Below are 60,276 nucleotides of genomic sequence, written 5' to 3'. Positions count from 1 at the left end.
TGGACCCTACGTACAAGGTGAAAAGATCGGGCAAGCGGCTTACTGTCCATCACCAAAGGACAAAGGCAGGACTGCCAAGGAAAGTGATAGCCCACCTCATCACAAGAAGGCCATCGCAAAGAGCACCTACTGCTACTGGTCTGGGGAGCGAACATGTTTGTGTCATGATTCATGAAGAGGCTTGTTGAGAACCTCAGGGCACACCGTATTAAATGCGCTGATGCACCCACTTGAGAGGGCAAGTCCGGGAGATGCAGCAGGAGTGATCTTGAGGCTCAGAGGAGTTACCGCATTAAATGAGATGATGCGCTCCTTAGAAAAGTACTATGCCGAACTATTGAAAGAAGGGTAAAACTCTCGCCGAAAACAACTTACAAATAGGAAATAAAGGAAGATCTAAATGTATGCTCATATTTTCTCCTTTGACTAATTAAGAAGAACTTCTTTGATAGCAACTGACTTAGGCGTTGGAGGCCAAGCCCATCCTCTTGACTTTAGGTACAAGTGAGATCATCCAGGACCAACGTGGATGCAATTTGTTGGTGTGTGAACGCGTTCGTAACGCGTACAACTCAAACACGTTACATTGACTCCACCTAAATACATCAACAGAATATTGAGTCCATTTCAAACGCGGCGTTTTGAAATCTACAAACTCTTTTAATAATACACGTACAACTCTTTTTACTACTAATTTTATAATCTATCAATACAATCATGCCCATTTATTAAAACAAATTCCAATTTTAGAATCTATCGACCATTTCATACTGTGTTGGAAAAAAAAGTATAAAATTAATTATTATAATGAGAAGTTTTTTAATTTTTTTTTTAAAAAAAATTATTTTCATCAGTCGCTATTTATTATCTTACTTCTTAAAAAAATACTCTTACTCACATTTTATGAAAAAAAATATTACAAATATAAAACGTGAGAGTGCGAATAAATACTAATGAATAAAATTCTTCTTTTTAAACGGCGAGGGCCATGAAGGGTTACGAGGAGGCCGTCCCGTTATGATTTCCCAAAGGAGTGGAGAATCTGGACTTTGACGAATACTGGGGGATTCTTGAAGTGGTGACGAAAACATGAGCACATATTTTTCGTGTTTGTGAAGCTTCCGTTTTCTCTTTTGGCTCACACAGAACCTGCAACTTTCTGACCCTTTCAAACACGTACGAGAGAGAACCCAGAGGAAACTCCCTCTCTCTCTCTCTCTCTCTCTCTCTCTCTCTGTGCGTGTGTTTGACATGGGGAAGAGGCAGAGATTGATCGGTTGCCCATGGACCTGCTGGCTCATATATTCGTTTTCGTCTCTTCCTTCACTGATTTGGCTCAGTATGTCGTATTACTATATATTTGACAAATCTTGTACCATGAAAATTGATTGCTTTATTGACATGACATCCCCTTGTTTCAGGGCAAGAAGTGTGTGCAAGAAATGGAAACGGGGAGTGAAGCGGTCTTTGGCTCGGAGGGAGTCTCTGAGTTTTGCTGGTTGCAAGATGGATGATGAAACCATCGCCCGTCTCGTTCGCCATGCCTACAGCCTCAAAGACATTGACATGTAATCTCTCTCTCTCTATCTCTCTCTCTCACAGCCATATGTTTCTGGAACTGTCCCTTTGCTGATTTTCTGTATAATTCGCATATTTAAGTGATGGGTATTATTGTCGGAGGGGATGGAAAGAAATTCAACGGGGGGTTTTTATTTTAGTGATGATTTTGTGGGATGCATGTTCCATTTTCAGAGAGTCTGCTATGGCCAGGTACGGTACCAAGGAAAAACAAATGTTTGGTAGTGTGTATTCTGATCATTTATTCCTTCCGGATTTTTCAAGGTTATGGGTGTGTATTTTCTTAACTTTTTATTGGATAGGTAGGTGTGTATTTTCTTAACTTCATTGGAGATAAATTTATTTGATCAAATAACATTAGAAATTTCGGAAGATTGGTAGTCACTAACGACTAACGTTGAGATGCCAGTTTAACATGGAGGCATGATATTGGGGCTCTTCACGGAAGAGGAAGTTTGTTATTGATTTCTTCCTCCAATTTGTGACTTCTGTATGTTGTTTAATTAGCGTCTATTTTCCTAGTAGTTCAATTCTTTGAGCAAGGCTAGACTTAGATTTTGGTGCAGAGATAAATTTGAGCTAGATTCCAATGCGTAGTGTGAAGTTATGCATATGCTACAACTCCTCACCTCAGTCCACTTCAGGTCAATCATTGATTTGTGCTTCTTTTAATCTCATCGGACAAGAGACCTTGGAATGAATAGGCAGTCATAGCTATGCCAACATTTCACACGATAGTTTTTGCTAATTCACATGAACAGAATATGAATAGACCTGCTTTTTCTCACTTCTTCGGGGGTGTTCTGCATGCTTCTTCAATAGCTAAACCTACCTATCATTAATGTCTGTGTCACAGGTTCTTTGTCATTGTGCTTAACAGCAAGCAGTATGAGTTTTGGAGTTAAAATGGGAGGCCTCACTTCATGGTAATCTAATGAAGGGGCCCTCCAATACCAAATCCAAACCCTTATTTCATGCAAACCTAGTGTGGCATTCAGTTAATCAACATGTGCTTTTGCCAAGTCTAGAAGATAGTTCTTTTGCATTGGGAATTGACCAGAGTCTGTCTAAAATTCTTAATTAGTTTGCCAGCTTTAGCTTTTGGCCTATTGATAATCCAGGGCTGTCGTATTCCGTACTTTCTGATTTCCAGTTTCTTATTATATAGAGGTATCTTGGCTGCATTCTTATGTCTTCCATGGGGCTGAGCGGTGAAAAGGAATTCATGCAGCCATGGAAAAAAATTTCTATTTATTGAACCTAATCATTTGAGATTAAAGCATAATTGAGTTAAGTTGAGCTGAGAATGGCTGCAATTTTTATAGTATTCTGATAAAGCTAGTGGCATTCCATACTTATCAAAAAAAGAAAAAAACTAGTGACAGACCAACTCACGTAAAACATGGTTAATTCGTTTTAAGGCTGAATGAGAATTTTGATAGTTTGTATTGGCAAGTAGATGGTCATTATATGGCAAACTAGTGACAGCTAACTCTTGACATCTTTCTGCAATAAATCGAGTAAAACTGTCATGTACTGCATCATGATATGGCAAAATTCATGACTTATCTTGTATTTATTTCAGTTCAAAGAGCCGTTGGGGTTGCCAAATCACGGATAAAGGACTTTACAGAATATCTTTGGCCAAGTGTGTCAGCAAACTGACATCCATATCTTTATGGGTATGACAGGGGTCACGGACAAAGGTGTTGTTCAATTGGTACGTGATAGTTAGAATTAAGCCATGCAGACTAGTTCTAAACTTCTACAAAATTTCTCGAAACTTGCAACCGAGGATCATGATTACACAGTTTTTGACGTCTTAATAGATGTGGTAATTTGACTTGAAATAGAATCTAGAACAGTAGGATAGCACTTGGATAAAGAAGATCAAGAGTGGCGGCACCGTGCTATCCTGATTCAAGTGGGATCTAGAATTGGAAAGCCATCACCCAATGGTGATTTTAGGAAAGCTGGTCTGAAGCTTTTCACAATCAGTTTTTATGACAACTTATTTCTTTATTTTCCATTTTCATTGTCTAAATCATCCCAGAATTGATGTCTTCCAGAGATTTGTTGATTCATGCATTTTGCACTATTATATGAGATGATATTTTTTTCCCAACAGATGTCCAGAACTAATTCCTTGCAACACCTGAATATTGGTGGTACATTTATCACAGATGAATCTTTATTTGCCATTGCAGATAACTGTCCACATTTAAAGGTAAGTTTATTGGAATTTCATTGTAGGCTATAACTTTTTTCCACAAGGGGTTTTGAACGTTTGAATATTGATTGCTATTTTCATCTAGCTCAGTGTTTTTTTCCCTAAGTATATCTGGACAACCCAAAGCATAAGTAGATGTCTCAGATGCATGTCTCATGTTCATTGCAGACTGTAGTTCTGTGGAGCTGCCGTCATGTGACTGAGAATGGGCTTCTTGTTCTTGTAAATAAATGTCGGAAGCTTGAATCTATCAATGTATGGGGAACCAGAGTTCCGGTCGGCTGCTTCATGGTTTTGCTTACTATTCGTCCAGGTCTTATGATAAAAATATAAGAGGGTTGCTCTGAAACACTTCTCTGTGGCCCCGCTGCATAAGTTATCTTACGGTTGCTTTCTCAATTGTTGTGTACAGATTGTTTTTTTTTTTCTTTTTCTGTATATCCATCTCAAGGTGAGTTTATCAGCACAATGAAACTACAATAATACCATTAAATTCTGCTTCCATGAATTAAAATTCAAAGGTCTGATTTTACTTTCACTATTTCTAAATCAATCTTGTGCACCCTTCGGGTATTATATGTTGTTATGGGTTTGAGTCATGAATATTCAACTATATTCAGAACTTCCAAAATGTATGGAAATAATAAATATCTTGAATATAAGTTCACCAGGAAGCTATGTTTATTTATATATCCTTTTGGATGAGACCTAATAAAAATGCTTATACTAATAACAATGTTTGTTTGCGATTAAAGAAAATTGGCATGCCTTGTATGATTTCTACCAAACAAGTTAGCATATTTAACTCTTTGTGATAACCATTTAGGGTATTTGATGGAAAGTTATGAGTTCAAGTCTCTATAAGCGCAATAGGAGATGAGACTTGTGTCGAGCATCTGTGTCTATCAACTTAACACCACTTTTTCCTCGTGGTCTCGAGAGAATTACGTTAATTGAGCACAATGCAACTAATAGAATTTGACAAAATGGGAAATTAAGTCTCGTTTGGTTATGCAATTCAAATAAAATGAGTTGAGATATTTTGTTGAAAGTTGAATAAAATATTGTTATAATATAATTTTTGTTTTGAGATTTGAAAAAGTTGGATTGTTTATTATATTTTGTATGAAAATTTAGAAAAGTTGTAACAATGAGTTGAGATGAGATAGTTTAATTTTGTGTAACCAAAACAGCCCAAATTTTGGATACATATGGCAAAGGGGGATTGCTCGAGAAGAAATTGCAGGTCTACATCTTGCAAATTCAGCAGTAGTACTCAAACAATTGCAATAATATGAGTTTGACCTCTCATTTTATCATTATCATGAAACATCCACAGTAGCAGCGTCTTTACTAGAAAACAACCAACATGTAACATCTAGCAATCCAGGGTAATTATCCATATATTGGAAAAAGATCGCATGGACAATCCCAATCAATTTGTAATAATCTGTCTTAATCGCAATCGATTCCCTGTCTTGACATCATATGCTGGTTACCAACTAGTTCTATTATACATTATTCTTACCAAGAAATTGAGCGGTTGCATTCATCAATGACCCAAAAAAAAAGGTTGCTATGGATTTTGAGTGAGACATGCCATAAGAAGCCTTCATCTTATGAACAAAGAATAATCCAAGTACGAGCAAATTTTGTCATTTGATTATTTTTTCAGCCAACACCCTTGCTTCTAACCTGAACAGCTATGGTAGCTGCCGTTTGTCTCCCCATCCACAAATCTAAAACGCCCACCCTCTTGGACCAGTCTTAGTCATCGCCGTTCCAATAATGAGTATAAATTTCTTTCCTTGAAATTTTTTGATTCATTATGTGCAGCTAAAAAAATGCCTCATAACATGATCGAAGCATTGGATTTCAGGATTCAACTGAGGCCTCTGTGAAGGACCTTTTGCAAAAGAGCTAAGTGCAACAGATGTGCACCTCTGCATCAAACAGCGGGATTTCACATGGCAGTAAAGAGAAAAGATATGATAAAATCTTTGCATCTAACACATCCTGTTAAGGGAAAATGTGTACCTGAACCACTTCTTGGTACACAGTGGTTCCCTCTAGGCCACTATCTTTGTTTTCTTCCAGTCCAAACCCCTACCTCTTCGCCTCAATACAAGAATCTGACATGTTCTTCCTTTACAATGAGATTTCGTAACACCAACAAGCAATTCTTGACCCTCAACTGAATAAGCAAGGGATGCAGTATACCTATTTTGACTATAAGTTAAAAGTGCTAACACACTAGCCTCTCATCAAGAAGTAGCTCATGCCTAGTCCTTAATGAGCCGTGGTCATCAGAAGAAAACTGCCATTAATGGAAAATAAAACAAGAAAAGAATCAAGCAACTTGGAGAATGGGCTGTTGAAGCAGATCTTGAGAACTGAACAGATCCAGTAAAGCTTCCTGCAGTATTGGTTAATGGGCTTGGATTAGGAACAGCTACATTCTTGCATGACCCAAAAGGTGCTCCAGCCTGCAAAATCTCATCAATATTAGTGTCTTTCACAGACACCTCGATGCATACAATAAAATGTCATAAGAGCATGGACAAAAGCACACAGCATTCAGAAATATTGCAGACAATGACATGTCTGCCACTTTAGAGTTGATACAAAACTGAAAAATGTAAAGATAAAGTTTTCTCCAACAAAATACTTTCATAAGAACAGTTCTACCTCTCACCCCATTTTGACACAATTGTTGCATTTTCATGCATGCAGGAAAAAGAAGAGAGAAACAGAGCATGGTTTTATAATTTGGTGACTAGTAACAATATTTGGTCCGCTTTTGCTTCAGTAACCCTGAGTTGGAGTAAAATCAAGGAGGAGACCATCTGTTAAGAACCTGCTAAAAACATCAGGCAATCTCTGATGTTTGTTGTGAACTCTACTCAAAGTTGACAAACAATTTGGAACAGATAATTTTAGCCAGAGAAAAATCAGCCCAATATCTTGCAATCAATACAATATTGGGTTTGAATAGAAAATCATTTTAAACACATGCTCAAGATCAAATGACAGCTCCTTCTCATATATAAGAAGCATGGAAAAAGAGATTATGGGTTCAAAACTCACCGGGTCCATCACAATGCATAAGAGTTCATAATCTACCAAGAAACATGTGGAATTTGAGCAATAACAACTGAATTAAAGTGAGCAAACCTGGCAGGCAGTAACGGTACTACAACCACATAATGTCTGTCCATTGATTCTATCGGTAGCATCAAACACACCTCCTCCATCACTCCTCTGCAATATGTTTTTATCACAGTTATGATGTTTACATGGAATATATTTTCATTTCTGACTCATCCATGAATTAAATCTCCATTACCATGTAAAAGTTGACAGCCAAGAAGTTAGGCATCGAGTTCCCTGCTGCTTTGTAACAGGTACCAACCATCTCAGCCAGTGGAGTTGAATGCTCCTTGCAAGCTTCAGCCTGAACAGGAATTGTTGGGAAGTAATTCTGAAAGAACAGAGATGCACTTCTTGAATTCAGCGGCTTTGACTCTTTTCTCTTAGGACATGAACCTCTTACCACCCCAGGATCTCCAGCTGAAACCAAATCCATTATTAAACCATTTTGGACATTGTGGATACAATACCAAGTCATAACAACATTACATTCTTATAAAGCTGAAAGCTCACCTTCATTTTCCACCATGTACTTCCACTGATAAGCAATTCCTTCATCCGCTTCCTTTGAAGTGGCAGAAGTAAAAACTAGGAGCCGGTGATTGTCTTGCACCATTTCAGTTACAGTGGGCCAATCTTCACCCTTTTTGGGCATCTTGGACACGGGAAACCAATACTTGTCCAACCCAGCATTGGTGAACAGATTTGTCAACCCTTTGGGAGTTTGCACATAGTCCTCAATAATAATGGTCACAATCTCTGTTGGGTTTTCACTCAAGAATGCTTCCACTTCCTTCAAAGTGTTAATTGCAGGTTGCTGAAAGATTTCAGTGGATACATTATTAAATTTCTTTATGCACAGACACTTGTGAAAAGATAACTTAAAAAGACAGAAGTTGAGGAAAAGAGAATTACAAATGCAGTGAAGTTGAAACATTGCCCTCGAAATGAGTGGCAGAGCCAGATATCGTTATTGAAATCGTACATATCCAACATCAATCCCCTCACTCCGTTCTGAACAACACCCATGAAACAACAACACATTAACTGAAGAAAGGTCCTAACAGACATAAAAAAACAAAACTATTTCTCATACAAAGTATCGTCGCCGTAAGTGAGCTCATCACTTTGTTTATCAGCATAAAGAACACTAACACATGTAACATTCAGTTTTATTTTATTCTCACAAACCTAAAAAAGGCATCAATGAAATAAAATTTAATAAAAAAAAATTGGGCAATAAAAAATAAAACCACATACTCTCAGCTGATTAGTCACAGTGTCTTCTTGATTGTAAAATGTCAGTCTCTGAACACCCGGCAAAGGCGGTGCATCAACAATACTAAACGAATTGTGAGTCACCACCCATGAATACTTATTGAAGGGAAGCCCATTAACCTGGACACCGAAGGATTGCAGTTCAAAGCCACCACCAAATCCACGTAGAACAAGAGATTTAAGACAGCAGATTCAAGCAATTCTGCTCCAAAAGGGTCACGCCCATCATAAAATTTCGAAAACTAAAAGCTTACAATTGAAGTGGGAATGGTGGCTTGGCCTCTGGTGCAGAAAGGCTGAGTCTTGCCCAGAGCAGGGCAGTTGCCACAGTACAGGCCTGCCCCACAGTCTGTGGCAGCTGAACAAGCTTCCAGAACCTGGAAACTCTCGAAAGCGCAGTTCTAAACTCAGAGAAAGGAATTGAATTCACACAGATCTTGAACCAAATGAGATTTTACCAGAGAGAGAGAGAGACAGACAGACAGACAGACAGAGCGAAAGAAGGGAACTAACCTGGCAATTCCCATTCGAGCAAGCAGTGGAAGTGGAGAAAAGGACAGAGAAGAAGAGGGAAAGAAAGAGGTACTCAATAGCAGGAGCTCTGCACATTCTTCGGTGGTCCGGAAAGCACGCCAACATGGGCAGCTTCCGATGCAGAGCTTCCGAAGCTGTGTGTGTGTGTGTGTAGGGAGAGAGAGAGGGGGGGTCACAAAGCAAAAGAGGAATGTTTATACAGTGTAGGGGAGCTGACAAGTTTCTTTGGAGATTAACGCGGGCTTTATGCTTTTCTCACCTTTGTTTCTCTCTTATTTTAAGGTACCAACCGCAACCAAACACTTTTTTGTTTTGCACAAGGTGGAGTTGCATTTAGGACAGCGAGAGCAACGACGTCGTTTCTATTCATGAAATAACTGCATGTTGTTTATCAAAGTTCGCTTGGTAAGAATTAAGATAACCTCTCAAAAACAGGAAATTAATATATCGAAGAGAGTTATGAACTTATGATCTTTGGCCTTGGCCGTATGAATTGGATTAAAGACGGACCAAACTACTGAGAATGTTTGATTTTGGTTTTGGTTACGTTTTTCTGTTCTTTTTCCACTTGGATTACGTTGCTATTAATTGTGGTTTTGGCAATCTTTAAAGCATTGGGTTTTGCCCCACACTTCTTCCACCTACTTTTGAAGTGCTTCTCACATGGTGGGGTAGCCTACTTCTGCTCAGCTGAGCAATGTCTGGCGACCGTTTGCCTTTGCGGGCCCCAAGATGACCTGACCTCGCCTAGCAATAAATAAAACATTTCTGAATTTCAAACGTGTAGATTGGATTGCTTTGGTCGGTAAGAAAAAACCTCCCTACATTAATCATTAGTTTGGACTTTTGATTCCTTTCCCAAGCGATCAGAGTACATGTTGGTAGGATTTTTGGCCTACTTGTATAAAATACTTTATGTAAATAACGAATCATACTGAATCATATATTCAGCTCTGAAGTAAATTGAGTTGTTAGAGGATATTCAAGTTAAAATAATGGAGATGGCAATGAATGCCACTCTCCCAAAATCAATACGTATCAAGAATAATAGTCCTTTCCCCTATGGTGTCAATGGGAGTAATGCCTCTTCCTGTAAAAGAATGACAAAAATTTTGAATGAGACTTTGAATAAATCCATAAGATTAAGCGAGCTTCTTGGCACGGCCACTTGAAGGAGCACCGTCCTCCTTTTTTGATCCAGATGCCTCCGGCTTTCGAGCCCAGGCAGGAGCTCTGTCTGGTTCGTATCGATAATCATAAAATAGTTCCTCCCAGCACAAATTCTTTCCTTCGCAAATATACCCACTCGGTGATCCCCGGCAACCATAATAACCTAACCTCGAAAGTTTTCATTGAACACGATTAGTAATCAGGAGGACATGCGTACTTTGCAGAATCAGATAATAGGGTAACCATAACCAATGGCAGTGAAAATGGTACCTTAGCATAACAATTTGGATCTGGAGAGTGGTTGGCAAACTTCAATTTGTCACCCTTCCGGTATGCATCAAGGACAAACTGCACAAACAGTTTCATAATCTCAATTCATATTTGGAATATAGAAGAAATCTAGATTAGATTCAATTCATAAGAAAAAAAAAAATTCCGAAGATAGTATCTCCCTTGCCTGATCATTCAGATTGAAGAGAAATGACGAATTTTCACGGTCATAAATCTTTCCACGTTTATCTGCTTCTCGATGCGAAATTAGCTCCCCAGTGTATTCACCAAGATATTCATGCTTGCTTACACTATTCTGGAGGATCGCTAAAAAAATGTCACAAGGAAGAAGGAAACCAAGCACAAGAATAACATCAGATTAATAGATTACCTTTAGGAAAGCTCCCCAGCCAGATACATCAGATCTACCAAGTAAAACCTGCACACAAATGGGAATCAAACTATGGCCATCATAAGGGTACTGCAAAAAGTAAATAGCGTTTATAAAGCAGCAGTCTGAGCTTCAAACAAACCAAGGAGAAACTAGCAGAATACAAAATTTCATGACAAATATCACTAAAAGCACATAAACATAGAGGAAAAACGATATAAATATTCAACAGACACAAAAAATAGAGTACTGTTGCAAAAGTTCACTAACCTGCTAAAGTAGTCAAGTTGAAATTTTACAACAAAAATAAAACGCACATCAATATGCCCCTTGTAAGTCTAATAAAAATTGCATTCCTCAATTAAGGGACCCTCAAGGACAGCTACTTAAGGACAGCTACTTAAGGGCATATAGGAATAAGATAAGTTAGACTCATTTGTACACATAAGAAAAGTTGACTGAATGGTGTTCACAACGTAATATGTACTAATAACATAAGATGACAATTTGCAGATGAAAGAGAGTCACTTCACTTCGATATTTCTCCCCAAAACTAATAGAATAATCCACATGAAAAGTTTCACCAAACCACTTGAATCAAATAAATTAGAAAATAAAGGGTAAAACCGGGAGGGGGGGGGGGGGGGCAGTACAATTACCCTTTGTTGCTGTTTGAGAAGAAGCTTCATATTTCTACATTCATAATTATCACCTCTTTGGCTTGGAACCCCAAAAGTACCATCTCCACAGCTGCAAAGCCAATTTTAATGACACAAAACAGTCAATTTTTATGAAAGAAAGAAAGAATTAGAATCGGAATTTATTTAGCTAGCAAATCCTATTACAAACACCATTATAAAATATAATCCTGAATGCAACTAGGTTTTCAAGAAGAAAAATTGACAATGAATGACTTACAAACTGTGATACCTCTTTAGGGATATTTGTTATCCCTTTAAAAGGATTTTAAAACTTATTAACTAACGAGAAGCAAAAATTCTTCAAACCCCACAGGTATAAGTGCATATTTTTTACCACCTTTTCTAACTTAGCAAATAACCAAACCTTCCAATTGGTCTAGTACTAGCTAATAGCATCATTCAATTTCAAAAACAAAACTGAAACATCAAATTGTATGGCATTTTATTTTCTTTTAGTTTCTCCACACCCCCATCCCCAGTTTGGATGAAGGAAACTGTACTTGTATTTACAAGGCAACCTCCAATCTAATATTTACTTACTGAATTTTACTTAAAACCGCTTTAAAATAGTTACCTGATTTCTAGAAGTGATCATGTGTACAAGCAGAGAGCCATGGGAATTTACCTGATCACCCTCTCAGTGAATGTGTGCATGATTAGTAATTGTCTTCCTAGACACAAGTTTTGTTAAAACATATTTCAACCTAAGGTCTATGAAGTTTTTATTTAGAATTGCAATCTCATATAGTATTCTACCTCACATCAACATCCCCCATTTGTATTGCTGAACTACATTTCAACCAAAGAATCTCTAGCGGACAGATTGATAGAAAATGGTGAAACAAAAAATTCAAACATCAACAACTACGAACTCACCTGACCCAACAATTCCTACAAACATCTGGGTCACATTCTCTGTCTGCAGCAAAGCATGGACACTGACGACTTCGACATTGACTTTTAGCACAATGGCAGCCTCTAAAACGGTTCTTGCAGCTCTTTGGACATCTAGATTAGGAAAAAAATACATCAGCTGGAAGCATCCAGAAAAGTTTAGTAACTTGGCAGCAGGAGAGGGGAAAAACGAGAAAAGCCTTCGTATTTGATTTCAACAATAATCACAGTAAATGGAAAAGGAAACAAAACTCACCCACAGTACTTTTCACAGCAGGTCCCATTTTGAAGACAAGCACACTGCTTGCCACAAGCAGTTTGGCAACCACATGGATTGTACTGCCGGCATGGCTGATCTTTTCTCTCGGTAATTCGTTTCCGGATTGAATGGTAAGCAGCAGACTTCCAGGTATACTTCAAGCGACGAACTCTACCCCTCCTACGTAAAAATCTTGATCTTCTTCTCACTTCATTATTACCCTAGAGTTTATTTCACCCCAGGACAAAAATGGAATCACTTGTTAAGGCAGGGAGGATTCTAAGACAGATGCACAAGCACAATAAATCACTAAGCATAGTTTGATTTAAATCAACCTTAGAATAGCCTTCAATAAGAGAGTTTGCACCATCACCAGCTTGGCAGGACAGCTTACTCTCAGAGCAATTCATGTATTGAAAAACCTCCCAACATGTCTTCATACCATTTAGAAGGTTCCTAGCAATTAAACAACTGTCACAACACATAAGGAACAAACATTAGTGGACGAATTGAGAAGCAATAGGAAGGAGATATCTCATGGTAATAATATGGCAACCAAAGAAATTCTGCAGGGGGAAGAGAGGCAAAAACTTATCATGTCCAACCTTAGTAGTAGAAAACTACTAATGTCCATGGTTTGAAACAAAACCCGAATGCTTCAATAATTGTTCGCTCTTACGGCTACATTTTACTTATAAAAAAAAATTATCTGACTCTCAGGCTAAACAAATAGAGTTCAGAAGATTTCAAATATATGGCCAGACCAATTATCTCATGTATACATCATGTCCAATCGTAGTATCAATTATTATTTCAACAGAGAACTGAAAAATCAATATATTTGATACAATAGAATTGTATCCACTGACCTATTCCTCCCAAAAATTTCGACACCTTTCTCAAAAAGGCCCTTTTCAAAAGCTTTCCAAGATTTATTATCACTTGATTCTTGTTTATATGCATTTTCATCTACGAACTCTTCTTTCCTTGAGTTGTCATCACTGCTAGCAGCAGGTGGATCTGTAATCATATCATTTGATGAACCATCAGGAACCTCACCCGGCACAACCTTGTGACTGGCTTGAATTGATGATTCCTTCCTTCTCAACCTTCCACTAGTTGGGGATTTCACATTCTTATGCATAGAAGAACTAGTATCATCATTTTCCTTACATGCATTAGATTTAGGTTTCATCTCGCCGGGACAAAGACCTCCACTCACAAAGGAATCACAATCATCAGAAGCTACCATTTTCTTCTGCTTTTTCTGCATACAAACTAGAACACGTTCGGCAACTCGCTTGCTGTTCCTCTTACCAATTCCACATTTTCCCGAAAGCTTAGTTTTGCGAGGTGATGACTGGTGGGTAGAAGTGGTGTCATGCCCAGGGCCATTCTCGGAGTCGCTGCTTTCTGATACATTCTTTGCATTTGATGAAGCACTTTCACTTTGGCAGGACTTCACCTTCTTTCGAGCAGATGGACCGGAAGTCTTCTTCCTGGATGATATCTGAGCCCCAGCACTACCAGATGAAGGGGCAGATTTTTCTTCAAAATCACCATTAATGGAAGAGCTCCCTCTAGCTATTCTTTGCGACTTCAATGCCTGATATGAGTGAATATTATGCTACTTAAAGAGTTTGCTTGCCAATTCTAAACACATATTCCCAGATACACATATCACCACAGTAATGCACTGAACACATACAGATCGATAGCAATGTAGGCCACATGGTATATTTTCCTCATCTGTAGGGCGCCACGAAGGTTGTTTCTCAGTCTGAAAACAACTTGTATTAACAAAGAATGAAAGAATCCAGCAAGGTATTCAGATAACCATTTAATAATTAAGGTAAAAATAAAAACTTACAGGAAAGACAAGATCCTGTGAGCATCCATGTAATCTGCAATCAAAAACCTGCCAAAACAAACAGAAGAAGGCAAACAAATCAAAAGAGTCATATTCATGATGTTAGCACAAAACATCACATAAATGATAGAGCACAAGGATGGTGCTTACAAGACATCGGCGACAAAATAGGTTGTCAAAAGAATCCAAAGCTGCGTCAAGATCTTTATCAAGAAGAGAATTCCCATTATGCAAAATGTCTTCATTATCACCATTCTTAGAACCTTCCACAGCCTTCTCTTCCTTAATAAGAGTTTCGTATCTTGCCTGTATAAGATGTTTGATCGTGTTTCATATCTCTGTAAAGCCAGCACAAGCCAAATGGGAAACGGCTGGACCAAACTTTACACTATGACCAGTCCTAATCAGATCATAAATAGGATAGAAGCATAAAGAAGAGACAAAAATGTTTCCCAAAGTTAAAATACAACAAACATAAAAGCAAACCTTGACTTCACAAGGGCTTCTAGAAAAACATTGTGCTAGTGATTCCAGCACTTGATCTGATAAACCAACTTCCTTGACAGTCATGCTGGCAATGCCACAACAGAATGCCACAAAACTAGTAAGTTTCATTTCACATCTAGTATATATCATTAAAAATTCCAATATAAAACATATGTAGTATGACTGAAAAAATAAATCTTAAAACATAGCAATAACATAAATATGAAAAATCCATCTCAGGAGAAAATTCTGGAAAAAATAATGATTGAGTTGAGTAATAAGTAAACCGCCCAACAAGTTTGTCAAGCAAATGAACAAAGACAACACAGTGTCAAATATGTAAGCAATGTACTTGCACAATCACTAAAAAACATGACAAAAGTATAACTCTCAAACGCCATACATTTCAATGAGGCGCAAGTCCTGATACACTTTCCATATCATGAAAATGTTGAGAAAAGTTACTATTATTATAAGCTGAAAAACAAGTGCATATAAGGAGCCAATATCTCGCAAAGAAAGAATGAGAAAACCAGGAAAAAAAGTAAGTGGACATGGATGCTTCATCACAAGTTAACATCTAGAACTAACGTCAAAGTAAACCAGAAAACCACCTGAAGAGGCTTCGGTCACGTGTAATGAAGGCACTGCTAAGAAATCAGAAAACGAGGGAAATAATTCTTGAAGCAAATCCAAGCAATCGAAAAAAGGCCTTGTCTAGGTCATCAGGTTTGGTCCAAATACTTAACAAGAATGATGAAGCCAGAAGTTAGAACTGCACCATCAAACCATCCAGAAGCTTCTGCAAACGTGAGGATTAAACAAGACAACACCACAGATTATTTTAATTTCTCAATAACGAAAGGTTTGAGAAGGCACAAAAATGAGAGCCTGAATGCTTTTTCTTTGTCGGAGGCTATTATTTGTCAAATACTAGCCAGGGCCTAGTAGATTGGAGTAAAAAAGCTGCTGAGGATTCATAATTATCATCTGCTATGATATTAGTCTCATTTACAGAATAAACTATGAATGGGGAGAGGGAGAGGGAGAGAGAGAGAAAGACACACACACACACAACAAAAAAATGTACAATGTTAGTAGATTATGGCCAATGTAATTGTTGTAGGTGAAGCCCAAGTGAGATAACCAGGGCACAGCCTATGGAAATTGCATTTTCTTTCTATAACAAAATAATGATTGTATGCAAATGCACTTGAAATAAAGCTCGGAAAGCAATCAACAAATCACAGATAACACATTAACAATTGCTGACATTTGAGGAACAACAAGAAAGGAACACAGAGAACACCGACTTAAGACTTTTTTTCTATAAGCAATAAATATTTATTAAAAAGCGCAAAAGGACCAACATAAGACGTATGAACCACATTACTCAATACCAACCGAAGTATGTAATCTTCAGATTCTATAAAATCTTTCTTCTCTTCATCTTCAATTAGTTCTTCCTCACTGTCACTACAAATTAGTGCTTCACCACCATTTTGATCATAATAGATTCTTCGTCGACCAACCACTGACTGATCCTCTGTCATTCTTTGATTTCTGCACCAGAATTATCATAAGATCACCTAAATCTCGAGCTAGATAAAAACTTTTATTTTATAAGTTCGAGCTAGATAAAAACTAACTGCAATTAGAAATTGAAAATATGAAAATGACATCAGTAAGATACTATTCCGTATAAATTTATATATTCTTAATTGCCAATGAGCATTAGCTCAAATGGCATCTCTTTCCCCCATAAGAACCAGATAGGGGTATGGTTGTGGATTCAAAACCTACCAGATGGTTGTGCAATTTACAAATTACAACAAAAAAGAAACAGTTTATAAATCCTTAATCAGGTAAAAGCAACATCCCCTGATTAAGCAACATCTAATGATTAGTAATGAAAAACCAGAATCCACAAACTAACAGTGATTACCACTTTGTGAAGAAGAAAAATTGGTAAAAATCACAATTTCGGTTTTAAACATGCATGCAGATACGTCATTAATATATCGTGCAAGTAATAGAAGGTACCATCCACAGCCAAACTAATATTTTTAAGGGAAAAAAGAATAAATCCCAACACACCTGTCCAAGAAAATCCATGTAGTATAAGGAGGCAATCTTTTTGCTTCTGAGATCTTAATGGGACGAACTGCATTCTTCACTGGAACATTAGATCCTAGAAGAACTGCAGTAGAAGCAGGGGCATCTTCTTGAGAGCTACTGCTATCCATATCCCCATCACTTGCATCAACACCATTATGCATATCAAGCGCATCTTTCTGCCTCTTCGTCAGTAGATCTATACTTCTATCAGTATCATTAGTCCTACTGGTCCTTCTATCCATAGAAAATTTATAAAGATGGTTTGTCACACCAGCCAATTTCTGCCTATTTTCTTCCATTTTATTCTGATAATTAAGAATAAAAAATATTAACAAACACAATCTCAAAATAGTACTCTTGAAAATAAAATATCAAGACCAAATATTATCTAAGGCACGATAAGAATGCACCTTTACAGAAACAGATCGGCCAGCAGCCACTTGCTTCTTTACAGAATCAATGACTGTTAAAATCTCCTTCCGAATCAGACTTGTTTCCTGCAGTTTCATCATCTGTAAACAATCAACAGGAGTATAACCTACTTACCACGTACAATTCATCTAATAATATAGTCCAAATTAACTTTCCTAAATCACATAAATAAGACATGTGCCTTCCTTATTTCAGTAAAATTGATGTAACATACAATTCTTAAAAGCAAAACTCAATGACAATTTGCCTCATAATGATAACAATAATAAAGATAACAACAACAAACTTCTACGGAAACTCCAGCTCAAAACCTAAACAAGGCGTATTGCACACCAGAAACTAGTTAATAGATAATTGCATCGAAATCTAATGTGTGAAAACGCTGCAGCAGGTGAATTTTCAAAATTTTAAAAGCCTCCACGAATTTCCTTCCAAGATATAAGGTGGCATTAGACTTTCTAACGCGAATGCCGTGTGCTGTTGTACATTACGTGCACCAAATAGACATGCATTTGACAGGTATCCATACCGTTTGCCCTAAACTCACCGAAATTGACACCAAAACCTAATTAAGCCTTCGAATATACAATGCAGCTAACTATCTCTCTCTAAATAAACCGAACTTATGAAAAAATATACAAACTTCCATTAACATCGATTTTTTTTAACAAAATAAGGTAATTGAGAAATTGCTAAAACCAGAATTCTCATGGAATATAGAGAGAGTACGAGATAGGAAGCTCATACCGAAGCGTCTTTGGGAGGGTCCAATCTGGTGGTAGAGGCCGAAGGCGAGGTCTTGGACGCCATTGGCGGATACAACGGAGGTCTTTTGGCTTATCCGGACCCGATTCGGCAATGGCGGCAGTTGGGATCGGGATCAGATTCATGCAGAGACTAATGATGCTGGAGATTTGTGGAGGAACTGTACGCACCGTAGGGTCTCTATGTTGTTATTTTTGGAGCGATTGGGATTTAGCGGTTGAATGGAAACCCTAGCTAGCCACGTCTTCCTCGATTTGGGAATTTTTAGGCCGTTTTAGGTTGCTTAGGGATTTTTTTTTAAATTTAATAATAGTGTTTATAATACTCTGATTTTAATGGAGAGGTTGAAAAGCGCGTTTCAAACAGCTGGACTTCGTCGTTTTGACTGGTTAAATGGTTTGGGGGGAAAAAGGTCAGTGCTGCTCTATTTTGAATTGTACACTGTACAATGTAGCAGTACCGACTCCATGCCCTTTAGCTGTTTCTTTTTTCAAGCAAATATTAGATTTTATACGCCAAAATTTTTTTCGTACGAATAATAATATTAAATATAATTTTAAGTTAAGAAATTTCGATTATTCCATTTTTAAAAAAAGTGAATTTTCATATTAAAAATTATTTTTTATGAGTTTTAAATGACTTTACTTTTTTTTTTATAAGAAATATGCAAATCTTAAGTCTCGTTTAGTTACGTAAATGAGATGAAAGTTTAAAATTAGATAAAATATTATAATAATATAATTTTTATTTTAAAATTTTAAAAATTAAATTATTTATTATATTTTATATAAAAATTTTAAAAAAATTATATTAATTATATAAAATAAGATGAAAAACTCAATTTTCATTCGAGACGGGGACACCCTACATACCTGGATTCCATGTCAGACTTAGTTAAATGGTGTGTTTGCACCTTTGATTTCCTTTTGAAATCAAACTCCACTCCCACGAAAACAAATTAGGCTTCGTTTGGAAAGTAAACCCATTTCAACTTATCTCAACTTATTATTATAACTTTTTCAAATTTCAATATAAAATATAATAAAAAATTTAACTTTTTCAAATCTCAAAATAATAATAATAATAATAATAAATAATATTCTAACAATATTTTATTATCTCAACTCAACTCAGTTAACATCCAAACAAAATCTTAATTTTCACCTCCAGGATTGAACTCGCATCGAACACACCTAGAGGAGAAAAAAAAAACATTCCCGTGCTCTCCAATGGAGTTCTCTACAATTTCTACCCGTTGCCCCTTTTTTCTTCCTCTATACCAAAACTCCCGTCAAGTTCTTCACCTTAAAACTCAGTTTCTTTTAGGTTTTCACGGTCAAAACTCAACGGTCGCAAACCCATATCGATTCAAGTAGTTTCGGTTTCAAGTACTTCTTTTTTCTTTACCATTTTGTATATACTTACAAAGATCTATTTTTCAATTCCTTTGTTTATATTTGCTATCTAAAGTTAAATCGAAATGAATTTATGATTCGTTATATTTTATTGTGAATTATACGGTATGATGTGCTTTACTGGCTGATTATTAATTTTTGTTTATTAAAAAAATCCCGATTTACATTGCTTCATGGTTACTCGATTTTCTTTCTAGATACCAAAAATTTTGGGATTGGTTTGGCGCTTAGGTGAGATAATTTTTTGAAGCGAGTCTTCTTCTTTTTTTTTTTCTTTCTTTTTTATAATAGCATAAAAGTGATGTGACATTAACCGCATCAGTCTATTCCGCAACGGGTATCCAACGGTGAATATCTATACTAAAATTAAAATAAAATAAAATAAAATTATTTGTGTAACCGGTTTAACCATCTCTAGCCACCACGGTGCACCTCACAGACTCGGCCAGGGCCCTTGGCCAGATGCAAGAAGCTCTCCTATCAAATATCACATCAACGCCACCCCGTTCAACGACAGTGCGACACACAATCGGCTCTCCATCTCTCAATGATTTAGCTCTGTTTGATCTTGAAAAAGTTGGAAAAATAAATTAAGCTTTTGAATTTTGGAGCTTATCCCTTTATTCGGTTGCTAAGAAAATAAAAGGACAAATTTAGACTCAGTTTAAATTGAGAAATACTAACAATCTCATTTTATTATTATAATTATTATAAATTTTTATATAAAATATAATAAATAATTTAATTTTTTAAAATTTAAAATAATATTTATAAAAAAATAATATTATAATAATATTTTATTCAATTTTCATCTCAATTTATCATTTCAACTCACTATCTAAACCTAATCTAACTTCATCTATATTTAGTTCCATTTTAAAGTGCTAGTAAAATGTATGACCTCAAGTGCAGTTGGTAGTTTTTAAGATCTCGTTTAAACGTTAAGATGAGATGAGTTAAAATATTTTATGAAGTTTAAAAAAATGAAAGAAAAAGTTAAATAAAAATATTATTATAATATTATTTTTATTTTGAGATTTGAAAAAATTGAATTATTTTTTATATTTTATCTATAAATTTGAAAAAATTATAATGATTTGATAAAAAAATTGAATATTTGAAATTAAAAAATATTTGTATTTTAATGATATTTGGATGTTGAGTTGATATCTCATCTCAACATCTAAACGAGGATTTAGGTCTCGTTTAATTACGCAGTTTAAATGAGATAAGATAATATATTTGATTGAAAGTTGAATAAAATATTATTATAATATAATTTTTTAATATAATTTTTATTTTTAGATTTGAAAAAAGTTGAATTGTTTATTATATTTTGTAGGAGTTTGAAAAGTTGTAATGATTATATAAGATGAGATGAGATGATATGAGATAGTTTAATTTTATATAATCAAACCAATCCTAGGCTCTATGTTTTTTTAGTTTTTTTTTTTTTTTTTGTTCTTTATAAAGCAATACAAATTTATAATTAATTAACTGAATTTTTATTATTTTATTGACTATCAAATATAACACACTTTCTATCCAGCCTAATTGACAATATTTGATCCGGAAAATAATTGAAAATTAAATTATCTCGCAATATAGATGTATAGAAAGTGCCTCTTCCTCGCACCAATTTACAAACGTAATTGCAGCATTGGTTCCTTGTAGACTTGGCTTAGACTGTGTTTAATTGGGAGCTAAAACCATCTCAGTTTACCTAACTATTATTCATAAACGGCTAACTATTGTTCGCAAATTATTTATTACAATTTTATTATTATTTATAAATTATTTTATTACTATTCACAAATGAGCTAAGATACTCTTACCATCCAATTAATGGTAGCCGTCAACATAACATTAATAGTTTTCTTATAAAAGGATATCATATTATTAAACTTTGTTATACAACCACAATATTTTTTGTTTTTACTATATTACATCGCCATTATAAAAAGAGAGCATCACACTAATACTGGCCATTGAACTAAGAAAAATATTTTAATTATAAAAAAATTATACAAAAGTAAATTTACGAACTGATGTAGTTAGATATGGTACGTTAGATTATAAAGTTATTTTTAATGTAAAATAGATCTAACGGATCTCATGAATCTACATCAATTTATAAATTTATTTTTATATAATTTATTTATGTTTATAGTAATTATCTTGAGCTAATTACCTGAAAAAAAAAATATCTCTGAATGCAAACAACAACACATGTATTTATATGTTCCAATCTCAAATTAAAAATTTTTTTGGCACGCTTCCCATGAAATCGAATGGACTGGCATCATGGGGACGAACAAAACTAATTATAATAGGCATCCATCCAGTGTTTGGAAATCAATCATTTATTTCTCTTATTTAATTTTCTTTGAGTTCACCAGTATTTATTTATGGACTCAAGGCTAGTTAATATTCCACCATCTTTGTTCGATCTGTATCGAGACTTTCATGAGGTGATAGTATGCATAAACTCTGCATCCTTCGCCATCGCATCCAATGTCTCCGGCAAAAGGCAAGCTTCGAAATCAATGCTACCCTCTTCCTTCCCAGGGAACACCGTCAAATTCCCTTCGAACTTGAGCGAAACACCGTTTCGCACTGCGACCGGCCTTCCCCAACCAAAATCATTACCGTACACATTAAATCGAGGGGAGTTTCCGGTGAGCAGTTTAGTACTTCTCATGCCACTAAACTTTACCATCCTAGGGTTTTTCGACCAATCAACCAAGATCTTCCTCTGATCTTCTGCAATTTTCGAAGCAAGCAAATTATTTATATGCCAAGCTGCCCAACCATGTCCGTGTTGTATTAGATCTCCTGCCGTGCTTGTGACCATCACCGCTTGGGCCGCATTCCCGAAGTACTGATTCGGCAATGGCGGGTGCATTCTTTGCCTCGCCCCCACAGCAATCAGGTACTGAACCTCTTGATCGTCATTCAGACGACGACTACGAGTTATGGATAGCCAAAAATAACCCAATAGTGCTTGCAAAGACGAGATCTTGTTAGTGTTCACTTCAGCGTTGGCCTTTGCTTTAAGTTCCGCTATCTTTTCTTTTGGAAAATGGAAATACCTCTGTTGCAGCGGTGGATGAACGACCCTCTCAACATTTTCTTTGTAAGGGTTTGGTATGTGGATGGGGAAGTCGATGATACCGTCAAAAAAGCTACTACGTTCGAATATTGGGAGCGGTGTCGATTTAACGTCATAGGAACCCCGGGAGATTTCAGACCAAGTATTGAAGAAATGCCAGAATGAAGCGCCATCGGCAACAGCATGGTTTAGTGAACAACCGATGAAGAAGCCATCGACAAGGACGGTTACTTGAACAGAGAGCAACGGCTTGGAATTAGTGCCTTCGTAGTTGAGAGCACGATTCATAAGAAAGAAGGATTCCACAATTTGTGGAACGTAGATGGGGTCAAGAATATCGGCTACAGTGACACCATCCGCAACTGCATGGACGAACTGGACTCCATGATTATTGCAATCCACGAAGAAACTGGCGGTCTTATCGTCGTTTTCGATCATGACGAGGCGGCCGGCAAGGGGATAGAAAATGTCCAGTGTGCGGGAGAGGGAGGCCTTTAGGCGATTAATCACATCGTTTTTAGGTAGATGATGAGCTTGTTCTTGTAAATGTTGAGGTTTGAGACGGAAGAGGAGGCCACCTTGCATATGCTCCTGCAAGAGGAAATTGAGATCCCATGGAGTTAACTCCATCCTTCGAATTGAGTTACTCGTGGATCGGATGGTATTGGTAGAAAGGAAGCGAACCATGTTTTTTTGCATTCTGCAAAAGGAATTAAGTGCGTACGTGTACTGTAATCTCCATTTTTCATGCGTTATTTATAGGCAAATTCTCTTGCTAACAAACTACGTTGTGATGAAGCTAACTAGATCACCAAACGAAGGAGTATGGTCAAAGGTATATATCAAATTAATTACGAATGTGGTAGGTAATTTCTATATAATACTATTTGATTTATACAAATCCCAAATAAATAAATAAGTTCCTTGCACTTCTTGCTAAAAAGAGTTTTTTTTTTTTTTTTTGAAAATTTTGCAAAAAAGAGTTGATCCATCATGAAAAGTGTAAAAAATCTATTTTTTTTTAAACTACGATTCACTCTTTTACAAATTTTTGTGCGAGACTTATTTATTTAAAATTTATACCTAGTATTATTTACTGTAGATGTCTTGTTGTCATTTATGAGCTGCAAAATGATGAAATTAAACTTCTAATTAAAATCGGTAGAAGAAAGGTATATAGGTGCAAGTCAACAATTATAAGCTCCAAAATGCTGAAATAAAACTTACATAGCGGATGCGATATTAGTACTTCTCGTGGAACATGCATTATAGTTAGTCAGTCATAGGATGAGTAGAATTCAAGTGAATGGGGTTAGGCTTTTAATATGTTTAATTAAGTACCACACGAAGAGTAGATCCATAGAGTTTTTGTCCGAATTTTAGAGCCATATGTTTGGGAATGAGGTAAGATTGGATGAGAATTTTGTGAATAGTAATAAGATGATTTATTGTGAATAATAGTGAGATAGTTTGAGTTAAATATTTATCAGATTTTGGAAAATGAGAGAGAATAAATTGAATAAAAAATTAGAAAACCTAGAGGATTTCACTTTTTTTCAAAAAAACAAATGTGAAATTTGCACGTCCTAAGAGCACTCTCGTTGGATTACCTAAAACTTAAATCCATTGAGTATTTAACTATTATAGAGCAAAATATGCTGACAATGGATTAGATATTCTACAGTAACTTTCAAAAGTTTTTCTAAATTTGAAAGTTACTGTACAAACATTAAATACATATTTTATTAATTATTTCTCTCTCACTTTTTTTCTATCACATATTTTATCATAATTGATATATTAATTTGAGTTAGTGATATATTAATTTAATAAGAATATGATTATTAATTAATATATAATGGGTATAATAGTAAAATATGATAAAATAAAATAAATAAAATATTAAAAAAATTAAATATTTGTGAAATTATTAGTTATTCATTATTAATAATGAGTAAATGTATAATCTAATGTGGAGATTTGATGTGAATAATTAAAATTAAATTTATCTTATATTCCCAAAAAATGTCATTTAATTTTGACTAATCTAATGAGAGTGCTCTAAGGTTGTGTATATCATTACTCTAAATAAAATAGTTATTGGGCTAACTGGGGGTAGATAGCTGTCGGGCCTTGACTTAGGCCCATGACAATTCATGTACCCACTGAGACCGAAAGAAAGAGAAGATAAAAGAAAGACGAACCGATAAGCACCGATAAGAAATCGGTAGTTGAAAGAATGAAGCTTGGTGGCGGAGTGGTGTACGGCGGTCCAAGTAGCGCCGCTCTGCCCACTCTGCTTCTCGGCCATGGAAGAACTCGTCTTCGTTGCTCTGCTTTCTCTCCAGCTCCCGGTAAGACTTGATCATCAAACATCACATTTATTTGCGCACGTAATGTAATGCAATGTGCGAATGGATTTGAAATTAATTCACGTACTATTCGCGTGGTTCTGATTTTGGGAAGTGCTTGAGTTTCATAGTTGGCCTTGTTGAAAATGTAGACCACATGACTTTCATAAAGGATGTGGCGGCTGCTCAGCCTCCCGAGCATTTGGGTCAGTTGCTGAGAATGCTTAAGACTAGAGGTGGGTCATCATCCATTGCTCGAACTCTTATCTTTTTTGTTTGGTAATTGGTAAATTTTATTGAAAATGAATATTAGTCATATTTTTCAGTTAAAGGTTATCAATTTCGTTGTTCCTAGATTTTCCAGAGGTTGATAACGTCTTTTTTCTCGTCATTGGGTTTTATTTCAATTATTTTAATATGTGTTGTTTCCTTCAATGCCGTGTCAGACAGTTTCACGCGTGATGAAATCTCATAGAGAGTAATAAACTACAATGAGAGTGAGTAGCTAATATAATACTATTGTGTCTGAACCCATAAACTTAACTTTTAGCTTCTTGTCACTTGAAGGCCATCCAGGTTTCTATTTCCCCTGCATTATTCATCACAGAATTTATATGTTTCTATGAAAAATGTAGTCCCAGAACTTATGCTTGCGATTCTTTCTTTTTACTGATTGAAAAAATGTTTGTGGAATTTTTTTAGCATGTGAAAACACAGTACTAAGTTACGGACCTTGGAGATTAAATACATTGCCTCAGAATGAGAATTCATGCTTATAATTGAATGTGGCATTTTGGGTCCTTGATTTTTGTAGTCTTTGATCAGCAATCTCGTCAGACGAAAACATTCTAAGAATTGTGTCTTTGAAAAGAAAATGTCTGATATTATATGAGGTTTCGAGAATTTATCTAATTCCGGTGTTGTCTTCCTTACTGTGCATACAAACATGCAACAAGAGTCTTATGCCTTCTTCGAGTTTTCACCATCTAGTTTTGGTTGCTGATGTTTCCTTGATTTTTTAATCTTGAACTTCAGCTGTCAATAGTCCCGGCATCCAGGGAGCCCAAAAATATGGATTAGACGCATATACACTGCACAAGTACCATACGATGACCAACACTTTCCCCATGAGTTCTATACTTTTATATGTAGGAATACTTCTTGTTCCCCTTTCTCATAACTTGAAATCCTAATGTGATTCTGCATATTTATTGATCTTAATAGGTGAATCCATTTTGTCTCCTGGAGCCAAGCAGGGGTTAATCCCCCTTGCCATTCCACTGACAAAAAACAGCTCAGGTATAGCTATGTCATTGCATGTATTTGGCACTGCATTTACCTCAGAAATATATTGAGCTGAAGCTGTTATACCATTGCCTCGTTAATAGGTGCTGTAACTGCACTGCTGAGATGGCCTACAGCTCCACCTGGGTATGTATAATTCACAAGCATTTTGTGGATAATTTTGTTCTGCTTGATTGATCTTCTTTGATATCCACAGGATGGAGATGCCAGTGGTGGAAGTCAGAAAGCACGGAGTATGGCTTTTAGCCAAGAATGTTAGTGACGTGTGAATATTCTTGTGCATTACAGCATGGCAAGAATCCACTGTAAATGCCTTTTCGTTTTGCCTCTCTTCTGGATACAGGTAGACCTATTTATGCACAGAATATTAGTTGAAGAAGATGCCAACAGCTCTTCAGAAAGCAATGGCGAGCTATTTCATGCTGCAGCTGATGCTGGGGAGAAACTTTACAGAATGGGTGACTATGCCAAGTCTCAGATCTCAAATCTAGATGTCTACCTCTTAAAAAAGGTATAAAAAGGATTTCTGGTTGTACTCAACCATTGAATATGGTACTTACACTGTTATGGATCTCAAATAGATTGTTAGAAACAATTCACCTTTCAGGTTGGTTTGTTTCCGGATGTCTTAGAGCGTAAAGTGACGCGCCATTTTGAAGAGGGTGACCATGTAAGATGACTGATTTGGTGATGCTGTTTCTAAGTGGTATTTGGTTAGTGAACATAAAATGTTAACTACTTATATATGTGCTTTGTGAAAGGTTTCAGCTTTGGTGACCGGAGAATTTTATACCAAGAAGGAGCATTTTCCAGGATTTGCTCGACCATTTGTGTTCAATTCAGAGGTTTTGCTGAGGTTCCTAGTATCATCTCTTACCAGCATCTCCCAGGAGTTCTAAACTTTTACTGCATGCTTAGCTTTCATCCTCAAAGGAATTATTTTTGGCTATTTTATAGGGTTGGTCGTAAACTAGAAGCTAAAGATGCTGCCAGGGGAGCCCTAAAATCGCCATGGTGGACTTTGGGCTGTAAATACCAGGTGTGGACCCTTTTCATGATATTTCCCGCATTGCCTTTATAAGCTCTCTCTTATTTTATTCTTTTCATATTATCCTTTTTTGGTATTCTATGCAAGATTAGTCTACATGCAGGAAGTAGCAGAAATAGCACAATGGGAGGATGAGCAGATTGAGTACATTAAGGAGAAGGTGACAGAAGAGGGAAAGGAAGCTGATCTTAAGAAGGGAAAGGCTCCTGCTCAGGTACTAATACTTGCAGTTCATTTACGTATTCTATTGGGTACTATCGATAACTCCAAGTGTCTAATCCATCTGAGAAGAATCATAATGGTGGTGTATGCCATTTTCATCTGTTCTGCGTCTTCAAATCAAATGTGTAGATTGCATTGGACGAAGCTGCCTTCTTGTTGGATTTATCCTCCATTGAAGGGAGTTGGGATGACTCCGTGGAAAGAATTGCTGAATGTTATAAAGAGGCAGGACTCCCTGATGTTGCGAAATTTGTACTATACAGAGATTGAGGAGGGAGTTATCCGTTTCTTTCTCTAGCACTTTCTGTAAGCAATCCTGTATACCTGTATAAGATCAAATTTTGGATGTCATTATTGCTTCAGAGCGCAAAAGGGAATCAGAATATTTAGAAGTGTTTTTGACTTGTGGGCTGATTATCGAGTATCATTATCAATTCTTTTTTATTGGAAAGAAGCTTTTATTTATTTATTTTTTGAAGTTTCGACTGCTGATCAGATGGCGGCATTGGGTGGCAGACTAACCACTAGTTTGAAATACGGCGGCGAACTTTGCTGGCTAAGATGTGCGAAAATATGATCAATTATGTTTGGGGCATAGGCATCAAGGGTTCATGGTGGTACCATAGGAAAAATAATGGAATATTGGACTTAGTAAAAGGTTCACATCGAGATCGTCTCTATTCAAGGAAATTTGAAGTTGACTTTCATTTCGCAGTATGCGAGTTGTTGAAAATTCTGTGTATGCTAAAATGCAAATAGAGCTGAGAATAAAGCGTACACTCGTCCTACTGTGCATCAGAAGTCTACCCAAACCAAATTATAGGCTTTGAATGAATCCTTTTCATTCGGTTTTAGAGTTCGCATAAGGATTGTATGCATTCTTTTGCTCAAAGGGGGAAATGGAATACAAATTACCATGAAAATTCCTCTTATTTCTTCGGCATGGAAGATAGCAGAGTCAATCACTGTTTTGAAAAACCAAGAACGGCTCATTTGCAATTCCTAATACGCAACTATCAAGCATGACTCAAGTAAAAAGTTTTCACCTTTAGGAGCATCTTCACTGCGCTGTAACCTCTATAATTGTCAGGGCATCAGTTCTATATACAGCATTAACAAACACAGCATCAAATCTCCACCCCCCCCCCCTCTCTCTCTCTCTCTCTCTCTCTCTCATATGACTGGTAAAAGCCAAGACTTATTATCTCCCACTTTGCCCACAACAAACCAAACAACAACATTGGTGAAAAAAATGGAACCTGAGCAACAAGCTTGCCATCACTTTATTATTACTACTAAGATGTTTGTCACGGGACAAATAGGAGAGGCGCTTTCTTGCTGGTACCTTTCTTCTTTCTCCACAACAGCTTTCTCCATAAACTCCCACCTCCCCGTTTTTTGCTAGCCACAATAGCAAGACTCCTGGCTGAGACGTTGTCATTCTCGTATCTAACCCCATTTAAAACAACAATATTTTCTGGAGGCTGGAATGGCCCGTTAATTTTTCTAGTGAAATTTCCATCTATTTCTTTGGTCTTTGGAGATTTAAGATTCTTAGCTGCATCATCATCCTCCGCTAGCATCTTATCAAGTAAAGACGTGCGCTGGTTCATGATCTTATCCTTGGGTGGGGTTGGCGTTGTAGCTGTGGTGGGGGTGGTGGAAGCTGTGTGCATGGGGCTAGCTATGACCTTGTCAAAAAGGGCGGCTTCCTTTGGTGCAGCCAATGCCTTCAACTGCTTTCCAAGGTTTAGGATCGTCTCCTGGCACTCTGCCAACTTCTCTGAAGCAGCTGTAATCTCCCAATCCTGCAAGATTGATCAACAGCACTATACTCAAGACCACGGTAATGTGCAAAAATGCAACTTCAGTGCTACCAAGTAAACATTGTAAAGTTCATAAATTAGATGAAATTGGTAATAGTGATATTAAATATATTACAATAAATTTCTCTTATTTTATTTTCAACATTAAGTCCTCGCTCTTCGCCAATGACAGATCCTCCTGTGCTATTCAAAAAGAGAAGAGGGGGTTGGGGGTGGGAGGCATGTAAAGCAAACCTAGTACAGATACATTTCTGTTTATTAGTTTTTATTTATAAAAACAAAATTTTTCTGGTCTGAAATATATTCTCTCCATGCAACAAAAAACGTTTACTGCTTAAATACCTCTCTGCATTGTAAATGTTCGCCGATTATGTATATACACTTCCAAAGACTACATTCTAGAGAGGCAGCTTCAGTTGTCATCAAATGTACCGGATTGTAAAAAAGATAAGAAAAATATGGAGTATTTCCCCCACAATCAGGGTACATCTAGTAAGACAATAAGAACTTACAGTGCGAAGTTGCTTTTCTTCCTGATTGGGGTCATTGCTTGGGCTTTCCTTCTTTGTAACGCTGAACATACATCAGATAAAAGAGAAACCTCAGTAATTCAAATAATTAGAAGTAAAAAAATATTTTAGAAGGGAAGTCAAATCATAAAAAAAAAAAATCTAAATATAAAGGTGTGTATATATATACTAGTACCTACTTATAAAAAATATATATATATACACACACTAGTACCTTTCAAGTTGGAGCTGCAGTTCAAGACATGTGGCCTCTAATTCTTCACAACAGTTATTTTTGTCATCCAGCTCCACTTCTAGTGACGAAAACTTCTGTTGTGCCTCATTTAGTTCCACTCTGGCCACTGTAAGCTGTCTGTCAAGATCTTCATTCATCAACTTGTGACTTTCGATTTGATTCTCAATCTTTTGTGTTGATTTTTTTAGAGTTTCCAGCTCTGTTTGCAAGCTTGCAATGGTTTTTTCGGATTCATGGAGCTGACTCATCAAGGATTCACTAGTATCAGTAGCTGACTGAGGCCTTCCTTCCAAGCCTTTCTTTGCAGACTTCAAATTCATCAATTCCTCTATTGGATTCCTATTTTCTTCCTTTACTGTAGACTGAAGACGATTGCCATTTGAAGCAGCAGTGAGGGGCAAATATGATAAATATTCTCTAGGAACACGTCCTGCTTCGGAAAAATGACCAATTGTTCCAACTTCTGCCTCGCTTTCACTTCGCGATTCATCACAATCAAAATGCTTCATAATCGCCTCCCTCATGTTGGAAACATCTTGTAGGGAAAAGCAATGGTTCATAATCCACTCTAAAGAAATAGTTAATTCCTGGGCAAATTTGTCTATATTAGCCTTTCCACTCAAAAGATCATCACAAGTACGAACAAATTGTTGTAAAACAGCACCGAGTTCAGAAATTTTCCACTGGAAAACCCGGACCATGTACCCGGAAGCTGTTTCCGAATTCTTGTATGTGAATGTATTCCCATCCTTTCTGGCCAAGGTATCGGGATTATCATAATCCAGAGATGACAAACTGATCCCTTCAATAAGCTCAATTATTTTTCCTATTGACTTTCTAAGATCCAATTGCAACTGCGGGTTGCTCTTTTCTGTCAACGAGACATCAATATCTGATAAAACCATCACTGAAGATTTATTTGATGCTTTCTCTGAGATGTAGCCACTTAGGACTGGGGCATTAAATGCATCAGGATTGTTTGATCTTTCCCCTGCATCAACAACACTGATGGAATTTGGACTATAGATATATGGCAAAGCTTCTCTGATATCCTCAAGTAATTCATATGGGTTTCTCTGCGTGATGCAGTTTTGCTCCAATAACACTTTTAGTATATCCTGAAGCCAACCCGGAACTTTACTGATAGATGTATCTTTGGACCTGATTTCCTGGTTTGACACATTGAAGCCTGATTCAGAGTCAGACAATGGAACTATCTGCATTCCAGCTAACTCTGAGGAACTCTCATCCAAGGGGCGAGAAATTGCATTAACTTCATGTGAAGAAACCTGAGAACTCCCAAATGGTTTATCAACAGAGACTAAAGCTAATCTTTCCATCTCAACGAAGTCATCCATCAGGTTGATGTCCGAAGTTCCAATAGTTTTAGATAAAGGTGAACCCTTTTGTTTTCCATTTCTAAAGTGTTCCAGTTCTGTAATCAAAGCAGAAGCCCACGATTCAGCACAGCTAACCTTATCATCACTGCCAATGTCAGACATTGATGCGAGAGAGAGATCATGTGACATAAGAGTAATCCTTGATGGCTCTACGATGCTCTGACCTTTGGACTCTTCTTCAAGCTGCAATTCCACTTGTGATAATTTAGATGCTGTACGAGCATACATTACCCTTGAAAATTGCAGTTCATTTGCTTTTTTATGAAGGGTTTCCTTGAGATTCTTATTCTCTTCTTCCATAGCACATAATTGGTCAGCAAGAATACCAATCCTTTTAGTTGGATTCTCAGGAGAGTCATCAACTGCAGAGTCAACCATGAAAGCAGTTGTATTCAACTTCCTTCTCCTCATTTCAACTGAATCCCTTCCCAGCATCTCAACTTCATTTTTCATTTTTGCTAAAGCAGCAGGTCCTGGCAGTCGCTTCCTGACTAGGAGACGCAACCTCTGACACTCTGATTCCAACTTTGCTATTTTCTTCACACTCTCTAGGTGTTGCTTGTGAGATGCATCAGCTGTTCGGCGATTAAATTCTCTTTCCTCATTTCGGATCTCAAGCTCCTTCTCGAGGACTCGAACCTCATACTTCAGAGAAGCATTATCTTTCTCCATGGATTGTAATCTAGTCATTAGTGCACTAAAATCTGCCTCCTTCTGAGTCAACTGTTTATTAACATCTTCAATTGACTTCTCCTTTGCTAAGAGAGCATTGGTAAGGTGAGAATTTTCAATGCCTATTTTGGCAAGCCTCTTACTGGTCTCTGCTAACTTCTCCTCTAAAACCATCTGAGATTTTTCAAATTCTTTAGACGTCTTCATAACAGCATCATGAATTCTTTTCTCCTGCTCTTCTCGAACAAAACGTAGCTGTTGCATACATTCCCTGAGTGCTACGTCCAATTGCACTGACCTTTCTTCACCAGCTACTCTCTGTTGCAAAGCTTCATCTAATTCTCGTTTTAGGGATGCTACTTCTGCTTCTGCCTTCTCCCAGTCTTCAAAAAATCAGTCAACAAAGGAATTACTATGCTGTCAAATGAAGACATAATTTAACAGCATCCACATCATAAGGCAATCGGTAATTTTGCGAACCATATATGAAAAAGTTTCAATTTTTGAACAAGAGAAGCACACAGTGCAATCCATACTTTTGCAACAAATTACAAGGGAACTAGAAAGGGGGTAAAATGACATCATATCACCTGAAATTGCTTCCTGGGCCGTCTTTGCATGCTTCTTTTCAAGTTCATCTTTAGCTTCACACTCGGAGAGGGCTGAAGAAAGTTTATCATCTAGGATTTTCAGGTCTTTCTCCAATTCGGCTTTCTCGGTCAGAAGTGTCTGTATCTAGAGAGAAAAAGAGTCCAGGTACTAATAATTCTTCTAAGTCCATAAAACAGCTCCCAAAACGAAAACGAAAAAGGAAAAATAAATAAATAATCCATATGGAAAATGTTCAGCAAGTGAGGACAGGCAGCAGAAAGCTGATCAATTGAGAATGCCTCTAGGGATCATTTGTTTTTAAGTTTTCTTTGCTAGTAATGGCAGGCACCAACTTCTGAACGACAATCACTAGGTAAATTCTGGTAAAGCTTATACATCCTAGAATCACACAGAGCATATTTAGTATTCATTGGAAGGTACACCACACAGATACAATCTTTTCTTTCATTAACAAAAGTAAAGATTATTTTAACCAAACAAGGAGCCTTAATTTGAGGAGATGGATGATTCAAAGCATGCCAATGTGTCTCCGTGAAAATAGTTGCAGACTTGGAAAGGAACTATGGTATCTAAGAGAGACTACTTTGATCTTTCAAATACCAATTTTTTTTTATAAACCTCTAATTGAACCATTATTTCTATGAATCAAAGTTTTGGTATCAACCATGGTATCATCCAATGGAAACAAATCCTTCTATTAAAAATTTAAATGTTATGGTAATTTCGTTTTTATGAACATATAACACAAGCTTTTCAGTGACAACCTTCAACTAATGTGCAAAATCAATCTAAAAGCAGAAGGCTTCATGGAAAAGCTTGCAGATAAAAGTATCTCAGTTCTAAAAATCTGATTCAGATGTTTGTCAGCCAGCCCCTCCTCCCTTGTGGAATACTAATTAGCAGGACCCCCCAATAAGAAAAAGATAGAACTAGTAAATTCAAAACTTGATTCCATCAAGACTAATGACTAACAAAATTCACTTTGCTGGTCGCCTGCCTTGAAGCGATGCATAGCCAATTATTATCTATGTTAAATTTCCATCCTTAAATCTACATACTTTTTTTTTTAATTGTAATTCATAAAGTCAATCATCTGATAGCTGAAATTAACCTTCTTAATAAAGTGGAAACTTCTATCAGTAGACTGGATGAAATAATCCCAAACAACGCTGATAATAATCTCATTTCAAACTGGCAAAGAAATAACTGACCAAGCAAAACATTAATGAATTACCTCTTCTTCATTTCCTTTTGAAGAGTTGTGTATTGTGTCAGCTGAGATGATGGTCTTCTCTGAAGATTTCTTCCTCCAAAGCCATGTCTTGTGGTCCATTATGCTACCCACTCCAGCTTGAATAGTGAAAGGACTTTATAGAAAGAATCTGCACAGAACATTGAAAGAAAAAATGCACGACTGTTGTTTCATATCAGAAACTAATCTGGATCACATAGTCATATACAGTAATCTTTAAAAAAATCTTCTTGCAACAAACTTTCTTGAAATTATAGTTCCATTCATTAGATATTTTTCATTTTTTTTTAAGAGTAAAGTAAACATTAAAACGAAAAGCACATAGGGGTGCCATATAAGCACACAAGAAGCATACAAGAGAAAAAAGCATACCGTCTCAAGAGTATTGACGTTTTACCACCGGAAACTACATCTCAACAGGCCAAAATTTGAAAAAAAAATCGGAAGCATAACAGAAAGCATGCATGTACCCCACTCAGAAATCAGAATGGTTACCGGCCAAATGCACTCTACTAATAAATAAGTTACCACATCCTGAAAAACTGAAGGCGAACAAAAAGGCCATGACACTGCTATCCCCAAATCAAAATCTTAAAATTAATATCTTTTTGCGATGGAACATTCTGAATGTATTTCCCTTCCTCTCCTAAATCTAAAATAAATGCTATCAAAACAATACCTAAACAAGAGCATACCATAGTCTCATCTTACGAATCAAACCATTAGCAGCACGACAATTTTACATCCTATAACTAAATTTTGCAATTCACACAACCTTGTGCCTTCGCATTATGGCATAGACCCCGTATCAAACATTACATTCAACAGACTTAATTAATAAACGCAAAACCCACAAGCAAGAGGCAAGACCAGTGGTTTTGCCACTAAGCTACAGTCAATAAGGCAGTAAATTTGAATGCTTTTAAGGCTGTCTCTCACCTTTGACAGTGAAGCACCGGGTTTCACTGCGCATGGGTAATCAGAATCGAGAACAAAGCCTAGAAAGCGGAGATATACGACTCTGGAGTACAAACTTGCTATTTCCAGAAAGCTGCAACAAGCAAAGAGAACCCAGAGACATCATGCATTTATATAATGATGTATAATAATGTGTGACAGGTTTCGAACTCACCGACACAGCCACTTGCAGAGAGAAATGGGTGGGAGGAGAAGATCGCAACAAAGCAAGAGAAACAGCACAACCTTATAGAAGAGATTACCATAACAGTGCCTGCCTGTGTTTGGTAAGTAGGAAAAGTAAATGCTAAAGAGAGTTGCGGAGTAAAGAGTCAAAAAAACGAGAGAGATGGTTTTTGGGGAAAGTGTCGGCTGGGATCTGACGCATAGAAGGGACACGTTGGTGTGTTCGTGGTCGTTGGTGGTTTGACGGGTTTCGTTGCGTTGCGCGCGGTTTTGGGTCTGCTTTTGCTTTCGCCTTTTGATCGAACGGACAGGAAGAGCGGAGGTCTTTGTCCGGTTCATCAGGTTCTCTGTCTCTATTTTTTTTTTTTTTAAATTTTGTTCATTTATATTTATTTATTTAATGAAGTTAAAATAATTTATAAATATTATTGATGTAACTATATGTATATTTCAATGAACAAAAACCTAGTTTTCCTTTAGATTTAGAAAATTTTAACATGGGATTAAATAAAACTTAATATTGTACTTAAAATACAATATTAATTTAAGGATTTTTTAGATACAAAACTTCTCAACTCATCTCATCATTACAACTTTTTCAAATTCTTATACAAAACATAATAAAAAATTTAATTTTTTCAATTTTAAAACAATAATAATATTAAAAAATAATATTCTAACAATATTTTATTCAACTTATCTAAAACCATCTTATCTCATTATCCAAACTATCTCTAAGTAGATTGGTTTTTAATTTTTATGAGAATTTGAGAAATTAGTTGTTAAATTTTGGAAAAACTTGAGGTAATTATAATATCTTAAGGCCTATTTTGTTGGTATGAAATTAGCTAATAATAAATTTTGGTATATTATATATATATATATGTATATATTAATTTTTTGTTTACAAAAGAAATTAAGATAAGCTCATGAATAATTTTATTTTATTAATTTTGTTTAGAAGGGGGGAAGTATTGTCTTTGTTTTAATTTTACAGAGAAAACGTTTTTTTCTTACAGTGAAAAATATTATTTGGGAATTGATAGCATATCTTTCTCTCTCTCTCTCTCTCTCTCTCTATATATATATATATATATTCAGGAAGTGAGGGAGCCTAAAGTACACAGGACCAAGATGATTTATTATATAATCAAGAATTGTAATTAAACAAGACAGTACCATTTGTAAGAATAAATGTTTTTGGGATCCTTCAAAGCAATGAATAATCAAACAACAAAACAAAAGAAAAAGGGTATTTGGCACTACTGTATCACTCATTTAATTTATTTGCATGTCTTGGTAGTGGGGTAGGTAAGGTGACCTTATAACATGGTATAAATTAATGTCATTTTTAATTTTTTTAGATAATGTTGCTTTTATTTATTTATTATCTTAAAAAATAATGTTTTCTTTTTAATATCTCTTTCTATCTCTCTATCTTTCATTTTTCCCTCCTTCCTAAGCATGCTTTCTGTCTAGATCATATTTATATTGTATATAAGCAAGCTTTTTGTCTGAATGCGACCATTAAGATAAGATCGTACTCCACATATCATAATATAGTGTGTAATCATTAAGCTTAGTACTGATCTTGGTATCTGTCTAAACTCTAGATCAGTCTCTCCTATCTAATTTAATTAAAATAAAACTATGATAATGACTATTTAGTTGGCCACTGGTCCCTCTCTTTTGCAGTATATTCGATCGGTTGTTGAGTTTCACCTACAACCAAAGCCAATGCGCCCCATTCTTTATTACTCTTACTTCTTCCTTTAGTTTTTTCTTAGTCTCATCCCCCGGCCTTCTCTTATTTCCTGGATTTTCTGATGCAATCTTTCTTTGTTATGTGGGACACTTAACTTTATATGTTATTTTGAAGACTCTTTGCATTTATAAGCAAGCACAATGGGGGATGCTCTGTTAAATTGGGTAATGAAGTTTGAGTTTGCCTTGTAATTAGTGAAAGTGAATGGTTATAAGAGTAATGATTTGTAAAGTTCGCAGGCCACCCTTTGTAAAATGTGGATCTTATATTTTTTTTCCTATATGATTAATTTTTTTTATAAAAAATTTGTTGAAAATTTATACAGAAATAATTTTTCTACTCATCATCCTTATATTGCATACCTGTTAAAAAAAAAAAAAATAGATGTGTAGTATAAAAACCAGTGTTTTAAATTTCGTACCGTACCGGCCGGTAGGGTCGAAATTTTTCGTTTCGGCCGTTCAGTCGGTACAGGTACTATATCTGTTCCGTACCAGCCTGTACCGGTCGTACCGGCTTCAATTTCGGCCTGTACCGGCCTATATTTCGGCCTGTGTTTTTTTTTTTTTTTTCGTTTTTTCAAACTAGAAGCTTATTTTTTAACTCCCAATTCAGACTAGACTATTTATAATTTATATATATGTATTTGTATATAATTTATTTATATATAGACTATTATTTTGGAATATAATTTATATATATATATAATTTATTTATAGATTGACTATCCCGAAACGTTATCCCGAAACGCTATCCCGAAACGGTACCAGTACTGAAATATTTCGTTCCAATGCCTTAACCGGTACGGCGTCCGGTACGGTATTCAAAGCATTGATAAAAACGATGAGCATAAGTTTTTTTATTAAAATTGTTAATAATGGCTTAAGAATAATCGAGTGGGCTTGTCTGTTTTCACAGATAAAATGAAATGAGATGATTTATGAAAACAAACTAGATTCACACCGCACATAAACCAACACGTAGGTACGCAATGAAGAGCATTGACCTACTATTTGTTTTTCTCCCTTTTTCGTGGGTGAAAATAAGTAACTTGATTATTATTTTTCCACATAGGATTCTACTGGACTTGCATGTATGGCATTCTCTATGCATGCTGAATAAACTTTAATGACTACTCACCAAACCGAACCATCTTCACGGAATTTTGTCACATCGGCTTCTAACACTGTAGGCCCACATTTTGCCAGATATAAAGCACTAACGTCCTCCCAGAATAAATATCATGGAGTTTCCTACACGAATCCACTTTTAACAATATCTTATTAAATAAAAAATATTTAAATTTCATCTACAAAGCAATATTATTATTGCAGTCCTTGCCAGACAACTTAATTCGGAGTGTCTTAATTGCTTTATTTTGCTGTCAAGAATGGACCAATATTCATTCTTGTTGTAACATATTGATCATGCATGCAGTACATGATCAGGTGCCAAATCATACTCACCAGACTCGGTAAAAAAGATTTGATAAAATTGTTGGAACAACAACTGTCTAAGTTTACGAGTGATAATTCTGAAGAAAATTCAGAAGCATCCTCTGAGGCTTCATACAGTAATATTTTCGGTCATGATTCAGAAGGCATTCCAAAGCTGGAAGATGATTGACTACTACTTGAGTTCAAAGAAGACCAACCATAGTCCTCTTTGAGTTAATTGGCACTCTGAGCCTAAAAGCAGCCGCCCACAGAGACAGCTGGAAGACACAGAGTCGACCGAATCCTAATTTGTCGTCTTGCGCCCAAAGCAGCCGCCCACAAGGACAGCTGGAAGACATAATGATGACACTTTGAGCCCCGTGCTTAAACAGATACTCTACTGTTCACTCACGGATAGATTTACTGTTTTACTTTAATTATTGTAAACAGGAACTCCTTATTTCTATAAAAGGAGAACCTCGCCCTAAGCTAAGGCAGAGCTCATTCTAGAACTCACTTGAGAGAAAACCTCTAACCCTCTCTACCCTGTTCTTGACTCTCCTTATTTATCCTGATTTCTGTAAGTGCAAATCTGCACTACCTTCTGCCTGTAATTACTTTAAGCTTGTTAATTTTAATAAAGCTTATATGTTTATTATAATTAATTTTGCATACGCATACATGCATATGGTCGGTTTAACCGCATGTTTATTTCGTGCTTGCATAATTTAATTATTGTGCAATATACTCTGTTTCTTCCATTCCCCTCCTTCTCTTCTTCTTCAGTCGGCTCCGCTCTTTCCTTCTTTCAATCTATAGTAACTTATATATATATAAGTTACTCGAGTCGGTATGTAAAGTATATTTACGTCCACTTCACTTAAATGGTAAAATTTAATTAATATGTGAGGCTAATTAATATTTAAACCATTTATAATATTGTTTAGCAATAATGCGCGCACCCAAAGACAAAGGGTCTCGTTGAAGAGACTGTGCAACATCCATCCATCAAAGAGATCAGTTTAACCAACTGGACTTCAACTCAGAACCTAACTTAATTTGCAATGATATTACGCCAGTTTATACATGCAAATTAGTAGTACTGGACTTGAAGTAATCCGAATCTAATCTGCAATTCTTGTCAAATTGATCATCTCTATCTCTTTATTTTCGTTTGAGCCAATGATCTAATATTTAAGTTGCTTTGATGCCACACTTAGTGTTCGATCATTCCCGTGAATCAATAATGATTATTGCTTTAAGTCTAATCCCAATGATCATCTCTTTGTCTACGAACTGAATAAGTCTTAATTGGTTAGGCCGCTACATACAATACACATTAATTTGTATAAACATCATTCTCTCAAGTACTTGATCAAGCTTTCAAGTTGGAAAATAGATAGTTATAATCTGATATGGGTTATATAATAATACTTATTAAAAATAAATATTTTAGCCAATCAAAGTAAACTCATACACTGACGTGGGTTGATGTGACATGTTAGATTATAAAGTTATTTTTATTGTAAACTGATAGATTTAACATATTATATGAGGTCAAGTGATCAGTTTCTGAATTTATTTTTATGAGATCTCTTTGTAACTGTAGTACTTTGAGAGGCAATGGTATTACTTCATGCATATATATATATATATATATATATATATATATATAGTACCACAAATAGAGAGAGGGTATAATAATAGAGTAATGTTAGAGAGAAGTCATTGTAGCAGTGTACACTTTGCACTCACTGCATGGCTACTTCTAGTTGATTGTTCCCAACACTCACTTGGGAAGATGTGTGGTCTAAATGATACAACATCATGTGTATAAAATGGATGCTCCCAATAGTGACTTCTATCTATATTTATTCATAGTAATATGATGTGTTTTATATGGAGTCCATCATTACCAAGTGTTGATCAAAACGTGCTGCTTGTGTGTCCCAAATGGGCTACCGCCGATCCTACGTACTAATTATTTTTGGTTGTATTCATGGGAGTGACATGATCATATCAAAGCAACTTATAATAAAGTTGGACCATGTCTTTGACCAGCCTCAAAATTTAAGGTCAACGAAACATTTCGAATATTACGTTGATCTTTTAAGAGATCTAACTATAATTAATAAAAATAATTAGTTGGTGGCCCGAATAATAATTAATGTACTAACGATTATTGGGTGGTTACGTGATCAATATCATGAGGCGATCGACTTGAGCATTTTTTTTTTAGTGCCATTAATATATATATAAAAGAGCAATTTTATATAGTATTAATCTATATATATATATATAAATAATATATGATATGGTTATGGAATTTGGGGTTGCCCTTTAAAGAAACTTTCAAATCGATGAAATCTCTCTCTCTGGTTGTTTTAAGTTGGAATAATTTAAAATGAGTGTTAAGAAATCTCAGTTTTGATTTGTCGTGCACCTTCGCCTCCAAAAGTTGTTTAATTAATCAAACTGTCACACGTCTGTAACTTGACAATAATGACCAAATTCATAATAGATTTGAATTGGATAATATGAGTTTAGTAGTTGGGCTATAGCCAAAACCATCATCTCTTTTATTTGCGTGAATTTTGTTGAGTCAGGTCATGACCCATTTATTGTTAGTTATAGTTGTAATTGTGACTTTATGTTTACCGTTGAAGTAAGTGGCCTGTGGCCCAAGAGTCAAACATAGAGGCCGTATAAGTAGTAGAACGAGGAACTTGTAATGGTATCCAGAATCATTAATGAAAATATTTTCTTAATATTTTTTCTTATATTTTTTTTCTTGGAGGCTAGATCAATCTCGAATTTGACCTATCTTCTTACATTTTTTCTCATATTTTTTAATCATCCAAATACTATCAATCAGGTGTGTTACACAAACGGTTTTTTTATGGCAAGAATTTTGTTGGGATAAACTACAAAGCCCCCAAGCCTTGTAATTCTGCCCTGAGTAGCACTACCTAAAAAACGGTCGTTCTCTCTCTATGCCAAAACGCTCTCAACCACTACCTAAAAATCACGTCGCCTTCATCCAAAGTGGGGTGGAAGTGGAACTAGTTTCGGCTCCACCCACCCTCCTTTCGTTCGGCTCATCTCGAAATTGTATATTGATTTTTTTTCTTTTTGTTTTTTACTTTTTTCTTTGTTTTTCGACCATAGCACAAAGATGGTCCGATCTATTGCTTTTTGGCCACCCACAACTGCCATGCACTGTACCATAAGACTCATCAGCTACTGATCCTTGGGACGACAAAAGAAGATAGTTAGAAAGAGCGACGCGTACGTCTCATGCGCAACTCAGGTGCAAAGAGAGTCTTTCGCTACCGCGCGTAGCACTATTGGGATCATCGACCTCGAGTCTCTTATATCTAACCAACCTCCTCTCTTCAAGAGTGGCGCATGGCCTTCATAGTCACAGACAGTCGTCTGCTGGCGATTCGACCCATCTTCTGCTTGTTATTTCTCTATATTCTCGTTTCTCCTAAGTAAGGATTGAGATAAAGAAGTAGTGAAAGTTTCCGTCAATCAATCTAGACCATCTTTCAAACCGCTCCCCTTTGTGGAAAATGGGTGGAGGTCAAGTCATTGGTTCTAGATTCTTTTTTTTTTTTTCCCTTGTGTTGTATTAATTGGTTTGAGAAAATTGTTGGGGCCTCCCACCCTGTTTACTCTTTTTTGTCTTGTAACTATTAAATATGTTTAGAACATGCTTGCTTAGAATTGGAGACACTTAATATGTCCTATTGGTTGAAAAAAATAAAAATCAAGAATTGGAAACTCTTTGAATTGTTTGAGTGACTCTAGCGAGTGCATGCATTGTCTCGTGTCCAGTCGTCATGTTCATCCTTATAACATCCCAACAAAGGACATGGACTTCAACCAAGCTCAGTCCTTCTTACAAAGTGGCCATGCAGATTTTCAAAGGAAAAGAAAAGGACATGGTGCTCATAATTGGCTGCTAAGTGCTAAGGATATAAAATACATAAAGTATAGTTATTATAATACCTCTATACCACATATTATTTACATATCATAATTTGATTTAAAAGATAAATTTTAAAATTTGAACTTAACAAATTAAATTTTACTATTTAAATGATATCGATGATACGCTCTACAGAGTAGCATGAGAATAGAATAACTCAATACACAAGTGAATATAAAATAAAAATGTATGGTCTTACAGTTATGATCCTAAAGAAAAAGGGTTTTGAATTGAACACTTGTTGAACGAAATCTTATATTAAAGCGACTTAAGTTGACACAACAACAGTAACGGATCAGCAGCTTTCTTTTTAAGCTAGACTAGGACCCAAAACATTTGAACCCGAAAAGCAAGCAAAGAGACAGAAGAAGGCTGAACCCACTTTCGCTGAAGGCCCATGGACCTTTGACGTTGCACGTGGCACCGGGCCACCACAGGGCCCACCAGCACGAGCCGCCGCTACAAGTTTTTTCATCTCTCTCTAATCTGAACCCAAAGAGGCTCTGCAAAAATTCGGACGGAAACGGTGTTGGATTCAGAGAAGGATGGCGAAGACAAAGCACCGAACCGGGAAACCTATGAAGAAGCAGCCTCGGGTAAGCATTTCGCATGTTCATTACCGAAAATTGTTGTCCTCGTTATTCTTTCTTTGTTCTTGTCTCATTGGCTGTATTCACCAAAGCTTATGCATTATCGCTTACAAGTCTTGTTTCTCTTTCAGATTTAGTCGTACTGTTTTTCTTAAATGTAACTATCTTTGCAGGCTCACAAATTTTGTAATGGTTGATACGGACTGTATTGTATTTTTGACTTTCAACTTTGTTTATTAAATTTGTATCGAGTTTTTGTTATTCTTATTTTTACTCACTCGTTTAATTTTTCGGTCCATGATTTGGGTTTGGTTCAATTAGAGAAGTTTGTGATGTCTGAATACGGAGAGCTAAAGCAATGTAGCGATGAATTCGAGGCTGCGAGTGGGTAAAGAATTAAACCTCAGTTTTTATATGGATAATTCCGGTAACAGTAGCAGTTGAGCTGCTATTTGTAGTATATATTTTCCGATCATTACTTTATCGGCACGTCTCTATGATACGGTAATGAAGCAAAATCTGCATTTAGGAGACTTTAATAGGATAAGTTGTTTGCCTTTGATCAAGTGTATTTTTTTTTTTTTTTTTTTTTTTTTGTTGTTGTTGTTGAAATTCAAGATTAGATGAAGTGTGCGGTATCTCAATGAGATGGCGTGCAGCATTTGTCCTTATATGATTGTTTTAGCCGATGGGATTGAATGGAGGATGCGCATGACAATTTGACCCCTGAAGGAGTGAATAATGAGACGAGCTTATTTTTGCCAACCTTAAATTGTATGGTCTTTTGGATGATGGGAGGATTGTTTATCAAGTTAAATAATTTGGCTGTATTTGGCATAATGCTTTAATGAATGGTTCATTTTAAAAATTCTAAAACAATTGGTGAATGGAAATTTAATTGGTTGACAGGTCAAAAAGCACGGAAAGCCGGTGGATCTTTCTCAGTTCCGTGCTCAGCTTGATGCATTGGGCCTAAAAATTGTCCAAGTGACTGCAGATGGCAATTGTTTTTTCAGGCGAGTATTAATTCCATGGCCTCATCTTACATCTGGCTACTTACAATATGTACCGTGTGGTGTCATTCTACTTCTGAAATTCTGAAATTGATAGATTTTAAGGTTGCATTCTACCAATGCACGTGTACATAGATTATTCAACTTTTCTTGTGTATGATCTGTGTCTCACAATTGACCTACAAAATAAAGGCATCAAATACTTTTTTTAATAATGCATTCTAATTTGTTTATTTTCAGGGCGCTTGCAGATCAGTTGGAAGGAAATGAAGAGGAACATAAAAAGTATCGCAGCATGGTGGTAGAATATATTTTGGTACTTGGTCTTTGAGAGAAATTAAAACCCTTAGAGAGAAATTAAACCTGTTTTTCCATGAGTACCCTCTCTTCTTCTTTTATCCCTTTTCTTTTGATGAGAATATTGATCTTGCACCTACTTATAAAAAAAAAAAAGGAAAAAATATGGATCTTTCACCTTTTCCTTTTCTCGATTTTATGGTGTTTTCCAACAGTATGTGGTACTTAATCCGTTGTACACACACTCTTGTTTTAGAAGTAGCTTTGTACCACAATGATTTGTGATTTGTTGTTCTAATAAGCATAGAGGGGCTGTGTGAAATAAATGGCAGTCGGTATGAAAGAAATGATAGTTGAAATACTTGTTTCCTATACTTGGAGATGTGACAGTTAAGCTGTTACATGTTTTTTCTGACTTTATGGTCTTAAAGTTACTTCATTTTACTTTCATTTTTTCTAGCACTAGGCTGTAAACTGGTGAACCTGCCAAAATCTCTTTTTATTTTAATGGCTTTTGCAACTCAGTTAATTGTTGTTTGCAAGAATTTTTATTCTGTGTATTGTTTTGTTTACAATGACTTGGGTTTTCTTGGCAAACTGGATGGATGATTTACTTTGTTCTCCCCCTCGCTCGCCCCAAGCCTCAATCCCACCCCCATTTTATTGGACAATCAGCTTGTAAGGTTTCTGACATTGGAGTTGTAACTAACAGAAGAATCGTGAAATGTTTGAACCATTTATCGAGGATGATGTACCGTTTGATGAATATTGCCAATCCATGGAAAAGGAAGGCACATGGGCTGGACATATGGAATTGCAGGCTGCTTCTCTTGTTACCCATTGTAATATGTGCATTCACAGAGTAAGACCCTTTTCTTCTGTGTTAGCGTCTATTACTAGCACTCATCTATATACTCTCTTGATTGGGATAATATCCTTCCTTTTACGTTCTTTTTTTTTTTTTTTTTTTTTTTTTTTAATTTTTAAATTTTTTATATATATTTTTAGCGTTTCAGTTTTGCACCATTAAGCTAGTCTTTAAGTGCTGTAGTCAAACTTAATGGGAAATTCTCTCTGTGGTACAAGCTGAGGCTGCCTCTCAGTACTGATTGCATTAAATATTTTCAAGAGACTCTAGATCAAATTTTAAATCTAGTCTAAAAACTCCAGGGCATTTCAATATTTAACTGTATAGGATATATTTTTCTTAGGTATATGTTTATTAAAAAACATACAAAAGAAAAAATATCGTAGGTCTGTATGCATATATGCATCAAATGATAGTACGAAACTTTACTCTTAGCCGTATTCTATTGATTTTCCTGAGTTGTCTCCTTTTCTTCTTGATTTAGAGTATGCACCATATATTGTTTTATAGTGTGAAAAATTAAAATGGTAATCATGAAGTGAATTCGCAAATGTGATATTACCAGAAAAAATTGTGACTATTCTTCCTGAAACTTAAATAATGACATTGAAGAGTGTATATGTAGCTTTTGAGTTTTGACTCATACACGTTTCTGCAACAAATTTGCATATGCGGAAAATGTCATAGTAATGTACCCACTCCATTTGGCATTGCCATGTTACAAAATTCATCCAGTCAAAACATTCATACACAACTTAAATTGAAGATTTTTTTTTTTTTTATAAGTAACTTAAATTGAAGAAATCATACATGTGTACTTCAACATGAACTCATACATATGCTTTCCTTTGCTATGTGCCATGCTTTTCCTCTTAGACCTACTATGTGGGATGGATCTTACTTGTTGCAGAATATGTCACCCCGCTGGTACATTCGTAATTTTGATGAATGTGGAGCTCGGATGGTCCATTTGTAAGTTTTCTAGAATCTTAATCCTGATTATAATATGCTTTGCATATCTTTTGATTATGTGTAGGGTGTCAACCTCTCCTTTCAATTTGTATATTTGTGGAAAATATCTTGACTTCTACAATGGCCCTAATAGATCTGATGGGTGGGAAAGGATTATGTAGCCAATCTTGAATTTATGGGCCATGCTTTATTGAGTTGAGTGATGACAGTTGCTTTGACATATGGTACGTTCTAAGAACACTAATAAATTTGCAAGTTAGAGTTGGCTTTGTTGTAAACGTATTTTAGTGTCTATATGATCTTCAATGTGCATTGTAAAATTATATTGGTAGGTGAGGACTCGTAAGGTTAAGCTTTAAGAGGAAAAACAATTAAATACTGTCTAGAGCTTCTGTAGGACGTATTGCATATCAAACTTTTAATTAGAGTGTGATCAACTCACGTGATACAGAATCAACTATTCTTTTCCATCCACAGAAAAATACATCTTTTTAGTGCTACAAGGAATGGCAGCCAGTTTTCTCTAGTGGTGCCACAATCCTTACACTAATTATTTGTATGGGGTTTGATGCTTCGAGATATATCATCAGCTCAACTTGGATCACTTCTTTGTTTAAGGCTTCCTCCTATTATAGATGGTTGATGTTTTTGTTCTGGAATATCATATGCAATTGGTTTTTCAGATCTTATCACGATGAAGAACATTACAATAGTGTGCGGTTAAAGGAAGACACTTGTGGTGGGCCAGCTAGGCCAATCATTATCAAGGTTTGTTTGTACTTTTTTTTCTCTCTTTTACAAACTTTGCTTATCACTATACTGGTAATCTATATATGAGTCCCAACATTTACTGTTTTCCATATCCTGATAAGCTATAGTTTGTGAAAGGCGGATGCTGATCTTTCAGCAACAGCTCATCAATCAAAAGTTGCAGTCAATCGATCCAAAGGAGGAACGGGTGAGGGTTGTATTCATGCTGGATCCGTCAAAATGGTTATGGCAGCAAGTGGATGTCAAGATTCTGAAAAAGTGAATCAGGTGAGTGATAACCAGCTGCCTTTAATTTTATTTATTTTGCTTCACCCAACCCCCCCCCCCCCCCCCCCCCCGGCGCGTTTGACTGCAGTATCTCACCATGCTAACATCTTAAACTTCTTTTTGCTGGCATGCTTAGACGGCTTGGAACTTTTAGGTGTTCCATGTTCCTTATGTATGTTTTTTCATATCAGGTTCTAGGGCAAGTATATGGTGATGTTGATCTCGCAATAGAGTTTCTTATAGCAGAACAAGGAGCAGAAGACTGCTTGGTGAAAACTGATTCATTTCCTGGTGAAGCAGATACTTCCAATGGTAATGGCCGGTCAGTAGTTTTTGCACTCCCTAGATAATTAAATTAGGCTTTACCATATGATGCCAGTTTTTTCATAAATAATAAGCTTTTTCATAAATAGTTGTGTATGTGTTTTCCTGCCATTTTTTAGTTTATTCTGTAGGTGTTATCTTTGCTGAATGGTTTTATTCTTAAAAAGAAACCTTGAACGGAAGCCTAGATGAAAGGATTTCCAGCACTTTCATTTTAGAGAACCTAACCGCTAGATTCTTATAGAATCAAGCAAATGTCAAGAGTCCTCTCCCTGCTTACTTCTGCTGGAAATGATATCAGATTACCTAGCATAAAATATTTAAAATCCTTACAACCTTCTTCTTTAGCAATTTATGGGGAAAAAATATTGCCAGTCCACATTTTAATGTCAGTTAAGTGGCTCTGTCTTAAAATAATCAGAGGAAGGAGATGGGTGTTATTATGGTAGTTTTCTTGTTAGGAAATCATGCATGGGTTTAAGTGTTCATGTGACGGGATGATTTGGAAACAAATATTGCTTTATTTAGTGTTGTATTTTTTAATCTGCAGTATCTATTTGTTTCTTACAATTGGTAAATTGGTAGGGTGTTTCATTGATGACTTGGAAGCTGTTCTTTGTTTGTCTTTTTTTGAAGTGTTCTGCTTCTTTTGGTCTATTAATTAGTTGGTGCATTAGGACATTTGTCCTGGGAGTTTCTATTTTCTCAATCTGTCCTAGTCCAAATTTGAAAAGGAGGATTGAACCTGAAGAGTGGAGAAATTTGTAACTTCTACTTGAAAAAGAGTGAATAAAAACTGGTGCAGCTTTAGCATTTGCTTTGAGGTATAAAGTTAAACTTGGGTTTTGGTTTTTAAGGTAATAGATCATTATTACTTACCTCATCTATTTTCTAACTATATGATTCATTATAATCCATGGTTGGTTCACATTGTGGAATATTTCCTGGTTCTTGTTTTTGTTTTTAGTGTTCTGATTTTAAAATTTTGAGGATGTCCAGGTGTAGATGAAAATGAAAATTGTGAGCAACCTGAGGAAAAACAAGTAGAGAACATCGACAAACAAGATGTTTCCAGTAATAGTGTTGAAAGAAGTCATGATGATAGTAGTTCCCAGCAAGATGACAAGGTTTTTTTGATATGATGAAAATTTGAAATCCTTATTTGCTTCCCTTTAAAATGAGGACCTTTTTTTTCATCTTCCTTTCCTGCAGAGGATCTCAAGAAATAAGGTCTGCCCATGTGGTTCAAAGAAGAAATACAAGGCTTGTTGCGGAGCAGTCGCTGGAAGATCCTCAGCGAAGTTTGTTGTGTATGCCTTTTGAACGTCTATTTTAAAGGAATGTTTATCTTTCAGAACATAGACATGCACACACTCACTCACACTCACACACACACACACACAGAGGCATGCATGTAGTCATGTTCTTGTCTGTGTGCGCATGTCTATGTGTGTGAGTGAATACTTGAATGCTTGCTTGGGTAGTTGGGGATTGCTAGGTTACCATTGGTGAGAAGAGCACGTCTTATCTAACTTATAAAGATAAAATGGAAGAGGTTCATTAAGTAGGTATGGCAACTATGATGTTGAATAGACGTTGATAATGTTGTCTTGATCTCAAGAGGAGTTTGTTTGTTTGGTTTGTTGTCTGGTTTACTTGAGATATAATGAGAAGTCCCACCCCTTATTTCCCCCATTGTTGAAGACATTCAGCGTCTCTTCCTTCCTCATCAGCATTGGAAACTAGCCAAAATTAATCGATCTGCAAATCGATGTGCGCACCAAGTGGCACAATGGGCAGCAACCAACCTTGTTTTTGGTTGTATACCCACTGTTCTTTTATCTAGATGCATTTTGTTTCTTGACAGTGGAAAGGACCCACCCTAATCTTTGTATTAGTTTTATCTATAATAATATACATGCTTGATTAGGGAAAAAAAAGAAGAGAAGTCCCACCCCTTAAACACTCCCATGCTCCTTCAAAGTCTTATTACAAATAGAGACAGAACCAGGGGGGGTTGTGGGCATCTCCCCCCCCCGCGGGGGGTTTTAAATATCTTTATTTATAATTTTATATTAATCAAATATCTTCATATTTTAGGTTTAGTCTAAAATTGTCTAGTTTTATTATTCACAGCCCATTTAAATAATTAAAAAGAGCAACAACAATTAAGATTGATTGATCGCATCTGAAAGAACACTTGGCCAAGAAGAAATCTTAATACATTATTTTATTCATGCTTTGGCACCTCTGATAAAAAATTCTGGGTCCTTCCCTGAATACAAATGTGTTGTTATTTGTATCAGAAACCATTCAATTGACTCTAGAAAGGCTAGAAAGGAACGGCAGCAAGGCAAGAAATGTGGAACTGCTAAAGCTGCACCAACTCATGGATCTGATGGAGGGCCACCTGACATGGGTGCACTTTGTATTTGATCTTGATCTGAAAGTATGAGTAATAACTTCTATGCGGGTGCTCTGTAATATTCCTTTTCTGAGCATTCGAGGGATATAATTCTTCCCTTTTTTTCCTCTTTTAACAGCTGATAACTTCTGCTCTCACAGAAAGAGAGGAACACCGGTATTGCAGGTCAGTAATAAGTCAAATGATATGGTTTGTTCATTATTCTACTTATTTACCTACTTGCAACGGATTTGTGGTATTTTTCTTCTTTGTTGCATACCGCCATGTGTTGTGCATATATATAGAATTTGTTCTACTTGGTTAATATATTTGTTCTATATTCCTTGGAAAATATATGTTCTGATTCTTTGCCTGAAATTGATACCTGTGTCGTGTCTGTTTATTTTATAGCAGTTGATGTGAATAACAGACGACCACTTAAACGTTTGAATGCATATCAGACCTGAAAAGAGCAATCCAGTGACGTATCAAGCTACATAGTTGCATCATTATCTGCACAGACCAAACCGGCTTGACATATAGTTGTTAATTGTATATTGAGTTACTCCATACGGCATACGGTGGAATAACAGATCACCATGGTGTTACATGTTCATAGATGAAAATAGTTACATTAAAAAATGTTGAGAATTCATGTTAACACCATTAAAACGGGATAATTGAAGTGTAGAAAATTCAATGAAACCTCTGTTCCTATTTTCTTTTTAATGCCCATACATTTGTTGCCATGCTCGATCAGATTTACCTTATCTATAACATGCGTTCCTCTCAGTTTAATTGTGTTATTGAGGGCCACTTTTTCTTTACAAATAATTATATATGATTTTAAGGCATTTCATTGGATGTACTGTACTGTACTGTAGCGCTCTTTGAAGTTGGTAGAGGGAGGTGTGAGTTGTGTCATCTATTTGCCTTGCTCGTCGAATTCTATCAAATTCTGCCAGCAGCTTCGAAATGCCCCCGAGATGTTCATGGATGTTATCATGTTAAAGTATTAATTAAAGGATTTTTAAATATACAATTTTACGTGGAATTTTTTAAATAATCATTCTTTGAAAGCTGAGTTTTCCCATCATGAGCTAATCATTTTCAGACAAACAGTGATTCAACACCATATTTAAATCCTACTCTCTCCAAGCCATGTCTCGTGATTTAGTTGAACAATACCATGACTTGTAAACAAGTATAAATCGATCAATCACAGCCAGGATTTGATTTGGGTCAAATTTCTTTCTTAATCGAGTTGCTAATTGCCCAAACCTAATACATATATATAGCTACAACCTTGTTATCTTTTGATATTCGACCAAATTAGCTAATGCATGGCTAAAAGCTCTTTGCTTTTGGGGTGCAAAGATACAATACATGAAGAGACCTAAAATAAAAATAAAAATAAAAATCCAAGTGTCGGTAGCTGAAACTACCATGAATTCGTATGAACTGTTGCTTAAGCACTGCATGGGGGACAAAAAACTCTGAGAATATGGAAACCATCTTTTGTTCCGTTTCAACTACTCAATTGGTATTAGCAAAAAGGTAGGGTAGCTTTGAGGTTAGGCCAGCCTTTAATTCTAGGCTAAGTATTCCAATATCTAGAGTTCACGAATATCCTCGCAATTTCCCATATTTAAAGCGAAAACTTTTTAGCAAAATGGGTAGGCAGCTTATAGAGTAGTTGAAACTTGTAAATATGGCATTTCCCATGCATTGTTAGAGTCTACAACAAGAAGAGGTCGACGCATGCATGCTAGTTTTGGCAACCAGAATAACCTATTTCAAACAGTTGAAAATTCTCCTTTGTTTTCACTCATCAAACTTACAACAAATGGGAAAAGGAAGAAATGGGAAAATAGATTATAACCTGCTTATAAGCCTTGTTTTTTTGGGGTGGGGGCTTTCAAAATTGCAAAAACAAGGGACACATGCATGATTATATGCTTATCTTAGCAAGTGAGAAATGTCTGAAATTGACAAGAAGAGTGCATACACCTGCATGCACGTAACTATCACAACCAACAAAATGGGGTCAGCCAAGAAAACCCGAAAGAGAAATAATAGCCTTTTATGAAACGCTAAACCCAGCCCATTTTTCTTGTTTTGGAAAGGTCGGTTTTAAGACTACTCGTACCAGTCTTCTCATCTCTTCTACTTTTTACGGATTGCTCACCAAAGATCGATCAAGTGGTGTGCGTGATTTAAACACCACAAACTTTTCTCGTGAAAAAAACTTATCGATTGGGGATCGAAATAATGCAAAAGTCTTTCTTCCCAAATAGGAAACTCGTAAACGTCCATCCCTCCAACACAAAAAGGAAATTTTCACGTTCATCACGATGTTCCTTTTGAGTGATGTGTGCTCTTTTCCCATTCACGTTTTCCAGGTTAGTACTGATATATCATATATAGAGCTCATATGCTATTTAAGATACATGAATGGCTAAGAGCATCCACATCCCATGCCCCAGAGCATCACTTTCCCTGTAATTTGAAGTTTATTTTACTATTTTGATCAAAATACTCCCTGAATTCCTATTTTAGAAAAAAAGTTTAGTGGATGAACCGTGGTTTTCCAAATATAAGGAATCACTATTCATCTCCTAAACAATTTTTTATCAATATTTTATTTTAATTCACAAAATAAATTCTTATTTCAATCATCTACATTTTCTCTCATACTCATATTTGTTATAGTTTTAAATAATAATTTTAAAAATAATTTAATTAATTACGAAAATACAAAAAAAAATAATTTAAAAAAGATTATCATATCCACAAAAAAAATTTAAATTTTTGTTTAAAATATTCACTAGAGTAATAGTTCAAAATGTATAAAAAAAAAAAATAGAGTAATTAAGTTTGTAAATGGAAGTGAGAAAAAAAAGTAATAAAGAAATAATAGAGAAATATGATTTTAATAGAATAGAGAAATGAGAGGGGATGATACGTATGAGGTGTTAATGTCAAAAATTACACAACAGATCAAAAAGGAAGAAAGAATGATTCCCAACCCACATTGGTGATTTGAGTTTCGATAAGGTGCTCTTCGCGTTCATCTATGAAATAAATAATAATTAAGTAAATAAAAATAAATAAATAAAAAAGATATAGAGATTTACGTGGTTCGGTATAAAAGTTTATATCCATAGGTTATTTAGAGGCAAAACCCACTATGATAGGTGATTTTTTTTTATAATGTCTCATAACCTTACATATCGCTCAATACAATGAAAGAATTTAGACTCAGGAGTCCCTCTAGAGAATTGGTGGAGAGTGCTTGGAGAGAGCCCGTCCGATTTGTGGAAGAGTTGCTCCCTATAATGAAGTTATTTATTTAGAATGATAGAGTCTAACTTGACTTGTGATATCTTTTCATTTTAAGAGTCTGAATTAATTTCTTTATATTATTTTTTTTCTGCCTTATCTCTTAATTTTATTTCTTTCTTTAGTAATAAGTTTCTAAAGAGTTGTCTCAATCAATTTAGTCCATAACATGAAGTTTCTAAAAGATAAATAAAATTTAAAAAATATTTTTTTAACTAAATTATAAGAAATTTTGTAAAGAATGGGATGTAAATGCTCTCAATGATCGATGTATCCGGTCATCTGCTTTTCCATGCAGCACTCATTGTGGCCAGTAAAATTAATGCCGATAGTGTATATATATATATATATATATATATGTGCAGGAAAGCCTTCTGTAATTTTCGTGGAATTATGTGAAAAACGGGGCTAACATTCATAAATATCCATTTTTTTTTAATTTTATTATTATTATTTTTTTATGGAAACCCAGAAACCTGTTTTTTGTTTGCAGACTTTTGAGATTCCCAAGTTTGACAATTGTAACAGTTTAGTGCATTGGGTGGTGAGCTTATGAGGTTCTCTCTTCAATCTACGTACAATGCAACTGTACGAGTACTGGTGCAATTGGTGAGTTTGCATCAGTGAGCCATCCAATCATTTATAAGCTCAGTGCTCGAATTAATTAATTAGTTAAATAAAATAAAAATTATTATATCATATTTTATAAAAATAAATTCAATAATTAATATAATTTTATATGATATGTTGAATTTATTTTATAATAAAATTTATTTTATCACATCAATTCACATAAATTTATAAATTTAATAAAATATCTTTATTGTAATTTTTAAAACATTTCTCAATAGAAATCCGTTCTCAAAATATTAGAATATTTTTGTCAAACACGTGGAGCGTTACTTTTGTGAAGCCCACTTGTAACTTTTCAAAATAATGAATACCACCTAAAGGGAAACGAGTGGCCGGAGATGATTGGGTTTGTGGTGCCCACCGTTAAAGACCCACCCACACCCAATCCCATACCTTTCCATAATAGGAAAGTATCTTTAAGCAACTTAATATGATATATAAAACAAAATAATAATAATAAAATTTTGTGAAAGAAAACAATGCACCGCAAAATAAAATTTAAAAATTAAATAATTGCAAACTTATTTATCGCCTACGTATAATAAATATCTAGAAAAATTATAAATTAACATAATTTTACATGATTTGTTAAATATACTTTACACTAAGATTATTTTTATAATATAACGTATCATGTTAAATCAATTTAATTTATGAATTTATTTTTATAAAATTTTTTTATAGGCAGAACATTTATCAAATGTTAAATATTATCATTCATATTGTATTTGTTATTTCTAATCACATCGATTGATTTATTATATTTTAATTGATTTTTTTTTATTTAGATATAACATAAAAAAATTATTTAGGTTATGTTTAGTTGGTTGAGCGAACTCAATCCATTTAAACCAATCATTCATAAGATTCATTATTGTTTTATATTTTATAAAAAAATTAAACTCATATCAATTTGTTTCATACATTTACATAACTTATTTACATTTAAATATATTTCAATGGAATCATCTCAGATAATCTTAACATCCAAACACAAGCAAACACGTAGAATATATATAGACAAGTTCAAAACAAAGAGCAGTAACATTGCTTGAAAAATTATAACAAGTGATCATCTTCTTCTTCTTCTCCTCATGCATGACCACATATTTGATGATGGCAACCTAAACGTGACTGCTATAAATAAGATGCCTATTGTACGTACATGAGAAGATAAGAAAGAGTTCAATGTTGGCATCAGAGTCCTGCATCCTCATTCTTGATAAGAGGGACCACGGCCAACCTTCTATGAATCTAAGGTTTTGGTCCCGGAAGTACTTCTCGTTTGTGGTCCAGTTGCTAAGTACCATACCTGTCGACTCTTCAGCTGCTGGACCTCAATTTTCTCTGCAATTTATATATGTGGACCTGGGAATAATAAGTGGCTGAGATAATTAATAGATATTTTTTTTGGCTTTTATGTTGATTAAATTATTTAATTTATTTTTTCCGGACAATATATCTTACAAGAAAAATTCTATACATAAGCTACTATTTACTACCCCACACCCTAAATAAAAAAAAAAAAAAAAACTATAGATATTGAATGTAAAAATGAATAGTGACTGATGCATAGAATCTCTCATCTTACAAATCTGAATCTTACAAGCCAAAGGTTATCATTAGCGTAAAGAGCTCTACACACTGATTTGAAAATAGATTAATTTTATAAATTAATTAGTTAATAAGCAAATAATTAATATTAGATTGATGATTATTTTCCTTTTTCAATATGTACACTGATGATAATTTTCTCTAAAAAAACATTTCGCTATAATCTCGCTCTTCTAGTATTATATATAGCATTAATGTTCAATACTAACTCTTACATCATCATGATTAAAAATATAAAACTTTAAGAATTGTTGAATCTTACGATAAGGGTAGGATTTTTACATAGTTTTTAGCATTACTTTTTAACCATTTATATCGCACATGCAAATAAAAGGGCTAATTTTAGCTATATATATATATATAAAGTACTTTATCATTGATTATCAAGCTAAACGTATCAAAGCTTATCAATCTTTAATCCTTCCAAAGTATTCAAATACTGAAATAACTTGATCTTGATTATCAAGCTAATCAAGGACGTTGTATCAACTTTCTAATAATTGAGTCCAAATATATATAATATCCTGATGATTTTGAGGTAGACGCGTATACACCAATATCATTCATCTTTCTCTTATTACTTTTTGGTGCCAGATATTATTAATAGAACTGTTTTACTAGCTAGTACCAATACAACTTACGATCGAGACAGAACAGGTAGAGAATGGCTCAATGAGAACCAAAGAGCTAGCACGGGAATAATTCTGAAAATATGGATTAATACTCAAATCAAGCCAATTAAATCCAAATAGCTAAATAGCTAAAGAGAATTCAACATTAAGGAGATTATGCTATATATACCACTTATTTAATTGTCGAAATAGTGATCACTAGCTTCGCGGCATAACATGTAACCCTGACGTGTATGCAAAAAGTAACGTTTTAAATTAGATATTTATAGTCGAAATTATAGTTAAAATATTGTCATAACGCTTTGAAGTCACAATTCTCTTTTATTAATCTTGCGCAAATGTTCATTTTAAAGATATTTCAATGCTGTTAGCACGTCCCATGTATTGAATTTGAAAGTCCCATGCACGTCCCATGTATCACTTTTGTCACTCCAATTTATTATGTATAGAAAAATAATTAGGAGACATGCATGATGATGAACTACTTTGGCTGACCTTAAGAATCGTAATTAAAAGGAGGATGGCGTGCTTCCTAATCAAACTTAAAAAAAAAAAAAAAAGGGCCAAGCTCGGGACCTAAGATATTCAAAGAGAACAAGGCATCCAAATAGAAATAATGTCATCATCCTTACCCGCTCATATAGAAACCCTAAAGTCAGCAACCTTGCCCACATATTCATGTACAAGTTACTGATCATCTGTTATTGTTAAGGCAGATCAGAATGAAAGATGCGAATGGGTAGTAAACTTGTGGACTCGATAACAACCCAAAAGCATACCATAAAAGGAAAGTGCATGAAAGCGAAGGCAGAGAGAGAGAGAGAGAGAGAGAGAGAGAGAGAGAGAGATTTTCTGGGTATGTAAGATAAGGCAAAGCACTGGTCGGGGTTATAGAAAGAGATGCAGAGAGAGAGAGAGAGAGAGAGACAGTAAATAAAGAGCGTAATAGCTCGTCCTATAAAGGGAAACCAAAGGAGGAGTTTGTCTGAGTGGATGATGAAAGCGATCCAACACTTCACAGCACAATATATAGAGGACCAATCCAATGCCCCACAGTCAAGTCTCAGTCACAGTCAGTTCTCAGTGTGTGTGTGTATTTAGTATATATCAGACAAACATGACGAACACAAAAAACACGTACATGACCCTCTTGTCAATTATTAAGTCTTTCATGTATAAAAGAACCACCAAACGATTTCCAACCGTTGAAGAGATCCCATTTTTGGAAACCCTCATCTTTAAAGGTAAAAAAGTTGTCTTAACCCAACCCTCCCGTCACTCTTTTATTCCTGGCTTAGCTTAGCTTAGCTTACAAGCTCCCCTCTCAATTTTGTTCATATTTTTCCTCGCTTTGCCTGTCCCCCCCACAAGTACTACTTCTCCGTCCCGGCTGGTCTGGTCTGTCTTACTCTCTGATCTGTGCAATGCACCGCGTAAGTCTTTCTTTTTTCTCTTTTTTTACGCCACACATATGATGGTAAAAAGTGAAGCATAAATAAAGAGAGATGAATCTGTCTGTCTGAGGTTTTTGCTTTTGCAGTGCTTCGTAGATCCGATGCCAAGGAAAGGATCTAAGGAGAGGAGGGCTAGCTTTAACCTATTGTACAGGACAGGGTCACTTTGTTCTCTTTTGGAAATTGATTTTTCTTCTTTTCTTTCTTTTCCTTTTTCTTTTCTCCTCCACATGGAATGAATGAGCGTGGACCACCTTTTTTGTTGCTATTCAATGGAGAATTACACCCAAATCAATATATTTACATCTTCTTCTCTATCGGCTCAGTGCTCTCAATGGTCAAAAGAGAAGAAACTTGGACCAAAGATCAAAAGGGTAAGATTCTTTGCTCCAAAGCTTATCAAGGCAATTCCTGCATGGCAACATAAATAGACAAAATAATATAAATGGAAGAGGGGAAAAATAATATATATATATATATATATATATATATATATCCCCTTACAACCATTATTATATCAAATGAAATTAATACTTCGTACAAATCTTCATGAAGATGTTCTTGGAAGCTAGTGTCCATGCCACCATTAAGGAGTCTTCTGATAATGAGTTAAGATGAGATGGATTGAGATAAAAAAAAAAATCTTGTTACAAGCAATTTCGCCCACCAAACCACACACCAATATTAAATGTAAGGCATTTATTTAATAAAACAATGCGAATTGAAGACGAAAATAATTTTCACGAGATAAAGAACTGATTTTCATGAGATAAAGAACCTTATTCTTTTTTCAAAAAAAATTTCTTTTATTTTTTTATAATAAAAAAAGCTATGTGAGTGTTGGTACGCGGTTTAGTGGGCCAAACCACTTGTACCTAGCAAGTTCCTGAGATAAAAGTTGAAAATTAAATAAAATATTATTATAATATTATTTTTTAATATTATTATTGTTTTGATATTAAAAAAACTTGAATTGTTAATTATATTTTGTGTGAGAATTTAAAAAAATTATAATGATAAGATGAGATGAAACACTTTCACTATCCAAACAATGCTAATGCCCGTTTGAAACTTGGTCTGAATTAAGTAGTTCAGTCTAATTTTAAACTGAGTCTAACATCTAAACGCTAAACTTTAATTAGGCCCCGTTTGAACTCGGAAAGTGTTTCATCTCATCTCATCATCACAACTTTCTCAAATTCACACACAAAATATGATAAACAATTCAATTTTTTCAAATCTCAAAACAATAACAAGATTAAAAAATAATATTCTAACAAATTTGTTTTTTCAACTTTCATTTTTATCTAAAACCATCTTATCTCATCTCTGAACCCAAACCAATTCTAAATTGTTAAACTCATCTTAACTCAAAATCTCTTTACATGTGGAGCCCATAATTTTTTCAACTCAACATTTCTTTATACGAGAAACCCACAATATTTTTTTAACTTCTTATAAACATATCTAAACTCATTTTAATATCTAAACATATCTTAGATAAATCACACAAAACTTATTTCATCGTCTCAACTCATTATTATTTATAAAAAACTGAACTCATCTCATATCAACATCCAAACATAAACATATCACAACACATCTCTCTACCTTGTCCTCGTACAAATTCTTCGCATGTCTCTTTAACCCAAAACCAGAAAGACTATTTTGTTTATTGCAAAAGCGCCACCACTCCTTTCAGTTTGAGCAATAATACTCACATAATATATTTTACAATATATATTTTAAAATGAGAATATTTTTATAAAATAATATTATTTTTATAAAGCATTTTACCAAACTACCATTCATTTTAAAATATGGTTACCTAATATATTATGAAAAGTGATATGTTTATCATTTTTCTTCAATTTTTACTCTCTGGGTAAAACTTAAATCAAGGCTTAACACATAAACCTCCTTTTCTCATTTTATTATTATAATTTTTTAAATTTTTATATAATAATATAATAAACAAAGTATCTCAAAATAAAAATTATATTAAAAAATTATATCTAACAATATTTTATTTAATAATATATAAAACATCTAGATCTCGTTTGCATTCAAAGCACACCTCAATTCAATTCATCATTATAATTTTTTCAAATTTCTACACAAAATATAATAAACAATTCAACTTTTTTAAATCTCAAAATAATTTTTCTAAATTTTTATAAAAAATATAATAAATAATTTAACTTTTATTTTATTATTCACAAATCATTTCAACTCGTTTCAAATACAAACGACTCCTGATCTCTTCTATTCTGTCTATACAAACCCAACTAAAACCCACATGTGCACAAACTTTTTTACGTTGTATCCCTACATCTGAATACAGTAACACGTTAACTCTTAACCCTAATCCTTAGACTCTCTCTCTCTCTCTCTCTCTCTCTACCAGAAGCAGTGTCCTCGGAAACCTTTGGGCTACAATATTGATAGGTCCCTCTCGTCATAATAGCCATGTCTGACTGCTTTGCGCCAAACAGAACTGATTCAAAGGACACTGATGACAATGACGATTCATCGCTATCCGGTGATACTTCCAATACCATTAAAAGAAATACAAGTCTAGATTTATACCGCCAACCTCTCTCTCTCTCTCTCTCTCTCTCTCTCCACTCTAATGGAAATTTTAAGCTGAG

General features: G+C 35.2%; 7 protein-coding genes across 18 annotated transcripts; 3 read left to right on the top strand and 4 right to left on the bottom strand.

The window, feature by feature from the left end:
• Positions 1–1,250: 1,250 nt before the first annotated feature.
• On the top strand, positions 1,251–4,475 carry LOC121234459 (F-box protein At5g67140; the record flags this gene model as incomplete). The annotated part of the gene is given in 6 exon segments (XM_041130402.1): positions 1,251–1,339; positions 1,422–1,568; positions 3,164–3,258; positions 3,261–3,298; positions 3,707–3,805; positions 3,977–4,475. Coding segments are annotated over 6 exon segments (633 nt in total), but the record flags the coding sequence as incomplete, so codon positions are not given.
• A 1,322-nt stretch (positions 4,476–5,797) lies between these two features.
• Positions 5,798–15,893, bottom strand: LOC121249574 (PI-PLC X domain-containing protein At5g67130). 2 transcript variants are annotated; one of them, XM_041148302.1, is made up of 9 exons: positions 15,853–15,893; positions 8,750–8,936; positions 8,491–8,613; positions 8,219–8,356; positions 7,874–7,972; positions 7,472–7,775; positions 7,155–7,378; positions 6,983–7,069; positions 5,798–6,294 (listed from the first exon to the last, which is right to left on the bottom strand). In XM_041148302.1, the coding sequence occupies exons 2-9, from the start codon at positions 8,873–8,875 to the stop codon at positions 6,115–6,117; spliced, it is 1,281 nt and encodes a 426-aa protein (XP_041004236.1). In that variant the 5' UTR covers positions 8,876–8,936; positions 15,853–15,893; the 3' UTR covers positions 5,798–6,114. The 2 variants fall into 2 exon arrangements, with proteins under 2 accessions (XP_041004236.1, XP_041004229.1); XM_041148295.1 differs by lacking the exon at positions 15,853–15,893 and having other exon boundaries at positions 8,750–9,057.
• Positions 9,689–18,431, bottom strand: LOC121249321 (histone-lysine N-methyltransferase CLF-like). The gene is given in 18 exon segments (XM_041148031.1): positions 9,689–10,040; positions 10,043–10,103; positions 10,211–10,288; positions 10,398–10,526; positions 10,602–10,649; positions 11,261–11,351; positions 12,179–12,310; positions 12,453–12,676; positions 12,791–12,926; positions 13,325–14,061; positions 14,164–14,235; positions 14,326–14,373; positions 14,476–14,631; positions 14,812–14,896; positions 16,216–16,374; positions 16,909–17,234; positions 17,340–17,441; positions 18,109–18,431. Coding segments are annotated over 18 exon segments (2,775 nt in total). The 5' UTR covers positions 18,172–18,431; the 3' UTR covers positions 9,689–9,912.
• Positions 18,432–21,749: 3,318 nt separating this feature from the next.
• LOC121249546 (protein ENHANCED PSEUDOMONAS SUSCEPTIBILITY 1-like) lies at positions 21,750–23,397 on the bottom strand. Its single transcript, XM_041148249.1, has one exon. The coding sequence runs from the start codon at positions 23,350–23,352 to the stop codon at positions 22,006–22,008; it is 1,347 nt and encodes a 448-aa protein (XP_041004183.1). The 5' UTR covers positions 23,353–23,397; the 3' UTR covers positions 21,750–22,005.
• A 1,449-nt stretch (positions 23,398–24,846) lies between these two features.
• Positions 24,847–28,259, top strand: LOC121249713 (protein IN CHLOROPLAST ATPASE BIOGENESIS, chloroplastic-like). Of its 6 annotated transcripts, none has more exons than XM_041148518.1 (12): positions 24,847–25,007; positions 25,157–25,240; positions 26,229–26,303; positions 26,393–26,435; positions 26,506–26,563; positions 26,653–26,820; positions 26,917–26,979; positions 27,071–27,165; positions 27,267–27,348; positions 27,461–27,571; positions 27,709–27,885; positions 28,076–28,259. In XM_041148518.1, the coding sequence occupies exons 1-11, from the start codon at positions 24,893–24,895 to the stop codon at positions 27,847–27,849; spliced, it is 1,035 nt and encodes a 344-aa protein (XP_041004452.1). In that variant the 5' UTR covers positions 24,847–24,892; the 3' UTR covers positions 27,850–27,885; positions 28,076–28,259. The 6 variants fall into 6 exon arrangements, with proteins under 6 accessions (XP_041004452.1, XP_041004449.1, XP_041004442.1 ...); XM_041148491.1 differs by having other exon boundaries at positions 24,854–25,007; positions 25,136–25,240; positions 26,899–26,979; XM_041148515.1 differs by lacking the exon at positions 28,076–28,259 and having other exon boundaries at positions 27,709–27,979.
• A 347-nt stretch (positions 28,260–28,606) lies between these two features.
• LOC121249257 (filament-like plant protein 7) lies at positions 28,607–35,464 on the bottom strand. 4 transcript variants are annotated; one of them, XM_041147989.1, is made up of 7 exons: positions 35,239–35,464; positions 35,046–35,157; positions 34,089–34,236; positions 32,833–32,971; positions 30,150–32,625; positions 29,918–29,978; positions 28,607–29,387 (listed from the first exon to the last, which is right to left on the bottom strand). In XM_041147989.1, the coding sequence occupies exons 3-7, from the start codon at positions 34,185–34,187 to the stop codon at positions 28,887–28,889; spliced, it is 3,276 nt and encodes a 1,091-aa protein (XP_041003923.1). In that variant the 5' UTR covers positions 34,188–34,236; positions 35,046–35,157; positions 35,239–35,464; the 3' UTR covers positions 28,607–28,886. The 4 variants fall into 4 exon arrangements, with proteins under 4 accessions (XP_041003923.1, XP_041003913.1, XP_041003906.1 ...); XM_041147979.1 differs by having other exon boundaries at positions 32,833–32,977; positions 34,089–34,268; positions 35,239–35,462; XM_041147972.1 differs by having other exon boundaries at positions 32,833–32,977; positions 35,239–35,462.
• A 7,427-nt stretch (positions 35,465–42,891) lies between these two features.
• LOC121249663 (OVARIAN TUMOR DOMAIN-containing deubiquitinating enzyme 7) lies at positions 42,892–50,670 on the top strand. 3 transcript variants are annotated; one of them, XM_041148413.1, is made up of 13 exons: positions 42,892–43,040; positions 43,944–44,050; positions 44,288–44,348; positions 45,057–45,206; positions 46,123–46,184; positions 46,868–46,952; positions 47,073–47,222; positions 47,414–47,534; positions 48,546–48,673; positions 48,759–48,856; positions 49,853–49,995; positions 50,090–50,136; positions 50,365–50,670. In XM_041148413.1, the coding sequence occupies exons 1-11, from the start codon at positions 42,990–42,992 to the stop codon at positions 49,980–49,982; spliced, it is 1,143 nt and encodes a 380-aa protein (XP_041004347.1). In that variant the 5' UTR covers positions 42,892–42,989; the 3' UTR covers positions 49,983–49,995; positions 50,090–50,136; positions 50,365–50,670. The 3 variants fall into 3 exon arrangements, with proteins under 3 accessions (XP_041004347.1, XP_041004332.1, XP_041004340.1); XM_041148398.1 differs by having other exon boundaries at positions 44,288–44,363; XM_041148406.1 differs by having other exon boundaries at positions 44,288–44,363; positions 50,362–50,670.
• The last annotated feature ends 9,606 nt before the right edge of the window (positions 50,671–60,276 follow it).

Source organism: Juglans microcarpa x Juglans regia, chromosome 1D (genome assembly GCF_004785595.1).
Source record: "Juglans microcarpa x Juglans regia isolate MS1-56 chromosome 1D, Jm3101_v1.0, whole genome shotgun sequence".
NCBI classification, from domain to species: Eukaryota; Viridiplantae; Streptophyta; class Magnoliopsida; order Fagales; family Juglandaceae; genus Juglans; species Juglans microcarpa x Juglans regia.
This window is presented reverse-complemented; position numbering and strand designations above follow the sequence as displayed.

Bases quoted from the DNA above. Each gene is read 5' to 3' on its own strand.
- LOC121249663 (XM_041148398.1), top strand. From the start codon at position 42,990: ATGGCGAAGACAAAGCACCGAACCGGGAAACCTATGAAGAAGCAGCCT. The intron at 44,364-45,056 runs GTACTTGGTCTT...TGTAACTAACAG, and splicing joins TGGTGGTAGAATATATTTTG to AAGAATCGTGAAATGTTTGA. The intron at 48,674-48,758 runs GTTTTTTTGATA...CCTTTCCTGCAG, and splicing joins GTTCCCAGCAAGATGACAAG to AGGATCTCAAGAAATAAGGT.
- LOC121249257 (XM_041147979.1), bottom strand. From the start codon at position 34,187: ATGGACCACAAGACATGGCTTTGGAGGAAGAAATCTTCAGAGAAGACC. The intron at 32,978-34,088 runs GTAATTCATTAA...TTTTCTCTCTAG, and splicing joins CAAAAGGAAATGAAGAAGAG to ATACAGACACTTCTGACCGA. The intron at 29,979-30,149 runs GTACTAGTGTGT...ATGTATGTTCAG, and splicing joins CTGCAGCTCCAACTTGAAAG to CGTTACAAAGAAGGAAAGCC.
- LOC121249574 (XM_041148302.1), bottom strand. From the start codon at position 8,875: ATGTTGGCGTGCTTTCCGGACCACCGAAGAATGTGCAGAGCTCCTGCT. The intron at 7,776-7,873 runs GTAATTCTCTTT...GAAATCTTTCAG, and splicing joins GTTTCAACTTCACTGCATTT to CAACCTGCAATTAACACTTT. The intron at 7,070-7,154 runs GTAATGGAGATT...AACATATTGCAG, and splicing joins TGGCTGTCAACTTTTACATG to AGGAGTGATGGAGGAGGTGT.
- LOC121249546 (XM_041148249.1), bottom strand. From the start codon at position 23,352: ATGCAAAAAAACATGGTTCGCTTCCTTTCTACCAATACCATCCGATCC.
- LOC121249713 (XM_041148491.1), top strand. From the start codon at position 24,893: ATGAAGCTTGGTGGCGGAGTGGTGTACGGCGGTCCAAGTAGCGCCGCT. The intron at 26,436-26,505 runs GTATGTATAATT...TGATATCCACAG, and splicing joins TGGCCTACAGCTCCACCTGG to GATGGAGATGCCAGTGGTGG. The intron at 27,572-27,708 runs GTACTAATACTT...TCAAATGTGTAG, and splicing joins AGGGAAAGGCTCCTGCTCAG to ATTGCATTGGACGAAGCTGC.